Source organism: Brienomyrus brachyistius, chromosome 20, assembly GCF_023856365.1.
Source record: "Brienomyrus brachyistius isolate T26 chromosome 20, BBRACH_0.4, whole genome shotgun sequence".
Classification (NCBI taxonomy): domain Eukaryota; kingdom Metazoa; phylum Chordata; class Actinopteri; order Osteoglossiformes; family Mormyridae; genus Brienomyrus; species Brienomyrus brachyistius.
The window spans coordinates 7,382,377-7,454,465 of NC_064552.1; the positions used below are offsets into that span (position 1 = coordinate 7,382,377).

The 72,089-nt window shown below is 38.1% G+C and overlaps 1 protein-coding gene across 2 annotated transcripts; it reads left to right on the forward strand.

Moving 5' to 3' along the window:
* Positions 1-17,078: 17,078 nt before the first annotated feature.
* Positions 17,079-35,724, forward strand: caly (calcyon neuron-specific vesicular protein). 2 transcript variants are annotated; one of them, XM_048988192.1, is made up of 5 exons: positions 17,079-17,295; positions 25,004-25,235; positions 25,671-25,790; positions 25,892-26,005; positions 31,124-35,724. In XM_048988192.1, the coding sequence occupies exons 2-5, from the start codon at positions 25,107-25,109 to the stop codon at positions 31,325-31,327; spliced, it is 567 nt and encodes a 188-aa protein (XP_048844149.1). In that variant the 5' UTR covers positions 17,079-17,295; positions 25,004-25,106; the 3' UTR covers positions 31,328-35,724. The 2 variants fall into 2 exon arrangements, with proteins under 2 accessions (XP_048844149.1, XP_048844148.1); XM_048988191.1 differs by having other exon boundaries at positions 17,082-17,295; positions 25,092-25,235.
* Positions 35,725-72,089: the final 36,365 nt, after the last annotated feature.

Genomic DNA, 72,089 nt, shown 5'->3' on the forward strand with positions numbered 1-72,089 from the left:
CCCCGACCGGGGGTCGGTATGTCTGTGTCCCGCAGAGGGAGGGGACACAGACGTCGGACTGGGGTCCCTCCCGCCCTGCCCCCTGGCTCGCCCTCCCTCGCCTGCGCTCTGGCTCGGTTGGCGCCTGCAGGTCCTGGCCCTCCGGGTCGGCTGTCGCCTACGGGTCCCCCTCCGATGCCTCGTCACCCTGCCTCGCTCCCCCCTCCGGGTCCTGGTCGGTCGCCTGCGGGCTCCCCGACGGCGGCTCCTCGGTTGCCTGCGGGGCCCCTACCTCCGGCCCTCCACCGGACGTCGCCGCCTGCTGCGGCTCCCCCCTCCTCCGGGCCTTCGCCGTGGGCCCCTCCTGCTCCCTCGTCCCCTTCCCCGGTGCTCCCTCCTGCTTCCTCCTCGGCCCCTCCGAGGTCCCCTCCGGCTCCGGCCTCCCGGCCGCCTGCGGCCCCTCCGGCTGCCTCCCGTCGCCCGCAGGGGCTCCCTCGGGCTCCCCTTCCTTCCTCCTCCTTCTCTCCCTTCTTTCCTGTCTCTGTCCCGCCTGTCCTTGTTCCTCCTCCTGCCTTTGTTCTGCCCCGCTCTGTTCCTGGTTTCCCGTCGTTCCCTCCCGTCACTCCCGCTCCTTTTGTTCCACCTGTTCCCTCTGTTCCTCCCTTCCTGGTCTGTCTGTCGGCTTTTCCTGTCTTGTGTAGTGTCCTGTCCTGGCTCCTGCCTCTTTGTCAGTTTTGCCTGTCTGTCTTGTTCCCTGTTCCCCGTTGATTTTTTTTTTTTGCCCTTGTCTTTCAGGTTCTGGTTTCCCGGTCTCGTCCCGTCCTTCGCCTCCTCCCGGGCGCGCCCGGTGTAGCGCGCCTTTGGGGGGGGGTTCTGTGACGTCCGCTCCTCGTGTGTGCCACGCCCCCTAATTACCCACGTGTGATTTCCTGATCGTGCCCAGTCGTGTCTTGTTTCCTGTTGCCTTGTTTCTTGTATTTAAGTTCCTGTTGTGTACTAATCCAGGGTCTGTCATTGATGTTAGTCGCGTCAGATGTTCCCTGCTACCCGTTCCCCCGATTCCCTTATTAAAACCCCAGTTTGCCCCGTAATTCGCCTGTCTGCCTGCTTCCTGTCGGCTCGCCTGCCTGTTCGCCTTACCGGCTTCCAGCGTCCCGTGACACTAGGCTCATATAATTCAATTCACCCTGTCGTTGTTTCAGCAAGTAAAGTTGATACATTTTCATCATTCAATTATGACTTTATCAACATTCAGATAACTTATTTTTTTTCCCAGAATGCATTTCAGCTCCACAACCAACCCCAGCCACATAAAGAACACTCAATACAGAGCAACAGCCAAACATTAATATGTCCCAGACAACTGATCAGCATATGGGTACAAGGACACAAGCAGAAGGAATGAAGGAATTAGAATAACAATTTTATTCCTTTGTTTCCCAACCTGGTCCTCAGACGGTCCACATTTTTGCTCCCTCCCAGCTCCCTATCATACAGTCCAAAACCCTGGACTGCCTGTGGGTTCCCAGGGATTGGACTCAGATACACTGCTTTACACCTTCAAGTTCACAAGGTTAAAGGTCTCAAAGCAGTCTTGTGGATGCGCTGACGTTTACATCAGGCCATTGTAGCTCCTCTCAGAGACTAACTGCATTCCTGGACATCTGAATGCCACTTTCCTGGCTAAAAAAACTAAAAATGCAGAAACTCTTGTACTTTGCTTCTTTACTTATGGTTATGGTTAGGGCAGGGTGGGGGTTAAGGTTGTCATAGTTAGCGTTAGCATTTTTCCCACAGAAATGAATGAGCGGTCCCCACAGAGATATGTTTGCCTGACGTGTGTGTGTATTTGTGTGTGTGTGTGTGTGTGTGTGTGTGTGCGAGCAGGTATACCTTACCTTATGGGGGGCACAATGTTCCCGCAATGTGATGAATACCCGTTAAGCCATAATCAACAAATTTATAACAAATAAAGGCTTGAATTATCTGGCTTTGCATGTAATGAATCCATATCATATATTAGTTTCACCTTTTAAGTTGAATTACTGAAATAAATTAACTTTTGCACGATATTCAGATTTTTCAAGTTTCCCCTGTATTTAAATTTAAATAAACATATTTATGTATTTATTTTGCAAGCCCCAGTAACAACATCCACTTACTTACCTGCACCGTTTGGCTTTTGGGGATACAGAATGTGTAGCTGTCTGCTTTTACTCCGCTGTTGATCACCAGTTCTAGTGCATCAAGCCCTTGGTGGAAGAAGTTGAGCCTTGTAAGTTGGGGGGGGGGGGGTTAGAGATTTACTGATATTAATAGTGTTGTTCTTCCTGTTGTACAGCTGCTGTTTCTCTTGTTTTCTGTCTTCTTATGGTTTATATTTACTTTCAGAGGAATAGAGGAAATCAGGGTTTCGGGATAACAGGGGTCACTTTGTTTTGCATCCATGGAAATTTATTGTTATTATTGGCAAACATGAATCAATATTATTACACTTGGTATTCTATTATTGTTGGCAGACTGAGGATTCTAGTGCAACTGCGTTATTCATTTATTTTTCACAAGTGGTCTATTACAAGAGTTTATTTTAAAAAACAATCTGTTGTATTTGGTAGATCTAAAAGTAAAGTGATGTCAAGAAGGCAGGAGAAGCAGAGGCTGAATTTCTCCAGAAAAGCTAACATGACGCCATCTGGGAGATATGAAAAATACCTCATTACTCGTGGGTATATCACCCCTCCTGGTAATGACATCAGAGGCACGAGTCAACAGTGTTAGCCAAGAGAATACTGTGGATAATGTTACTGTGCAACTAACGTTTTTGTGTCAGGTAACAGAAGGAACTGATTTGAGAGGTTGCATTAGCCCCTAATTGGATTTAGCCTTCATTAATCTCAAATTCAGCTTGGGCAGTCAGAAGGAGGGAGCATGCAATCCTGATAATATTCCACCTAAATGTCTCCCTCTGAGCCATGCACCGTAACGAGATGTCTATTTCCATTCACATTTCTACGTCGCAGTATCATGTACCAAACATGCTGCAGAAGCTCTTCTTGGTGGTAACAGTCTTGGTTATTTATTTAATGTCTGTTATTTTGCATTAATAACATTTTAGGCCTACATCCTAGTGTCCCTGCATCATTGAATATTGTATGTTGGATATGTATGCCAGCACAGGAAAAATAGTTTATTTTCCTTAGTAGCTAGTACGGGAACTATTTTCAGGGCTGTCTGTGCGTTAAAATGTTTCTGTGGTGTGACTTAATACTTTTTAAATGTAAGAATAATTTATTTGCCTCAGTTTAACTTATCTATAATAGTACTGTGAAATAATTCATGAATGAAAAAATGTAATAATTTTTATTCTAGGAAATTAGAAGTGGAATATATTGCAGTTCCCACAACTGAGACGAGGATAATCAGTTAGGAGATGGATGGATGGATGGATTGCAATCTGTTAAAGGATAAGAATAATGCACTGACAATTAACAAAAGATCAAAATCTATAATACCCAAGTATATGGTAATTAACTGCAGCAAGCTGGTGTTCTGTTTATAGAATAGGGGATTATGGAAAAGCCCACTAATAGACAAAGATTAAGGTCAGGCTGTTTCATCCAGGCTCCACATGTTTAAGAATCATGCAGTGGCTGTACTTTTTAACACTTAGGTCGGCATACAGGTCGAACCACTGAGTAGATGAGGATCAGGTATGTCTTAACATGTAAAAGCGTAGTTCTAAAGGGGTGAATTTTCTTTTTCACTACACTCTATATGTGTATATGTGTTCAGTAAAATATTACTTTCTGCATAACACTATACACTGTATAATATGTAATAGTTTTCTAATATTGCTTGTCTTACTTAATAATAATACCCAACGGTATTCCCACTTATGACCTCTAGCTCAGATATAATTATTTAATTTAATACGTTTCTCCTATAAAAGAATATTCCACCCATCCATCTGCGGACTGTTTTATGGTGGTTAGGGTTAGTGGAGTGTCTGACGCTTATCCTGGGTAGCGCAGGGCACAAGGCTGGGATACGCATTGCACCAGATGTCAGTCCATCATAGGGCAGAATGTTCATTTTCAACATCCTCTTTTAATATGCAACTGCGATGTTTTTGTTACTTCATTGTATAATAAACATTTTCCCCCAAAATGTATTTTATAACATAAAATTACGCAACATATCATATTAATACACAGGGATGTCTTTCACATCACTTAGGACCTTGAATAATCTTCTATCTAGTCACAAAATTATTAGCATGTCAGTGTTATCAACATAACTTATTAGGGAAGCAACTGTTGACTAACAGCTCGTTAACAGCGGACTAAAATTTTGTGCCGAATGTTATATTTAACTGCAGATTGGATCAGCCGATATTGAGGATGTAATTACCCAGCCTGTGTGTTTTTTAAGGTTTGTGATCCAAGTTTACTTAGATGTCATTTTACATTAGAAACTCAATATAGGTTATTTAATATTGATGTATGGCTATCAAAAGGCATGGAATTCACTTAACTAGTGACTCTAAATCGCCCCTAGTGTGTGATCGCGTGTGTAGATGTGTGCTTTTCAGTGGGCTGGAGCCTATCCCATATACCCTGCACAGGGACAGTGTAATTGATTAGCAGTTGAGGAAGATGGATGGAATAAAGCCGTTGAAAGGCAAAGAAAACAAAACACAGGCCGCACACCAGAAGGTTGCAGGCCGAGGGTGAGAAAGCAGCAAATCTATAAACATTTTCCCTTTAGCTAAACAGTACTCACTCCCCCCACCAAAAAAGACTTCCCACAGAAATCACTAGAAAATACTGCTGCCAGTGACGGCAGTAGGAAGTGAGAGAGCCTGTACTGGCTTGCTCACAGGGGTGTGGACACCGTGCTGACGGCAGCCAATAGTGACTTGTAGTGCTGCAGCATGCCCACATGTGGTGGGAACAAAAGCCCCCCGCCCAACACATACACACACCTTTCCGACTCCCAGACCCTCCTCTTTTACACCCCCAGCCTACACCTACTCATGAACAGAGGTAGGTATCGAAGTGAAGGAACTGCTGGCTGCTCTTCTCTCTCCATAAAGCAAACTCCCCCCTATAAACCACTGCATGCAGGACTGCTGCCCCCCTGTATCAGCATACGCCCAACTGAAATAAGGAAACTGCACACTGTATTTCCTGTTACAGTTAAGTGAAGCGTCTCAAAACTGAACCGCCCCTCCCTCCGCCACCTCACCCCCACTATTGACCTGTCACTTATCTTTTCACACCGCATTAACAATATAAACTGATAATGGTGACATCTGATACATCACACCTTCACTCTTTAAACATTCCGCTCCCCGACCACGTCACTGGAAACGATTCCAGGGCATCAGGCACATTCCGTTGCTCTTTTCCTGTATCTGCTTGCCACATTCGTACTCCTGGCACTGGAGTTTCAGGAATCACATCAGAGACAACCACAAGTCAAGCTTTTCTCTCCACCCGTTTTTACGATCTAGCTTTCATCAACAAGGCAAGAACAACAAAAGGGAACAATAACTGATTGAAAGATTTACAGTGAGACACTGTTTGCTATGTATTTCAACAAATCACTGAAACAACCCTCCAGAGTGCAGTGGGCTATAGATCTATAGATCATATGATTTGCTAATGGTCTTTATCACACTAGCAATTCCTGAGGTGAGACAAAAGCTTTCTTCAATGAACTGGGCTTTCTACCATTTTGTACAACAAGTTAAGTAGCAGGGAATTTAAATGGGAACGTAGTTAAATGGGAATTTTTGGGAAATTTTGCAAAAGCTGCAGATAATCCGCAAAGGCCAGCAGACGACACCCAAAGAGTTTAATAACTCATAAATACATAAAGTATAGTGCTGGTTATTAGGACACCAGTGATCTTGCTGCGATCTTTGCCTCTCGGATCCTTTCACTCACATGCCTGCTTTGCTCACCGAAGGGACCAAAAGAAAATCTTACAGATCGCAGGGGGCCTGCACCCCTAACCCCCGCAATGTGGAGGGGTCGACTGTACAAGTGAGGCAAATAGCACATTGTAAACATACATGCTGTCAAGGAGTCGACTAAGCTGCTAGGCTGATCTTCCGGTGAAAGCCCAGGTACGAGTGTAAGCAGTATTAAGGCAGGAGCTACAAAACAACTTCTAACAAGTCTAGCACCTAATAAGGCAAGGCAAGTTTATTTATATGGCACATTATCATACGGAGAGGTCATTCAATGTGCTTTACAGAAATAAAACAAGCTTACCTGAATAGGGGTACAAGTCTATTCAATAACCAGAAGTGCGACATTAAAACATTCAGGGAACGTAAAGCGCAGTGCAGAGTAATTACAGCAAGCACAGTTTGCAGGTAGAAAAATTAAAGTTAATGTGAAAATTACCCATTTTCACTGTGGTGATAGGGAACTTGTTATTTACAGTGAGCGCAGCCAACCACAAACCAACCGACTCGACAGCACCCACTAGAGTCCTGCTACCCTAGAGCCGTTTGAATGGATGGGCTCATATCCATTATCAGTGCCAGTATACTGCAGCACAATATGGCAAACAAAGACAGCCAAAAGACAGAGAAATACATTCCTATGTTTAAGTAATTTACAGATTCACTCCCAGTATTAGGAGTGCAGCAAAAATTCTGGACTCTCTGACAAAATGTCAGCTTCCCCCCCAGCCCACCCAACTTTCTGTATGATTTTATATTCTCAAAGGCCCCTGTTAACTGCAGCCCCCCCCCGAATCAGTCAAGGTATCCATGCTCCTGCAAAGCCACCACTCAGTGTCATGAGGATGTCCGTGTTGCAGAAAGAATGGGGGATGGTCTCAGGCCGGACAGTGATGTGTTAATTACTGGTCATGTGCTGTATGATGAGTCAGACGTTTCTGCACAACATTTGGATCAGCTAGAAGTCAAGCCGGGCAGTGTCAGCATTACAAGTTATCAAATAAGATGCGCTTCCGTAAAAGGCACATGAATATTCTCCGTTTCTTTAGCTTTATTGTGAGACGAGGTCACGAGCATAACAAAGGGAGCTGAACTGAGGCCATTGTCTAATTCTCGCCGAAATTGAACTCTTTCAATGTTGATTTATATTTGCAGTGTTCAGAGGCTTTATTTCATCTGACTGTAAACGACCGTAAGCTGTGTGGTCTTTGTGTAAATACGGTGAACTTCTAAGTGTCTATCAGTGATAACAAAAGCATGCATAAATAAAGCTGTCATAAAAGTGTTTGGTATAGTGCCTCATAATTACGTCAGAGGTTTTGCGGCCTATTAATGTTCTCAGACCAGTTTCCGTGCAAATGTGAGAGGCTATAAAAAACTGAAACTATATGATTTATTTTTGGAAACTAACTAACCCCTTTATAAAACCCCTATTATTCATGTTAGTCATTGAAGCAGCGCATTAAATTATGCTGGTCATGCAGCACAAGTGATTTTTAATTTGACAAAAGCAGAAAACCAATGATGCAATTACACAAGACATGCAGTTCCTCACAAGCAGACCACAGATGGTGAGAGTAGGTGGCTGTCTCTCCAACACAATCACACTCAACACAGGGGATCCTCAAGGATGCGTGCTCAGCCCTCTCCTCTACACACTCTACACTACAGACTGTGTGGCCACCCACAGCTCCAATTCCATCATCAAGTTCTCTTACGACACTATAGTGCTGGGTCTCATCTCCAACTACAATGCGGCAGCCTACAAGGAGGAGGTGGATAACCTGACATCCTGGTGCCAGGAGAACTCACTCCAACTCAACATCAGCAAGATCAAGGAGCAAGTTTTGGACTTCAAGAGGAGTAAGGAACGCTCCTACTCCCTTCTCTACATCAATGGGACTGCAGTGGAGAGAGTGAGCAGCTAATATCAAATATATAGGTATTTTCATCACTGAGGACCTGACATGGATAGAACACATTCAAGCCCTGTTTAGCAAGGCGAGGCAGCGTCTTTACCACCTAAGACAGCTGAAGAAGTTTCAGGTTTCTTCAGTAATTCTTAGGAATTTTTACTCCGGCACTGTGGAAAATGTCCTGAGTCAGAACATCACATCCTGGTACGGAAACAGCTGTATACAGGACATTAAGGGACTACAGACAGTGATTCGGGCAGCAGAGTGCTGCACCAGATCTTCTCTAGCGTTTCTGCAGGACATTTATACTGTACCAGGAGATGCCGGAACAGAGAAACCTGGACCATCAGAGACTCGTCTCATCCCAACAACTGTCTGTCTGAGCTGCTGAAATCAGGCAGGGACTTTAGGAGTTTTATGGCAAAAACAGAGAGACTCAGGGGAAGCTTCTATCCTCAAAGACTCCATAATCAGGACATGCCACCACTATACCCTTAATATACATGCCCATGTAAACCCTTCCCAACAGTCACCAACCTGCTGTTTTTAACAATCTGCAGCTACATTTCCATCCACCTTTGCTACTTATATTTATATTTATACTTATGTCACCTGCACTTTAAATACAAAGCTGTCATCATACGCACATGTACAGTTTTTAACCTTAAGTTTATTTCCTACATTAGTACTTCTGTATTTCTCTTATGAATACATTTTTAGTTATTGTAACTTTTTAGTTTATTGTAAGATTTTTAACTTCACTTATTCTTAATTCTACTTTCGATTTGATTTGCATAGTCTGAAGGTCGTTCAGGGTACATTTCACTACACGTTGTAATTGAATAACCATGTATGTGACGAATAAAGTGTCTTGTATCGTGTAACTGTAAAACCAGTGATATTATTCTTGTGAAATCAACCACAACCCCACTAACGAAACTGAAGGGTAATGTTAGTGACGTTAAACCTTGAGTATGCAGCTAGCTAATGATGACAAACAGCCCAACGTCTAATGCTTTTCTCTAGAATCATCATTAACAAACTCAACAGTACATAGACCTATGTGATTCATATTGCTATTGCAGTAACACTTTACTTGAGGGGACACAAATAATATAGTATTATACTATTACTTATGTATGAATTAACCACAGACAGTCTTAGTTAAACACTGATCTCTGTGTACTGATGTTAATTCATCGTTAATGAATCGTGATGCATCTGTGACACTACATGTAATTTGTCTGAACCTTTGTGAACTACTGAAGGAACTACCAAGGAACTGTTAAGGAACAAGTAATGAATAACACAAGTGAAATACTCATCTTTCTTTATCATTACTGAATTGTGACGTGTCTTTTATCTCAAGTGGCAACTATATTTGTTCATGGTTTGCTCATAATTTGTAGTTCAGGAGTAACTGAGTTATTACTGAGTATTTGCGACCTGTAAGTGTCACCATTATTGCTACTTCGAAAGATTTTAACTAGATTTAAATGTCTCAGGCTTTCCATCATCTGTCTTCCTTTTATTAAAGTCAACATTATTATGACCAGATTTTTCAATATATTCTGTAGTTCACTGTTTCACTAAGAGGTACAAATTTTTAAAGCAACTGCAGAAATATAGATAAAGATAGCTCTCCATAATCTGCTTATCTTAAGGTGTTGGGAGTGGTGTTGGGAGTGGCGCTGAGTGGCATAACGAAACCCCCAAAGCAGCCTTGGCAATGGGTAAACTTCATCTGAGAGACTACAGCAGCGGGTAGGTTCTTACATGAACCTACAGGGAGTTTGGACATACACATGGAACAATGTCGAGACTGGAGAGCACTGGCCGGAGTGCCACATATATAAATGATTGCACCAGAGGGACAGGTGTGACTGGAAACGGGATGGCGAGCAGGGGAGACCTCTGCTGGCCAAACGGGAGCAGAACGAAACAGAGGGAGATAGTGCGTGACAATCAATGACAGATTAGAATTTAGTGACTAGAAAAATGCGTTAGTTGTCAAGAATGTTCTAACAATGTAGGAATAAGAACCTCTGAGTATACAAACATATTAATCTATCTAAAGCTAATGTTTTTTTTCTCTGCCTTGTTTTACTTTGCTAATTTGTGTAGCACTGAGACATTAAAATTCTCTTTGTGAGCGATGTAAAACGACACTGATGGGGCCATTAATTGCGTTTATACCGCAGTATTGTCCTCTGCAAAGCTTTTAATGCTTGTGACAGCATGCCTTCTCCTAGCCATATTGTAGGCTTCTGTTTTTCCCGTTATACCTTTGTTCATTCCTCCCCAGACAGGCTGTAACTCTCCTGGGGCCCGTCTTATACTGGCATAGCTATTGGGTCTGATGCACAAACTTCGGCAGAAGATTAAAAGGCATTCCGTTGAGCAGATAAATGTACGAGCATGGTGGAATGTGTACGAAAAATGCATTACTTGACACGCTTTCTATAGTGACTTTTATAAGATCGCTTTGTCACCAAAGCTACGGAAATTACACTGAAACTACTTCTGAAAAGTGTTGTAGTTCAAGGAAGTTATGAGGCAATTTTACAGTAATCATATGCAATAATTACCAATTTAATTAAACATTATAGGAAACAAACCTATAGTAGAAAGTAATTAGGATCTCTTCCTTACGTTCTCTATAACAATGATATCTAACAGTATAAAATGTACCGTTTACGGAACGGTAAGGTTTGCCTATGCAACAGGAACGCTCGCGAATATTGTATAGTAATGAACATTTGCGCTTACTGACGCTAGATGACACTGTTGTATATTTCTTTAAGGGCATTGTATCAGCCTAATTGCCAGTGTCTGCTTCAAATTTCTATTAGTCTATCATAGGCGACGGGACTATATTAATATGCCTTGAGTATTACTGTATTTCACATGTTTCTATCAATTTAATGCATTAATTTACTTTTAAGTTAAGTTTACTTAGTAACCTATAGGGCTACATATATAAATACCGCATATAAATAACTAAATATTATTTAGGATTGTGGAAGTGATGTTAATATATTGTATATTTGTTTACCTGAGTTGTAACTTAACGTTCTGCACTCATGGTGTCATTGTGTTTTAGAAATATTTTGTCATAACACAAACATTTACTGCGAATTTTTAATTGTTTTAATTGTAGAACGAAATTTTGACTGTAACTTAATTTAACTATTGTTCTTTGTTGCAGTCATGAAAATATTTATATAGCTTGGAAGTTACACTCCGAAAATCGGTTGTTTTATGCGGTGAACTTGACGCTTTTTCATTACTTTCACTACTTTCGCTGAGAGACTCTTAGTCATTTGTCGAAGAGAATAACATTGTTTTTCATTAAAAATACAGTCAAATCATAGGTCATAAAACGGCCCGTTACCTTTTAAAAAATATCTTTATGACACTGAAATTCACTTAGTTTCATTTACGGAAATGAAACAAAACGTATTATATTATTAGGCCTTGGTATTATTACAGACGTATCTCTGTGCGGCATAACTTGATTTTCATAGGCCTATATTTTGATTTTAATGAATATTTGAGTCATGTGAATGAGACTGAAACTTCACACTAAAGATATTAGCGCCTATTTAACGGGAAATAAAGTTGGGGAACGTTCTTTAGTAGGCTATAGGTGTATTTTGTATTGAAAGGATGGAATCTTCTACAATAACTTTTACCGGTCTTTTCAACAGGTTTTGGTCAAAATTTCGCCTGTAGCAAAGATCAAGGGTCACATGAAATCTATTTCAAATAATCCACGGAATGTAGGGACCCGAAGCAATGTTGAATAAAGTTAAACGTAATTACCGAGAGAGTATAGTCGTACGAAGAGCATTCACTTCTTAATTTAAAGCTGATTCAAGAATAACACATATTTTATTTCAACAAACCTTAACCAAAGACAGTTTCTTCACACATTTTCAATCTTCAAAAGCCCATTGCTCGAATGATTTTTAGTTTCATTCAATATTCACAAAAAAAAAAGTAGTCTTTCTTCCCAGATCTGGGACAAAAAAAAGTGACAGAGGGAAGAAAGAAAAAAAACTTTGCTTCTCACATAGAGAAGACGGTTCCCCTTAAGAGGAAAACAGGATCCACTTTGAAGTCTAGCCCCTGCTGACTAAAGGTCAAAATAATAAATGTAGACCCAATTGAAGCGTTCAGCGCTGACAAAAGAGGCAAAACGTTACATTTTGGCAGAGGGGGTCCCTCATGGCGTGATAAACTCATTTAAAAAAAGCAGAACCAAAGGAGAGCCGCCAGGGGTCCCTGATTAAAAAAAGAACATTCAACTGATCAGACAGTCAAAACTCCCCCGTTTTTCTTTTCTTCCATCCATAACAGTCTCCTTCCAGTCCGTTTATTTTAATAGAACTGCTGAGTCTTCAATTAAAGAAGGCAACATAGAAATTGCCTCCAAATTACAAACTCATCAAAGAGTGCATAAATTACCTTTCATTAGTAGCAGCTGTTCATTCAGAATAGTCTACTACTCTTACAGAAGCAACTATGCCTGTATTTTTTTTGACATTTTTTGCTTTGACGCCCTAAACAGGTAAACGCAGATTTTGACTGAGTTTAGATGCAAACGACCGCACCTTTGGCTTGCCCTGTCCCGTTTTCACATGAAAATGACACGGAGAGACGTTTTTTGATCTGATGAATATATTCCTTACGTAAATTCAATGAAAAATCCTGGAATACAGTAATGTCTCTGCTCTGATTTTCATCCTTGTGATGAACAGCCTCATCGCGATATTATTTGATATTTGAGAACGAGGATTATAGTACTTAGGTCGAAACCTAGCATTTAGATATCTAAAGACGTATTTATCTAGCCTATAGTTCTATGAAGCGTCGCCTTATATGCGTGTGCATGGTAAATTGCCATTGCGCGTTAAACGAGTCAATAATTTTGAAATGAATGGGAAATAAACGTTTAAACCAGATTTAAAAATCAATTATGTGTATAGAAATCGTGTGCATGCCTTCTGATATATCAGTTGATTATTTAGTTAACTTAAATATTTTAAGGTTACCCCCGATTCACAGAAAGATCCTTTTAGAACTAAAAACCTAAGGACCAAGGTAAAAATACGTAAGTTAAAAATCCCAAGAAACGTTCACAAACGTACGTTTCATAACGTAAAGTTCGAGGCTAAGTGGAAACAATGATGCTTTACAAATTGTCCTCACTAGAGGGCTTTAAAGCATTTATGATTCCTGACAGACTCTTCAACTGTTTAAGTAGATCATTGAATGAGGCTGTAGTGCTCTATAAATGCACTATATCCGCGATACAGGACCCGAGTTGGTTTAAAGCTTTGGGAAGCCCTTGGCAAATATTTTTGTGACCCCCCGCCCCCACCCCTCCTTCCAACACTTTCTCAAAACCCTAACAATATGATCACCTTAGTCTCCTGTCCCATTTAATCAGTTTGCTGTCGTTTTCACAGATAAGATCACTGTTGATATTGCCGGTGTTGAAAGTTCATAGTAACTGTATGAATAATCACTAATGAAATGGCATAATATTGATCTTCTTTGAAGTACCACGTGTTTCTGTTTCCTGTTAGCTGAGTGAACATGTGTATAGATGTAAGTAGTATGATCACACGTGTGCACATACTACTGTAGTGTTTTGCATCATCAGGTTTTGTTGTATTATTGTTTTTTACTGTACAATTCACAGACACATAAAGTAGTAGAGTTATTATTACTGAACATTAGGCACATGCTTGAGTTTTACCACTGTACATTATGGTGCAGCTCTACATAATACACGTATCTTTGTTGTAACACATAAAATGTTAATAAGACACCAGTCACAGAAAGAAGGCTAAATATAAAGTTTGGTGACGTTCTATTACATAGAGCATTACAAAATATTTACCTGATAATAGGATATTAAGGTTTTTAGTATGTAAAGTGTTTGTGTTCATTAGGAAACTTGTGTTTTTTCATAATTCTTTTCGATATGCATTTTTCTAACGGCAATGTCACGCAGTTATGTACACTATCCTTGCTTTTTAATTTAATTTGAATTAATCAGACTCCTGTTCTCATTCATAAGTGTGGATTTGTTAGGTGTTGCATTGCTACCACATCCATTTGTAAGAGATGACAGCTTTGTGATGTTAAACAGAAGTTCTGCATAATGGCCTATACTTGGTTGGTTTGATTGACGGTGCTTTTTCTTCACCTTTAGTGACAAGGATCTGCGACTTTGTCGGTTTTTGGAGCATCTCCAGTAGCATCTCCATTCATAAAACTATGATTTACAAGCAGATGCCAGTGTGGTTCAGTAGATTTAGCTCTGGGTACCTCTTAGGAGTGCAAGCACTAATAAAGAGTATTATTAGCATCATCGTAAAAGAAATAATATTATTCATCAAGTGAATATATACTTAGCTTTATTTCCTTTTCCGGCATCAATTTTCTTATCTATATTTAATTTTTGTATTTTTAAATAGTGGTTCCATTTTTTTTCTCTTCTACTGTTAAGTTACATTTGTTTCATTCAGCCAGTTGGTTAAAAAATTCTATTGATAAGTAGAACATTCCTTCTATAATACTGTTTTTTTTTTTTTGTCCATAGGATTCTTAAGTATTCAGAGCTTTGACAGAAGTAAAATTTTGATAACATTATTAGCATCGCATGTATGTCGCAGATTGTCATTTATAAGCCAAGAACTTTCATTTTTGTTAATTTACTTATTTTTCTATACTTTGAAATATAAAGTATTTTTCTTCTATTTTGGCATGAGTGTCACACTATTTCACACTCACGTACAATTACTGCCATTACTGTTACTGCAATTTTAGTTGGTAAACTTGTATCATTGGTCATGTGAGGCCACAGGAAACCCTGATTCTATTTGTATTGTCTGCTTGTCCTTTCAAAAATCTTTATACATGAATTAATTGGTTTGGAGTCTATAATAGCAATGAAATTTCACAGATTTTTTAATGAAATGAACTGAAACGCTGTCAATTTAGAATTCTGTATGTTTAAAAAATGTAGCATGCAACATGTACAGTGGGCCACCATTTTCTGCATCTGAATTATACAAAAGTGCAATATATCACCATCACCATCTTAAAAGGTTTGAAAGCCTTGTCATATAAATGCTGTTCTGTTAGTCATGCAGCCACAAAGCTTCCTAACAATTTACTAACCAAGTTATGAAATGCCACTGCTGTTACTTACACAGTGTCAAGCCAATGTATACATGTTCGTGTTTTTGGATTCAGTGTTAGCTACATTAAGTGACTGTATAAGAATATAATATGTATGTGGCTTAGCCAAGCAGATAAATCTGTATTCATTCCTTAAAATACAGAGGAAATGTTAACATTTACACCACCAGGTCAAAACACTTTCTCTGATTAATGGTAGCTCTGACATCTTTGATGATATGTAGTAATGTTTTTCAGATATGATTGTAAACACATGTATGTCTTAATGCGAGGTGATGTGTCATCTTAATTGGAAAGCCATTAATGTTGTCTTTTAGTTGTTCTGTTTACTTTTCTGTATTAAACATCCTTTTGACCTTTCACTGCCCAGTCCAGCACCACTGCTTAATTAGCCTTTATTGTCAATGAATGCAGCTTTGCTTTTCATAGCAGCGCTAGCTTTCGGTGAGTTGTTGTGTGTGTGTGTGTGTGTGGGGGGGGTCATGTATATATTGCATTGTAAGGACCAAATGTGCTCACAATGCGATAAAAACATGCTATTTTGACATTGTGGGGACCACCTTTTCGATATATGGGGATCACCTTTTGCTCTGTAAAAATCCGTAACTGCAATAAGAAACCTAAATATGTGGAAAGTCTTTTTTATTTGGTTTATTATGGTTAAAGTTAGGACTGTGCAGGGGTTAAGGTTGTCGGTAACGCTTTACATTAAGTGCACCTTCATAATGCATTCATAATGCATTCGTAGAACATTCATGAGCAGCATGCAAGTACACCTTAGCACCCTAACATCCCTTAACAGCTTTAATATACATTAATAATAACAAATATTACATGATTATACATTTATAATGTTTGTTATTATAATGTATATTACAGCTGTTAAGGGATGCTAGGATGTTAAGGTATACATGCATGCTGCTTATGAATGTTCTATGAATGCATTATGAATGCATTATGAAGGTGCATGATGTCTATGAATGTTTAATGAATACGTAATGAATATAGTATGAATGTGTACTGAACGTTTTATGAATGCAATATAAAAACATTATAAAGGTGCAGTTAATGTAAAGCGTTGGGATTAGGGTTTTCCCATAGAAATTAATGGTAAAAATATGAATAGAAACTTACCCAAAACCAGGACTGTGGAAACCTTAGTGAAAAAGATCTGGGAAATCATCAGTATTCAATTCTTTATAAATATTACTCTAAATATACTTTTAATGCCTAAAGTACTTGTAATATTATTAAATTTGTAGTTGAATTTTTACCATCCTGCATTTCAATCATAATATATAGTGGAATATTGATATTTTTGTAGAAACTCAGTGGGATCAGATACAGCTTTTATTTTATTTATTTTATATTTTAACATTTTAAATAATCCATGTATTCATCCATACTGTAGCTGCTTACTGTATCTACTATTTATCTAGTATAAGGGCAAGGATAATTTAATTCTTAATATATGTTATGCGATCATGAAAGGGACCCTGCCCAGGATAAGTGGTAGGATGGATGGATGGATGTATGGATGGATGGATGGATGGATGGATGGATGGATGGATAGATGGATGGATGGATGGGTGGGTGGATGGATGGATGGATGGATAGTTATATATTTTCCTTGAATGTTTAGCCATGATCTGTGACTACTAAGTTTTTAAATTCATTTAAATTGTAATAGTCAAAAATATTTATTACTGTATTGGGAAAGGGCTGCAAAAAGAAGTGAAACAAGTGAAACGCGTGTGGTTTTGGTGGTTTTCACTGGTGCATGACCTCGTTATCACACTATACAACAAAAGCATATATCTGTAAAATGTTCTGTACATAACAGTAACAGGTCCACGTAGTATGGAAAAATGTATTTATGGTGTATGGGAATAAACGTAGGAAACGTTCACCTTTCCCATTTTGGCCATATAAATGCGCGTGCACAATACGATGAGAATTTAATGCAGGGGAGATCGTGCGATTTCATTAATAGAATCAGTAATGGTCCTTGTCTCTGGTTTCTTATGGCAATTCGGAGGAGACAGGCATTCTGTATGATAACTTCCCGGGGTGGAGAGCGAGCGTGCAAGCGCACGCTGAGGATAACATCACCAAGGTAACCAGTCTCGACCAGTCTGCCTCTGTGCTGTCCGCACTAGTACCTGGGGTGAATCTCTGCCACATTTTTTACCAGCAGGCGACAAAGTAAGTTATCGTTCAGTCTGTGTATATGTGCAACATTGTTTAAATTCAGTGGGCGTAGAGGTTTTACGTGTGCAATTAATTTAACACCAAGCCCGATCAAACGTCATATACATCAATGTGCATGAGGTGGAGAGAAATTCATGGGGTGGTCAGGTATATTTTGCACGTATCTGCTGCATTACTTGTCGTACATATATATTATTAACGTGGGCTTAAACGGTTCGAAAGAGATACGGTAAACTACATTTATATTAAAATAATACCGTTAGATAATCGGGAGAGTCATATAACCTATACGGAGGCTATTACTGGGGCAATTCGTTATGCGGCAGTAAATCTGGCTTGGTGTTGGTCTAAAATGGAATTTTATTGACATCGCAGCTTTTCTGTAGTAAAAGATATCGGAATAAGCATTGCTTGTAAGGAATCGGTGAAGTAGTGGCAGCCGCCCATGCGGATCTTCAGTGTAAGACAAAGACCACGCTGCCGGTCTTTGTGCACAGAATGGAGCGTTCAGATGTCGAGATGTTAGGCGACCTTTCACAGCTCACACTCGTCCCACGTTTAGCTTTTCGTACTAGGTCATTTACTTTATTTCCTCAGATGTTCACTTTGTTGATGTAATACTGCAGAAAATCAATAAATGCAGCTTTCTTGGTGACTTACGTGATATTTGGTATATGAATATGAATGCTTTTCTGATTTAAACGAATATGGGAAATGGAATCCTAGGCGATATCCTTATAATTAATTGGTAATTTGACAATGCGGTATTAATCATATAATTCTCACTATTATCGAAACTTATTCGGTACATGCAGGATTTTCATCCGTAGCATGCAAGTGGAACTTAAATATACGTTAGCTATGGCACATTAAAGCATTATGTGTCAAATGTATACTGTACATTGAAATAAATTTCATATTTATAAGCATTTTTAAAATTCAGGGAGTGCCGTGTAAAGTACATATTACTGATGCCTGGTACGGCATCACCATATCACTTAAATTATGAAGGACATAATATAACTAATGGAAAGCAGAAGAAGGCCACAGACTCTAAGGAGACCTGATTGAAAGCTGTAATTGAAAGATGCAGTCTTGGTCCTCATAGTGTATGGAGAATGCCCAGAGTATGAGCAGCGATCTGTCTCCGCAAAGTCGGCTGTCCAAGAGTTGTAGATGACTGCACCCGGTTTGTTTCGACATTGCCAATTTGAAGTGACTAATTGTACCCACACCTCGCTCCCAAAGCGCACAAGTGGGGGATGGCGATTGGATGCAGAGTGTCTTCAGATCTTTCTGCCAAAGGGATCGGCTAATTACTTAAGCGGTCGCAATAACAGGATATTATTGAACTAATGAGTCTAAAACGACTGAATTCCAACCCAAATTTTTAAGTATGACGACCTGAACACCTTATATGTCCATCCAACAGAAACACTGAAGTGTCACGCTGGTAAATTAAATGCAGCTTCGTTGTGTGCTGGCGGGTCTGTGGAAAAAAGGCATCTGCTTGCAGGAACACATTAATGTTTTTGCAGTACTAGGAAAGAATGTTGGATTCTATTTAAGGTCAAATTGTAACGTGAACGTTGTTCATCCAGGCCCCGTTGATGGACCTTTGAACGAGTGATTTCCATTGAATTTCTCCAGTAAGATTGCCAGCTTTTTTTAAAGAGGTTAACAACTGCAAGTCGATTTAGATTAAAAAAAAAACATTAAGCCACTCTTTTTAATATCATAGGATATAAGCAAAGTGAAACAGACAACTGCAGACCTCAGAAAGATTTGACAGTAATTTTGTCTGTCTCTTTGTGGCAATATTACCTAAATAAGAACCAGATCTAATTTATATAGAACGTTTTGAGTGTCATGTTGAAGGACGATGGCAATGTAAAATGGCTTTTTATTTATGCTGCTGTTAAGCAAGTAAACCAAAAAAAGTAGATGTTTTTTGTCTTTCCTTAAGTGAGAGCGATGACTGATATGTTAGTTATGCTTGCATCTTCCAAATGCTTACCCTATTCAGGAATACTAATAATTATAATCCTAAATAGGTTTTACTGATGGAGAAAATGTAAAGATAACCTTGTTCTTTTGGTTAATTTCTTTGGTTCAATAAAGATTTAGATTATAATGACAAACATCTTTTCAAAGTCATGGTGAAAATAATTGACCACGTGTTTTGACTATGATGACACTGGTACGTTGATCTATTGTAAACATTTTTAGGCAAAGGTCAAGGATTTTATTGAGTGTTATGCCACATTAATATCAAGAGTACCCATGAAACCGATCAAATTATGATTATCAAGCAATCAAAAGTGGCTGCGTAACATTTTAGTTTCATCCAGAGAAGAACTGACTCTAGAAAATGCTTTGCTTGCAGTCAGTAATGAGGTACACATCTAAATTATCCACATCCCTGCAGCCTGTACTTTGTAGATCCACCTTCTGTTTTGATTAAAAAAGGAAATGGCTTCCTGTAGAGCTTTAACAGTTTGCACGTATTCCTTACGAATTATTGAGTGTTCCATTGGGATTTTATACGGCTCCAGCATATTTCTTGTTTTTCCTTTGGTTCTTTAAGTGCCAACCATAAGGGCTCAATTGGATTGAGGTCTGAAGATCTCAACAGCTAGGATTTTGCGTCTGCTTAACCATTTATTTAAGTTTCACCATAATGTCTCTCCTAATTTTGAATACATTGTTGCTTACATCCGAATGAGGGCATAATTATCAGAAGATACAGTGCAAAAGTAAAACAAACTAACGTCTAACATTTCACAGTGGACATGACTTTTTTAAGTTTGTTTACAACGTTCAGTTTCACCCTACTGCAGAAGAGTATCCCAAATGTCATGGAAGTATAGTTTTATGAAGTCATGCCGCAAATTTTAACATTGGACCTTCAGAAAGTGCTCCTGCCTCATAATTCTCACTTAGGCAATGGATTAATTTACATTTAAGTACTCGTTTTTGCATTCTAATGAATCTGCTTTGTCATAGAAGCTCAGGCTTTTACCAAAGGTGGTGTGCATGCCCCAGTTTTCTTTTTTGTTTGTTTTTGTTTTTAATGTTTTCATGCATCCAATGCAAGACAAAGGCCTTTCGTTTATAAGCCTGCGTCGCTCAAACTTCATTGACCCTTGGAGGATGTTAGCAGTTGACTTACTAGCTACTGTGTAAACAGCACATTGGTCTGCGGTGTGGGACATATTACAGCACTTTGCTCAGCTGTTTGCCTCATAATTCATATAAATTTTTTATTATCAGAAAAAAATGCATTTATTTCAGGTTTATTGTGGTTCATAATTATGTCTGAATCATAATAATAATTTTGTGCCAGCCATTTGAATGGAGATAACCTTAAAGAAATGTAGATATATACTGTTCTGGTAAGATACAGACCTGCAGGATTAGGGAAACCAGTCGACAGGAGGTCTGTTAATCAGCTGTGACAATTACTTAGTGTCTCCATCTATTTTCTATAATCACTGATCCAGTACAGCCTTGCAGAAAGCCAGGAGCCAGTTTCAAATAAACTATTACTTTACCTATACTTACTATACTTTCTATCTTTCTTTACTATACTATTCACTATAATCTTATTTAGAAACAAATATATAACTCTGTAGCATGGGCAAAAGTGTGTGACCAAGAGCCGGCGATATTGCAATGGTGGTGTAATTGTGTCATGGGAGTGCGTCTCATTCTCAGCGTGTTTCCCCCTTATCAAAAGAAGCAAAACCCATAGACAACAGATAAATAAATGTTTTATTAGAACATTAGCTAAATGCATTTAAATGTTTCTCCTGCATTATAACATGAATTAAAATGCACTTGTCCAGAACCCTTTTCCAGCTGCAGAGAATGTTTAATTTATGGAACAATAAATTAACTTAAATAACATTCCACATGCGAAGGTATATAATAGACATAAATGCATGATTTGTGCTTTGGCATGTCATTTATTTTAAAGTTATTTTTAAAACAGTTACTAGTTCAAACTTGTAAAAGCATGTTCCTTAAAAATATTGTACATTTATGTAAATGTATGGAAATGTAGGGACTACAAAACCGGTATTTAAAATCTGTTTCTGTAGAGCTGACATCAGGTAGGCATAACACTGGCACCAAATCCGTTTCCCTGCCCATATATATGTAACTACATTGACAGTAATAGAATTACGCTAACAGTGATTTTGTATACTGAATGTTACATTAACTACTAAGTTGTTCCATAAATACTATATATTAAAGTATGCATATATTTTGTCTAGAAACATAAAAATATAAGTAAAATATTGTTTTTTTTTCTAGTTTGTCTTAATTGTAATCCTTTACCAAATTATATTTTACGAAATATGAAAAGAATAATATGCAGGCATGAAGAAGGATTTTTGTGCTACATTTTTCTACGCCTTTTAAGGAGCAGAGCTTAAGTCCTTTTCCTCCTGCACTACGTGGAGAGCCTTAGGTATTGTTTTTCTTGCATCGGTTGTGGAGTTTTAAACCCATTAGAATTTAATGGTATGACTAACAGTAATCTATCAGAAATAAGGCCCTGAATCGGCTGCGAAGGCAAGCTTTCCACGCAGAACTGCTCTCTTTGTGGTCCAGTGGTGTAATGAACAGCTTAAGACGTGTGATATTGTGTATAGACCTTCACTATGAAAGCTTGCTTTCAAAAGCAAAAAGGTACAGGCAGATCTATAATCATAGACATTCCTTTTCACAAATATAAAGCTGGCCATCCTCGATATTTCTCACAAGCACTGATGCCTACGCATGTCGTTGTGCCTCGAGACACAGGAAGCATCGTTACTTATAAAGCGTTTTATCTCTACAGAGAAAGGCTGAGGATAAAATTTCTGCTGCTTGTTTTGCCTTGCCATTGATTATCCCTAAGTCCATCTGATGGTATTCTGAATGCATGTCATAATCTTAATTCCGAGTGTACAGTAAGGTTTTTCTTTTTTAATGGCTTTTGTTTGTGGTATATCCGTTATTCTATTTGCACGATTCGTCTAAAATCTTTTTTGGTGCAATAAGCTACATTAAAGATTTTTAATACCGATATTTAATCATCAACCAAGCGAATAACACAGATTTTATACAGAGATAGAAGTCTTAATAATCTCATGCTAAAATGTCTTATGATACCCTAGTAAACTGAAGCTACTGAGATCTGCAGTATTTTTTACATCCTTCTGTGGCTAACAGAGCCTTTAGAAATGAGTGCAAGCTGTATGAGAGCTGTCTGCAAGCTGTACATCTATCTTTGTGTTATAAGGATCATAATTGCCCAGTAGAAATGGAAATACGCAATCAACAAATAAAATGCAGTTGTCATTTTATTTGGGTATGGCCCAATTGGATAATTTATGATTATGTTGCCATTAAGAAAAATAAAACAAAAATAGGTGAGTGAGAATGAGTAATACATATTTTTATATCTTGTCATTTTTTGTATACAAAACAATAATACCAAGAGATATATGCAGCATTTTATTTATATAGGCAGGAAATATACAAGTGTTATATTGTACAAGCAACACCAGAATATATGTATTTAAAACACACCACCCCCGAGTACTATTTGCAAAACCTCCACACATCATTTACACCTTTTCCCAAGGATACACATTCATTTCCATTGTGTAGTTTTGTTTCTATTTTTGAATGTCAGATAAACAAATGAACATAAATGCATGCATATGCTGGGATAAGTGAGGTGTTTTCTTAGCCTTGTTGCTTTTTACCAATACAGATAACATCGTCTGATTATGGTGCTTGCAATAACTGTAAAACCAAAGTTTTTTTTTTTCTTTTTGCTCAACATATGTTTGTAAATTATAAAAACGCTTTTAAAAATCCTATAATAATTTTTTTGCACATTAACTTTAAACATCTTACTGGAAAACTGAAGCTTATGTCCATTTTATAACAATTGATAGATATTAGGAGAAAGGGAGACGACTTCAGATGGCAGATATACTGTTGGTCTTAGAGGATAGATGCCAGATTGTTTCTTTGTATTTAGGAATTTTCATTGGGAGAAAAAAAAAATCTACTTACATATGCTATTCACAAGAGAATATCTGCAGTTAAAGTAACGCATCAGTGCACAGGGCCTGGTACTTTTTGTTACATCCAGCCTGACCCCCTTGTCTCCACCCTCATGTGGCCCTGATGAGTCACACCTGTTGCTTGTTAACCCTCATTCGCCTTTGTATTTAAGTACCCGTTTGTCTCGTCAGCCCCAGTTTGATCATTGACGTCGCTCCTCCTGTCCGCTGTGTCCATCCCGCTGCTCGCCTTCTCGTTTTGATTCCTTGCAGTATCATTTCTTTCCCTGCTTTTTGCCTAACGCCTGCCTTCAAGTCCTTCGTCCCGCAAGCCGCGATGCTTTTCTTTGCAAATATGAGTGAAATCTAATGCCGAGCCTCTGCTGTCATGTTACCATGTGTCCACGCGCATGAGGCACAGTGGATCTTAATGTTGTTAGTGTTCTGTGGTGATTAATCTTGTAATGCTAGGAGAGGAGGTGGTGATACTGTACATGCTCAGTCATGGCTTGGCAGGGCCTAGCAAAACATCTCTCCACATTCTGATGTGTTTGTTGACTGAATCTTACAATGTGGTCTCTTTAACCTTTACAACATGGTGAGAAAATGGATAATGGAAGCACGCTTCATGAATAAACAATACACCATTTAAAATAAATAAATCCAGTAAAAATATGACAGTGGTATTGTATTCAGTCAAATTTTGTTGTGAACTAAAAATAACAGAATCATGCAGAAGATCCACACTTTGCCTGCAAATATAATATGCCATAAAACCATTCATTCTCAAATATTATGTAGGTCTAATGTAAATTCAGTAAGCCCTTCCTTAAACTAATTAAGTTCTGATGTGCCATATCTTTCGCAAGGCTTCCTACCTATTTGGCCCCAGAATAGGTTAAAGAGGCAATGTTAATTTATGCATGGACAAAGAGGGCTGTAGATCTCTGCTATTAGTTTACCATAGTGTTCACTAATGCATGTTTTATAAAACTTGCTGTCTGGCCTATGTAGGCGAACCCATGGGAACACTTATCCAGGAATCGCTAGTGTTCCTGTAATAATCTGTTTAATTGTGCATTTTTCCTGCCTGTCAGTGATCTAAAATTACATTTGTGTGAAAAATTAAATTGTGGTCAGTTGTAGTAATTGTTCTGTGGAATGTTATTTAAGTTATTGGTACTAGTTGTTTTTTCTTTTTAAATTCTCTCCTACATTGTGAGAGTTGTGATTAGACCGGCAGTTCAGATGGTTGAGACCTTCCTTAAACACTCGGCATGGATGGTGCTTAAATGCTTAAAGATATATTGCAGCTTAGGGTATGTTTCAGTTAAGAGTCAGAGCATTTTTGTTAATTCACAACCCACTAATGAGCAGCTTGCAAAGCATTTATCCTGGTTTGTGTTTCTCTTCTTGCATTATAGGTATTTTCCCTGGTTTTACTTCCTGAATACTTTTCCTTCCTAAAGTTAGCCTTCCAGCCTAGAAGAGCTATAGTTTGCAATCTGTGATATTATTGTTATTTATGAATGTCATCGGTATGCGCCCCCCATCCCCCCCCCCCCCCCCCCAAAGTTCCTCCTGTCCACCTCAGTCTGAGTTTTTTTTTTTTTTTTTTTTTCGTTATTGGAAAGGAAATCAAAGGCTGCCATCAGGAGTTCCCTCGAGCTGTCAAACCAGCCGCATACGACATACTGCCTCTCGTGCTGCTTTTCCACACAGACCTGACAGGCAGATATGGTGAAGCTGGGGAGCAATCTGGCTGAGAAGCTGGAGAAGGAGCCGTGTGTGGAAGATGGCTTTGATAACATCCCACTGATGACGCCCCTGGATGTGACTCAGCTTCAGCAGCCATTTCCCGACAAGGTAGCAGGCCCTCCATTATGAACTAGTGTCTTTCCTCACTTCCCACAAACTGAGCACGGTGGACAATAACTTATTTAAAAATGTTCTGAGGTCAGAAGGAAAAATGAAGACATATGATTGGTTGGCCCCACCTCTTTTAGTTGTTTAGTCCCACCTCCTCTGCAATCTGATTGGTTATCTCTCTAAGCCAATCATTTTTCCTTCTACCCTCAGGACAATTTTGTAAAAGTAAAACTGCCATGAGCGACAATGAGCCATATAAGTACAATACTCTCCTTTTCATCATATTTTTGCCTGTATGAAAATATTAAACTGCCTGTATGGGCTGAAATTTTTTGAAGAACCGTCATATGTGCATTTTTTCACGTATTTCCCCTACATACTTGTCACCTTTGCTGCCCTCTTAAAAATAGTAGTGACTGTATTCTTCCTCAGGTCATTGTGAAAACAACAACCGAGTACCAGCTGCAACAAAAGAAGAAAAAAAAGTTGCATGTTCCCAGCATCAAGAAACTGAATATAAACCTTTACAGCGAGGTGTCTGAGAAAGTCAAGGTGAACAGTGAAACGCTAACTTCTGGTAGCTAGCACTATTTTCTGTGATACATAGCTAGCTGTCTGTTTACCTACAGTGTCTACCTGTTCCCCGCTCTCAGCTTACCGGACTTGTCCTCGTCACCATGGCGTTCCTTGCTTGTCTGCTCCTCTTGGTGATGTACAAGGCTTTGTGGTATGACCAACTCAGCTGCCCAGAAGGATTTGTTTACAAGGTAGGCCACCTCAAGAACACGGCAGGCTTTATGTGACAGTGTGAAATGGTATAAACTCTGAAAAAAACACACTATTTCATTCTAAACCATCCAGCATGGGTACTTTTGGAATTTTTGAGGGACTCCATGTAGGAGTTCTCTAGTAATTTACATTAATATGAAGTATGTGCTTTGAGCTGGTGGTTATTACTTACACTCAGCTGAGAACCTTCAATGTTATCATAACATTTTTAAGGTTGAAAGAGCAATAGGTAAAATGAATACTGTTTCAGTTTCTAGTAGGCAAGGCACGTTTATTTATATAGGACAATTCAGACGCAAGGCAATTAAAAGTTTTTTCAAAGGCAAGGGATACTTTTAAATAAAAGACAGAAAATCATATTAAAAGACAAAAAAAGTAATAGTAACCTAGTAGCAAATAGGTGCTGTCTAGCAAGAAAATATTTGAGTTCCAGGGGTTGAAGTACTCTCTAGTGTTCAGTCCCTACATCTCATTTTTCCAGTACACTGCAAGAAAAAAGTATCAATTTGTACATTTGAGGGTACAATTACTTGTAACTGGGGCTGTATGCTTAAGGGCCTGCCAATTGTACCCTAGCTGTAGGTAAATGTACCTTTTAAGGTACAAAAATAGCCACTGAGGAACATTTTTGTACCACTGGGCGTACGTTAATGTTGCCTGTACCTTGGGAAACAAAACTGTACCAGGGCTGTACCCTTTTCCTGACAGTGTGGAGAAGCAAAGATCAAGCGGTAAAAGTACAGTAGAATCTTGTAAGAGTAGAAGAATGCTGAAAAGTGGTCTGGTACAGACATGAGGTCTGATGGCATCCTGATGGTATTATAATGCTGAATCAATTTGTATTTGGGTACAGAGATCCCAACCATATCTGGCAATTCAAAGTTCTTTGAAAGGCAAAGGATACTTTTAAATAAAAGACATGAAAAAAAAAACATAATAGTAAACTAGTAGCAAATAGGTGCTGCTAAAATACTTCCAGGGGTTGAAGTACTATTAAGTACTATTAAGGATCATGTTGTCTTATTAATGGCTGTCCAAAAGGAAATTACCGTGGTGTTCATGGAAAACGATTAGGGTTTGGACCACAAGCATAGTAGGGATAGATACTAAGAATGGAATGAGAGAGGTTTTCATGCAATCCAGCTGTGTACAACTGACAAGAACAGTCTTTGATTATATACCTAGATAGCAATGGTAATGGGAACAGGAATCAACAGGGGAGTCCAAACAGAAACCACATTAAGTGGGGCTGCCAAGTCCATCTTTCTCAGGGTGGTCAGGTCTTATTGAAAGCCGCAGATAATTATATCTCAAATTATATCTTAAATGAGTGTGCTGCATTTCATTCACCACACCATGTTTCACTGTTGTGTTGTTATTGTAGAGTAGCATCTCATATTGCTGTACAATTTGTTCATTTGTAGTTGTGCTGTACAAAAATTAATGATTATGCTCTTGGCTAAATGCCCTTTGTCTGTTATTTGACATGCACATTATTTTCAGTAACCCGTAAACGGCTTTCAAGAAAAGCATCTGCCAGATAATTAAATGTAAATGTAAAGTTAAAAGAATAGAATTAGTATCTGAGAAAATGGCTGCTGTCTGAATAGGAAATCAAACAGGTTATGATCAAATATCTTTCTTAAAAATTGAAAATGATGTTTGTTTGTTTAAACATTACTCTGAACCCTTAGTGATTTAGGACGAGAGACTGATAAAGTGATAGGATCTACAAATATATAAAAAAAATACTGCTCAAAGCTCCATTTTTAATTTAACTGGGGAAAAAAATCAGCAGGCCAATTATAATCACATTTTATATCGTCATCCTGACTGAATTGTTTCTCGTAAATTTAATGAAGTACATAAAATGAAGGTAGTCTCATCTTTGAGTTTGTGTGATGTACTTTTTATCTGGAACGGAAAAACTACAGATCTGATTGCATTTTTTTTTTACCCCTGGGTAGGCAAAACATTGTTTGTGGAACCCCCTCCCAATGGAATTCCAGAAATCAATGCATTTCTGTCACGCTAAGGGGCCCACAGCAGCCACAGACCCCCAGGCCGAGGCTGCCTAAATTACCCGTGTCTAGGTCCAGCAAAGCCTCTCACTCATAGCTGATTTCATTTCAAATAGTTGTTCAAACCCTATTGATTTTTGGTAAGAGCAAAACCGCTGCATTTATAGTTTGTTTTCTATGTAAACGAGATGAGGTGGAAAGTTCATACTCAGAAAATATAAATCCAGACCATTCAGCTGGTTGGTTGAAACAAAAGCTTGATCTGGATGTCCACTTTCTGATCCTGAACTTTCCACCTCTGTGCCGTTTGTGTTTAGCTGTCCTAATGAAGAAGATCAGGGTTTAATGTGGTTCGCTGTGGGTGCAGCAGATCACTTACTGTTTTCCACCAACACAGCACAGTTAAAGCCAAAGTGCTGATTGGTCACTTTTGGGCTCAACTTGTGTTGATCGTATAGATCTGACAAATGAAATAAGTATGAAGAACCATTCATTGTTTTGTTATTGGTATCTCTTTATCAAACACTTTCTATAAAATAACCGTTTAAGCCGTGGTCTTCAATATACAACAGTGTTTCCCAAACCAGTTCTCGGGGACCCACAGATAATACACGTTTTTGCTACAGGGGGCTGGGAGGGAGCAAAAACCTGTACTGTCTGTGGGTCTCCGAGAACTGGATTCCCAAGGAACGGATTGGGAAACACTGATTAATAGAGCAAGTCACAGATGTGTATTTATACTTATTTGTGTTTTCCATAAATGAGTGAATTGATTTCAACCCCAAATGTGAACATTGGCTTCACATGAAATCTCCATGCCATTTTCTCATTTAGATTCTTTAGAATATGGTTTAATGCTCAAGATGTGAGAACAGAGGTCATGGCAGAATTTCTTACTGCATATATTAAACTGCTGAATAGGATAAGTGGTTTCAGAAAATGGATGGATGGATGGATATTAGTTTATCATTTTTAAAATCTAGTGCTTCCCATCTGCCAATGTTCGAGGTAGAAGGGTAACTGAATGACTGCAGTCAATTTGAAATATTTAGATCATTAAATCAGAATAGCTTCCTTTCTGGGTGGCATGCAGGCATATTGAGCTAGTATAATGTTTTCTCAAGAATGAAACAAGGCTTCTTCTGGTAGAACTATGCGCCTTGTGAAATCAGCGTGCCTTTAATTAGACTAGCTGTGACTAAACTGCCGTTAAAATCCTTCAGTGCTCGTGCTGCTGTCTTTGAAGTCTGGAGTACAGTGGCTGTTAGCATATTCAGCAGTAATTGTTAGTAACATGAAAAAGAAATATGCCACTCGTAATATTAAGTGTTGGCATCCCTGATGTAGTTTCCTCTTTAAAGTAGCTGTGTCTTTTCCTCTTGGGATAAACAGCAGTATCAAGCTAACAGTAAATTAGACTTCAGATAGTTTGACACATTGAGAGTGGGATAGGCACCATAGCTATCTGACAGAACCATGTCTTGTCGCCTGTTCATGTTCAATATTTGAATTCGTAGATGAAACAAGGCAATTTCATCCCTTACTTTGTCATCTCCATGGATAGGTGAAGGTCCCAGGTGTGAAGTTTAACTTCAACTGAAAACAATACATGAGCGGAAAGCCTTTAAACCACAATTAGTCCATGTGTAATACAAGGACCTGTACGCTGCATCCCTAAGGTTATCTTTTACACTGCATCCCTAAGGTTGTCTTTTACACTGCATCCCTAAGGTTGTATTTATCACTGCATCCTTAAGGTTGTCTTTTACACTGCATCCCTAAGGTTGTCTTTCAAACTGCATCCCTAAGATTGTCTTTTACACTGCATCCCTAAGGTTGTCTTTTATACTGCATACCTAAGGTTATCTTTTACACTGCATCCCTAAGGTTGTCTTTTACACTGCATCCTTAAGGTTGTCTTTTACACTGCATCCCTAAGGTTGTCTTTCAACAATTACTTTCATTCATTTCACCATGATGGCAGCTGGCAATATTAATCCTGGGGATTCCAGGCTAAAGAAATCTACCAAACAGTTGACCCCCGACAATGAAACACAAAATATAGAAAAATCAAAATATTGGAACCCACCTTTATTAAACCTTGGGATTTGGGATTTGAAAAGAGGTTATTAAATCTGACATATTCTGTCCTGCAAGATACAACTGAAATGGTGTTATGCACTATGCTCCAATAGAAATTCAATAAGATACACAGAAGAGACAATTACTGGATGCTTGTTGCTGTTTCACACAGGGTAGCCAGCTTGCTTTTGCATTTTGCTTCTTTGCTGAAGCCCACATTATTGAACATAATATCTTCATAAAATAATACTAAACTAGCCAAATACTATCAACTCCAGCAAGTTCTAGCAAGTACAATAAGAGGTATGTTTTGAACAGTAACAATTAACTGTCACATGATAAAAACATATGTTTCATATATTTTAATTATTTAGATTTTTATGCATTTTGGGTTTCATTGTAAGGCTAAAAGTTATCATCACCGAATATTATAAAATTAAACAAATATTGATTGCTAGATGATCCAATGATAATCCAAAGCTCTATCCAAGCAAGCCACTAGATAATGAACGTTTGAAATGCATATCCGACACACGCCTACATGCACAAATATGGATAAATATTCACAATTTACCCATTCGTTGGCAGATTATGAACTCAACCAGATCCATATAATATTGTGCACAATATTAAAAACGAATATGATACAAATGTTAAGCACAAGTGGATAAAAATCTACTTAAATTTGTATTTTTTTTCTTTGTTTAAATGGTGGTCAGACTACCTGTTTCTTATTTATTTTGTCTTAGACTACATATGACCATATTCAAAGAAAACAGCACATATTATATAACAAGCGTAATCCTGCTTTCCTGTTTCTTGCAATTTCTTGTTCGTGCAATTTCCTGTGTATGTTATATCCTAGTTCACTTTTATTTAGTAGCAGTCAGGCGCAGACAAGTTTGAAGGTCTCTTTGTGAATTGCATTATGTCCTATATGCACACCCCCCCCCCAAAAAAAAAAAAAACAAAACAAACCTTTCCCCTCCCCAGCACAAGCATTGCACCCCCGCAGCCCTTGAGATGTACTACTCGGAACAGGAGAGGGGCCCACGAGGAGGCCTCTACACAGCCATCAGCCACTTGAACCAAGCCAAGAAGACCATCCCTGAGATGCCGTCGCCATGGCTACCTGTCATCAACGCTCTGAAGGAGGCAGAGAAAGCGAAAGAGGAGTCCAGCCATTCCCAGCAATAGGCTGTTTGTGAGCTGCCTGGAGAGCAGAATAATTTCAGCGACTCTCTTATGGGAGACCATCAGAATCTACTGTAGCGTTAACATTTTTCGAATAAGAAAGAGCAACACACACACTAAATAACCAAGCTAGTTTAGAATGTGCCTGACTGAAGCTTCTACCCACATTTAGAACTAATATGTATACAGCTCTTTTGTGAATTTTACTGGAAGTACGCTTGTGGTGTGGCGTGTATGTGTGTATGAGTGACATGTGAACCTTTGGGAGATAATGACGAAAGTTCAGTTTGCAGCGATTAAAATTTTAGTGCTAATTTTCATCATGGTTTGGTAGGGGAAAAATTCAAGTTTGAAGTTTTCAAGACTTCAAATGTTACTCATTTTGCCTTAATCTTACTCATGTTTGACATGCTTCATGCTACTTAGGCTAGGTTTACACTGCCAGTTTTAATGTGACTCAGTTGCGATTTTTTTGGCATAACCTATACAGATCGGATTTTTCCCCCCCGAGTGTAAACAGCAAAAAAACACATGGGGTCCAGTCTTTTGAATTCCCATTTAGACCACATGCATATGTGGAACCTGTGTGAAAATCCTGACTGGAGCTTTATGCTTTCAAGTGATTTTTCTTGTCATTCCCTGCGCTGCACATGTTTACATAAACTTCAAGAGCAAATGAGAAACGTATACTTATGTGGTGACATCACCATCATAAGTACGAGGAGCATATATTCTCGAGCGTCCAAAATAATGACGATGGGGTTCATTGCAAAATATCTTTTTGGCATATGAAAGCCAATGTTTTATTTTTCAAAAGTAAATATCCGAGGAACCAGCCATACTTATCGTAATGATTAATATAGATTTTGACAGAGCTGTTGCTGAGAAATGTGAATTTTCATTTGATTTCAGGATTCAGGTGGGAGATGGAATCTCTGATGATTCAGTTCACCATACCGGCAATCCTGGTTACCTGGAAAAGTTAGTCAGATGTTTTCTAAGTGTTAACATTACAACAATACTGAAACCTGCAGGTTGTACAATGTGACATCACATTTAAATTGTTTACTAGGTTTTTTTCCTTATAAAGGAACCAGATGTGCATTAAAGTGAAAATCAGAATGAAAGATCACACTGAATTGTAAACCGGAGATTTTCTTCCTGCAAAAAATGCATAAAGTCAGATTGATCAATGAACAATTGTGATGATGGTTTAATAAAAGAATAAATTGTAAAATATGACGAATAGGGGTCATTAGTAAATGCTGAACATGTAAGGAGGGAAGATATCATAGGAAGTACTTGTTAAATTTTTCCAAGTTAAAAATAAATCCATGTACATCCACAAAAATCTGCAATATCTTACTAATCTACGTAACATTATTAGTATTAGGTTCATTATATATTATTCATTATATACTAGCTAAGTTCCTTCTCACAGTTAAATATGCCCACTGTGTTCAAGTCACCATTGTATTCTATATACTGAATGTTGGCTTAAGAATTAGCTAAATAGTCTGTACATCACTGTCCGTTATTTTATTAATCAATTAAATGTTTTCTACCTATACCTAATTATGAGTGTGCCAGTGACTAAGCTTGATTAAAACAGACTTGAAATTTGTTATCCTCTAAGGTATTTGGTATATATATTTTTCACGTTAAAAAATGTAAGCATTTGGTTTGTGCTAAAGATGCCGTAATTAGTAAGTAGTTTCATGACAATCTTTTAACTTACTTTTAAAAGCTTTTTTTTTCTGTTATATATCTTGCTGTTTGTTTGGCCAGAATGAAAGAGTTGCTAGAATGGAATCATATGTGTTCACCTGTGGTGCGTATATAGCAGACCTAAAGTACTGAGAGCATTATGTAGATATTTAAATTTTTTATTTTTATGTTGGTTGAACAGAATCCAAGTTTTGGCTAAATGCAGTGGTTCTAGGAAAAGATGTGAAACTTGTCAACATTCATATTGTTAAACTCCAAAGGATTGCAGACAACTATAGTTGAACTAGGGCCTTTAGTGGAACGGCTCTGTTTTGCAGACACCTTCTTGTGCTTTGCTTTTAGATAACCATGGAATAGAGATGTGATGTTTGTGTTTGTCCATGTTTCAGGTTTAGCAGGTCAACTTAAGAGAAACAGTAATGCTTTAAGCTGTTAGCACATGGTGTGTTTCATTTACATTTATTTACTGATTCTTGCGCAATACTGTTTTCCATAAAACATTGTATTATCAGGAATAGGAAGCTTTACATTCCTAGAGTAGAAATGCACAAACGCATGTTTATACTCTGCGATTTCTTGTTGGACTGAAATGCTTTTGGAAAAGGAGGACATTTGTGTGAGAAATTAAATGAACTCACTCACATGGGTGCCTAGCTAACCATTGTAATGTGCGAAATTGAATCTGACTGCTGGTCATTTGTTTCCCATACCCAAGGGAGATAATACTAGTCACTTCTGAAAATTAATAGTGAAAAGGACTAGGAATAATTTCCTAATTTTAACTGAAAGTATTACGTGGATTCTTTGTATTATTATGGCTTTTTTTTTTTGTTACTTTTCAAAGCAAAGTATTGTTTTATTACCCGGTTTCTTGTACTGCCGTGGAACTCTAAGCATAATTTAAGCTTTTTACTTTGCTTTGAAATAAATAATTTGGTGATTTGGACAACGTCGTTTTCATACAGTTAATTAAAAAATAATGTTTAGAGTGCTTTCTAAAATGTCCCTTTCTTCAAACGAAAGCAGGTGCATGACCTAAGATAATGTGCATCAAACCTTTCTCAGTCACAAACAGCTTATATATTGTTACTTTGTCATTGTAGTAAAGAAAATCCCCCCATGCCAAAACTTGGTAATATCGTATATCTGTCCTGATCAATACTATGACTGGAATTTGTTTTCTTTTCTAATAATAATAATAATAAGTAATAATGCAAGTAATAAAATAATAGTATTCTCAGCTATCATTTTATGACACGAGGAGTTGCCAGATTTCTAACACCACCGAGTGTCAGCATTGGGCTAGAACAATGTAACAGTTTTCATGGTGTAGGAATACATAGGAAGCGAAGGATTCGCTTGTTTTTACGAGGAGACTCTGTCTTTGTACTTATTATCATAAAAAAATGTAGTAATCTTGTTTTAAATAGTAAAATAGCAGAAGACAATCATTTAAAATATACCGCAGATATTCCTACTGCATTATTTCGAAATACTGACAATTAACAGAGCTCATCTGGTCTCCAAAGCTTTTTTCAATACGCCAAGTGCTCTGATGACGTCAGAGGAAGGTTTGTCTTCTAGCAGAAAATGGTCGGCTTTTTATTGGCTGTTTTAGAAATTGTAATTGAATATTTGTACTGTTATGCAGTGTTCAGATGATTAGATCATTTTCTTTGCTGCATTTGCAGGATGCATTTGCTTCAGTGGACATATGGCATACTGTGTTGACTTTTTTTGGTGACACAAGCTGATAAAATGCATTCTTGATAATTGATTTAGATTATTGATTTAGTAATGCATGATATAAGAGGTGAACATATGATACACATTTTTTTGCAGTGTATGATTGGTTGTAGTATATGGTATAATTCTCATTTTCTTCCATATTTGATTGTCCTAAGCATACACAATACTTTGACTTCATGGGTCATAACTCCATGTGTTCCATTTAGCCAAATCTACTTATCTGTGTTAAGCTAGCATTAGGCAATTTTGGCTGCAGACTGGATCTCACTTTTGTAAGATGTAATTGATGGAAGGGAAATTTCCCTTTGTGATACATTTCCCGAAACTGTAATTTGTGTACCTGTGAGTTTGTGCTTCTGGCTCATACAGTAGTTGCAACATTTGTTACATATGCAGTAAATGAACAATGTCTGTTTGTTTGTTCGTTCGTTCGTTCGTTTATTCATTCATTCAGTCATTTATTTATTTATTTATTTTGTTTGTTTGTTTAATTGATGACAGAGTTTACATGTCAAAGATTAACGTGAAGTACAGGACTGAGATGTTAGACATTGCCATTAGAGTATAGTTGTAACTCAGATGATGAAGCCTGATCGCCGATTCATTTGATCATTGCTTTTTTAACTAGGGTCGAGATGCTAAGGGTGACTTATGGCAAAGAATCATTTCTTTAATCCTTTAATACTAGACGGCTTGATGCACACTACTTAGGATGTTAGCAGCAGCTGATCTGTCGATTGATGGCGTTACGTTCCTTTTTCGTGTTTTGTGTCATACGGAGCACTCTGTAGGCTGCTCCCCGCAGATGTGATCTTATTGCAACTCCTCGTACCCTTTTTTTGTGTCAAGTACTGAAGTGCCAAAGTTAACGTTGTGACTATGTGCTTTGAACTTGTCAAAAATAAAGAAAAGATCAATGTCGACCTTTTGCATTAATAATGGCATCTTTGGTTTTTATTGCATCATTACATAAGTGGATTCAAAACATTTATGTAATTGTATAGAATACAGCACATTTGGTTGAGCGACAGATTGCCCAAAAGTTTAAATATAACGGAAGTGATCATGACAGTAATTTTTAATAATTACAAAATTGTAGTCTTTCAAATGGAATGTTTCTCCTCAGGGACCCCCAGACTGAGCACGGGGGGAGCAAAAATGTGGACCGTTTTGGGATCCCTGAGGATCGGGTTGACAAACACTTTTCTAATGCATAAAACAGTGCAGCGGGCCATGGTTAAATTGGGGGAAGCATGTATAGGACGTTTAGGTGAAAGGTTACAGTCTGAAGTAGCAGGGGGGGGGGGGGGCATTCATGTTTTTGTCCTCCAGAAATATACATCAGTAAACATGATTTAAACCTGTGAAGATCCAGCCTGTGAAGATCCATACAAGCTGTGGTGCAAACAATGACGGTCTTGATGAAATTGGCTAAGCTAAACTCGCGCAGCAGATGTAAACTGGAATCTTAGGCAAAGATGGACGGGAGTAACACAGATGCAGTCTCTGTGCTGTCCCATGCGCATTTTTTTTTTTTCAGCACTGCGCCTGCTGCTGCGAAGCTGTCTGCATCTCATTTTCACCCTCCGTCTGCACGCCGCCGCGCTCGGCTCTCAGACGTGTGACTGCGCCTCGCCGTGCCCACTAATTAAATCAACATTGCCATTTATTTACTTTGTTCTCTGCGAGTTGCTGAGTGACAGACTTTAGAAGCAGTTGGCCTTCGGCGTGGAACTAAATAAAGTGATAAAAAGTATTTATGAGTTCCTTTATGGACCACATGGCTGGTCAGTGCACTCTGTGCCGTGCCAGAAATGCTTATATTTAAGTATGGGAAAGATTACATAAAAATCATCTGAAAGCAGTAACACAGTTGATACTCTTGGAAAGCATTTGAAACACATTCCTGCTTCCTGCTTTTTTTTTTTTTTTTTACAAGATCAGCTTTTAATAGTACAATAGCAAGATGGCATTTAATAAAATCTGAGCCTGTGGTGTTTCATCCACCTTCCCAAGGAGGAAGCTGGGATAACAATAAAAAAAAAAAAAAAAGATTTAATTAAACACCACCTTAATCAAATACTTTTTTATCTCCTGTGGCAGTTCGTTTCTCAAAAGCGGAGCTTCCGAGTTTAACCAATATCTGCATACTGATTTATGTGGCTGGGTCGGCTTCAGGGACAAAGCAGCCATTACAATACTCACTGACAGAAGACCCTAATGAGCTTCGGGACTGCTGTCCCGGATGAAAGGCCGCTACTGGAATTGTGCCGCCGTTATTCACGGCTTAAGCCGGGACTTTAAAATTTTATTTCACTTTCCCTCTTTAATGTAATACAATAGCGAACACTGAATAGCTACGGTCCGCCGGATAAGTCTCTGCAAGGTGGATGGGAGGATGGAATATCTTACGTTGTGGAAGCAGTTTGAAAAAGCGGCGATATCATACCGAGGAGCTCCTCCGCGCTTCCGAGGCAAAGAAGAGCTGAGACGATACCTTCAAAGAACATTGTAAGGGAGGTGGTGGGGGGAGCAAAGGAACTTACGCATCTGTGAAAACCAAGAACCCGTGGAACCGTTCCTTGTCTTGCCGTGATCCGTGCTACATATACATCTCCTGTACCTGTGGCATTTTCTCGTTGTGCATACAGACCCCTTTGCTGAAAGGGGAGCTTTGTGTGACTGCAGAATAGTGCTTCATGATGCATATTTAAACAGCATGGAAATAATAAAGTAGGACAGTCGTCTGTGTGAACGTATCAGAACCCACCACGGACTGGCCTACTTTACTGTACCCAGTATGCCCGTGTGAATCTTAGCACTCATTTCAGTAGGAGGAATGCATGTTAATTTCCCTCCATACCTTAGAACCATGTATCTATGCTGTGTCTTCAGATGTCAGCATCTGTCTCTCTCTGAATCATCATCATCCCTTCCACCTACACTAAATTATGTGCATTTCATATTTATAATGAATGTTGGACCCCCAGTACTGCACTACTCACTTTCTTATTATTTGTTTGTTTGCCAGATATGTTTTATTTATTTATTTTTGCTATATAGCGAAAGCAGAATTACAAAATAGCCCTTATAAACACAGTTGCAGAAAATACACCAACACTATATCACTCCCATGCAGTTAACATAAACATTCCAATGAGGTGACCTGTTATGTGAATATGTTTGAACGTTTGAGTTTAAACAGCTTAAATATTTGAGTTTTACCCATGACAACAATTCTGTTGATTCTTTGTTTTACTATTCAGTTAACTGGGTTGATCTTGATGACAATAATTAAATTGAGAATTTTGAGTTGCAGCATCGAAGAAAATGTGCAGAACTCTCTACCTTGGTTTTACCCAGTGTCCTGTGATTTCCACTCAGCACATGTCCCTGGCTGCCTTCAGAGAGGCGGGAAGACTGGCCTCCCTGTCTGGGGTCTCTGCCGGCAGCCAGACACGGAAATGGAGTAGCTGAGCACTGATGTGACCCTGTGGGCTTCTATTATATGTGAGCTCAGTAGGTCTCCTTGGGACTGGCGCCACTAGTGAATGTCATACATTTCTCCTATTCAGAGCATCGGTATTCATTCATTCATTCATTCATTACACGGTTATGCTTTGATGGTGGGGAAAGTGGACACACCTGTATGTGCTGATATTATGTACGCTGAAATCCCTCACCTGCCCTGCCTTCTTGTGGTCTTCATTTACCAGTTGTTTTGCCTTAAATTCCTATAAAATCCTCTTAAAATAACAGAGACAAAGGACAGAGAATGATAATTTGCGGGGTTGCTTGGTAACATGCTGCCACAAAGTTTAATAATAAACCCTTTAATTAAAGTCTTTTTGTGGCTCTGCACTACCTCCCTTGTTCAGTCACCTGCTTTATATTATATCTGACTGAAAAGCATTAGCTAGCATTAACAAGTGATTGGCATATAAGACGACTGCACAGCATAATTCTTATTTTTTCGCAGTGCAATTATGCACTTAGGTGCTTTTGGACACTATAGGTGATTATATGATTTTGAAAATTCATCATTAGCCATATTGTCCCCCTTCTAATGAAAAAAATGACACTTGACTGGCATGTATTGACCTTGTATATGTATGTATAAATATATACAAGCATGTTACCACTCTGATTCTTATATTTCTGGGCACTAACCCATGGTGTTTATTATAATACCACATAATCTCCCTTCATTAAATGGATTTTCTCTGCCTGCATGATCTGATCGTTGACTTCATGTCACAAAAAGTCTCAGATTGCCAAGACCCCGACGGATTTGGCTGACATTTATATTACAGTAGTTGTCATCATGGAACTAATTAGATGTAATAGATTCTCTGTCAGTTATTAAATATTGCGTTGTTCAGTTCTTAGTTAGAAGGCATATCATAGGAACAACATTAAAGAGCGATCACACTGGAAATTACATGGAAAGTATAATAAGTCAATAAATGCAACAAGAGGCCGGCAAATAAAGTTGTGCTGAAATGAATTTCTTCTCTAGTTTTCCATGTTTATTATTTTTATTTTGGATTCGCAAGAATTTGACCTTTAACCGTTTGAGAAGGGAACTTCGTGAATTCAGTGTAGTTGCACAAAATCATAGTCATGCTCTTGGGTTGGAACTCATTACTTCAGGGAACAATAATTAAAATGATTTTGCAACCGCATTCTGGAAAGCAAAAGATTTAGAGTTGAAAATGAAGTTTAAAACTCCTTCAACACATTTCATAAGCAAATCCAATGGCAGAGACAGTAGATTCTTTGCAACACTTTACGAGTGAATGAAACCATTCTGAAAATTATATTGCAACCGCAAATCCACAATAGAATTTAAATTCTACTCTCTGGACAGCGGACAGAATAATTAGGAAATCAAGCTTTAACTCGCAACATACTGTGTTTCAGTTTTAAAAAGGCCAAATTGAATAATGGGACACAGAAATGATACTGACACTTAGGTCCTTCAAACATAATCCAGATACACTTCAGCCACACCCAAGTGCGGATGTTTCCATGCACAAAGCGTGTGCAAACCTTTCTTTGTTTTGCAAAACAGCAACTAAAGAAGAAACCTGAGTAAATTCATAAACATTCTGGTACTAGCTGAAATAATTTTAACATAAAGCATATTTTTACAAATATAAACATCACACAACTGAAAACAAGTGATTTGGGGAACTGCCAAATGTTATATTTGTCTTAATGAAAGACCAAATCCTGGATAAATAAGGTATCATACTATAAATGAGTGTTTTGTAAGTAAATGATTGCTTCTGCCGAAACGTGTATCACCGTGGAGACTTCAAGAAAACGATGACGCCAGCTGGGGTATTTGTCGCCGGGGGTTGAGGTGGGGGGGGGGGGGGGGGTATGTGAATGCAACAAAAATCGTTTAAGGATTTCATTATGGTTATTATACTCATGCAATATGATTCAATGTAAGGGAAAACTGTTACACATCCGAATCTTTCCTAACAAATTATCTTTCAGCATTTTTAAGCCTTGATTAAGCACTACTTTTCCTGTGTGCGTGTGTTTGTGTGTGTGTGTGTGTATGTGTGTGTGTGTAACACATGGATTTGTTCCAAGATCCTGCTGATGGAAATGGGAAACAGTGGCAGACATGCATGCCACTCACTTCCTTTCCTTTACAAAGGATGGCTCCACGTCGTCTGCAGCTATCTGGGTCCACCAATATGAAATCCATATGGAGAGGCTGCAGCGCTGTAGGGCTAGCGGCGATGGCAGCTTAGAAGAAAAACTGTGTTTGGAGCACTGCCATCTAGAGGGGGTACTGCAGAGTGCAGCATTCTGTGTCTCAGAACACAATACAATTCAATATGACGCATGCATTTCAGACATTGTTTATGTCCCTCCATATCTTAAATTTATTTGTAAATGCATGTAAAATACATTTAAATATTTTACCAGATTACTGCCCTGACCTACATGTTCTGAAGACTCTGTTACTGGTCGTTGTATTTCCTGCATGTATTATCGGGGTTTAAGAATCTACGAACCTTGTTTTGAAAGCGTGTTGTGTTGTGATTTATTTTCATCTCATATGTAATGGACCGTTACATTTTCTTTAGTTTATTGCGAATGTATGTGACTTTATCGCATACCCATGAAACATTAAACATATTACTTACTATCCATGTGTTGCTTTGAAGCAGAATGTGTCACTTCTGTCCTCTACCTACTGATGCTTTGTCTTTTTTTGAATATTCATCAAGCTGTTGTACTATGTTGCCAGACATTTTGTTAAAGTATCTAAATGTGTACTTGTTCTGACCAATGTTAAGCTGAAGTATAGCTATTAGTCAAACATTACATTTATTTAATGACATCCTACAAGTAAACGATTGCGTGATGCACCAAAGGGTCAGGCAATTAGCTTTTTAGAAAATAGCTTTGGCATCCCAGTCAACAACTGAACCAACATGTTGGTCTGATTCAGGTTCTATGGCTTCTAATTTAGACCCAGACAGGAGAAAATAAAACGTTTGAATTAGGCTGTGTCTGTAAAATCTCATACTGGAAGGAATTCTATTAAGCCCTGCCCCTGTTTTGCTCTGGCAGTCACTAGCCCCGAATTTCACAGCAACAGCTTGTCTGTTTTCGGGTTAAAATAAAAAAATAAATAAATAATTGACTTGGAAGAGAGGGGGAAACAAAATTAGCTGGCTGTGGTAAGAGTCATGATTCATGTAATGGGTTAGCTGTTGAAACCATGCCTTTGGAAACGCCACAATGATATCAGAAGTTTGTGCAGTTACTGCAGGAGGAAACACTGTGCAGCCAATAGGGATCCTTGTGTTTGATTCCTTGAGTGTTTGAGGATTATTAAGCAAAAGAATCAGGGAGAGAATCGATCAGTTCCAAACAGTGGTTGAGCAACCAATAAGCAGAAGCAGTCTCTTACAATAGGAGCCCGGGGTCTGTCTCGACGTGACCCCTCACCGTATCACAGTGGCTGCCCTTCTACGGCGTGTTAATGTCTGCCCTCCTCAAGTGGCGGGGTCCCCCGCTGCGCCTCTGCATATTGCGCCCCCGCTGTCATTATGCGAGTCTATGTTCCCGCAGCGGCTGGGAGAATGAGCAAATCCCCCAGAATGACCGGTGACGGGTTCCTTGCGGTCCAGGCAGGAGATGCAGGCCGTCCCAACACAGGAGAGGCTCGCCGGACTCTTTAGCCTGACTCTCGTAATCAGACAAAGACATACCAGTCTGAATAACAAAGCCCCATGCTTAAATAAATCAGCTATTTAAAGTAATTGAATTTGCATTTTATTGCGTTTGACATATATAATGTCGCTACAAAACTCACTTATCCCACGAAAACTACATATAGTTCTCTGCCTTTTTTTAAATGTTTGTTTCCTTCTCATGCATCTTATTTGGCTGCATATTTTCACCGGTAGGTCACACAATGGTAGGCACCGTTAAGTAAAAGAAGCCAATCTCAGGGTTTTAAGAAAGGGACAATAAAAAAGAAATGACTAACAACTGTCAGCAAGTAATGAGTGCTGGCAATAAACTGTGACGCTCTCCAGTTGGCAAGCGCTGGGGAGAAAGTAAGCCAAGGATAAATTGATTGTCTGTAACTATTTAAATGCAACATTTAGCTGTGATTTATGCAAAGAAGAATGGTATTATGTGGGAACATTTTCCAAGTGTAGCAGCTTGCAACAATTTAAGTTATATTGGGGAAAAACCACTGAAATGAATGTTTGAATGCGCTCCATAATGAAATGGATATATTTTTTTTATATGGAATAAATTGGCTCACAAACCGATAATAAATTCTAATCGTATCACGAGACTCTAGTCCTTTCATAGTAAAGATTTCACAAATATTTCAGGAAGAGGGATGAAGAAAGGATAGAATTACAGAAACCAATTCATGAAGCCTGGGAATATTTGTTTGATCTAGATCACAATAACTGTGGACGGTATAGGCCTATGTATACTTTATGAAATGTCTAAATTTCCCAAAGTAGTGGTGAATGAGCCAGTGTACTGTATTATTTGATTGATGCTGTTGGTGAATTATCATTGCAAAGCTTAAGAGATGGTATTTTAACTCTAGGGATAGTTCCATTAAACTGTACAGTATGAATCGTGTTTTTTCAATTGTTTGTTTTTTAAAAAATTCGTTATCTACTAGGATTATTTCTTTACTATGTACTTGTGCTGCTAATGACAATTTGCAGTATATTTGAACGACAAAGAAATTTAGCTACTTCTGTTTTTTTTTTTACTAAAAACATACACAACTGAATCACTTTTCACAAAGCTCAACACTTTGATATATGTATTCATTGGAAATTTAGTGTCCCTCCATGATACTTGTCTCATAAGTAATAATAGTACGTTTCTAAGCATGTACTGGGAGTTGATGGCAAGTGGTTGAACTGGTATGTGAGAGAGAAATATAGAAACAATTGCAATGAGTACAAATGAGGCCTGTGTCTCATGAATGATCATAACAACTTTGGATCATTCGCTTTACATGATGATTTAGTTGCGTTTAACACTCATGGTGCATTTTTAGACGTCTAAATTACAGGCCTGCCAAATGGTGTGTCTGTCTGCGGTGACATGTGTGTAACCTCTGCGGTCTTTGTTTCAATGCGGTGTCTTTCCTAATGGATGCCAACTGTCATTCCTTCCAGTTTTAATGGGCAAAGAAGTCACAATTTTACTAATACCCCCTATGTTGCCGCCCCCCCGCCCCAGTCCATTGCCTGCACTACACTGGTTTCATTCTCATACACCCACAGTAACAAGAAAGTGAATTCCTGATAGTAGTTTGTTAAGCTGTATGAATCATCACTGACAATTTCGATATATACAAATATGTTTATACAAACATACATCAAGCAATGTGGTGGTGCAGTGGTTGTCACTGTTGCCTCACACCTCTGGGACCTGGGTTTGAGTCTCCACCCTGGTTTCACGTGTGTGGAGTTTGCATGTTCTCCCTGTGTCATTGTGGGGTTTCCTCTCAGTTCACCCACACAGTCAAAAAACACGCTAAGGTGAACTGGAGTTACCAAGTTGTCTGTACCTATGAACGGCATGTGTTCCCTGCATTGGCTCCCCATCCTGGGTTGTTCCCTGCCTTGTGCCTGTAGCCTCCAGGATGGGCTCTGGACACCCAAGACGCTGAATAGAACAAATGGGTACAGAAAATGAACGGATTGAAAAATATATGTCCCATTCAGTGTGGTTTCCAGAGTCACATTCGGTATTTAGTCTTCTTGACTGTAATATGGAGACAGTTCATAGGATGTATTTCATAATTGCATTTGTCAATATTAACACCATCTTACAACAAATCTGCTAACAATGCAGGGTTGAATCCATGATGCTTGGGTTGTCCCAGATTATTTATTTTGGTATGTTTGAGTCTCTTGACTGTGAACAGCTCAATGGCAAATCAGTACTGGTATGGCAAGGGCTGACCCCCTCTCCCCCCTGAGGCTGAAGATTAATTTCCCTTTACACACAATACCACAGTAAAGGGATTCATATTTACTTCGCATGTGTTAGCGATTACTAATTAGCTTTGGGCAGGTGTTCTGGTTATGCTGAAGAGTGCAAAGCTTGGCCCAGATACCACAGGCCATACAATTAAAATTTATAATGTGTTTGTTTTTCAATGCAAAAATGTCTTTGGTGAACCGAAACTACTCAGTGGCAGACAAACAAATGATTAGATAAAAAACACTTCAAACGATTCTGTATTAAGAAATTAGTACCTTGCGTATGGTAAATAAAACATTATAATAAACCAGACAAATCTGCTTTTTCCTAAGATGCTTTTACAATTTTATAGTCTCCCCACATCAACAAAAACTGAAGGAACAATCATGACGGTAATTGTTGTTGTGCCTTTTCTTTTATGGTATAACATCATTAACTGCAGATGGTTGTGCAGAATTTATGGGTCTTCCTTGTTTTGCAGGGCCTTGTGCTAGTTAGTCATACAATAATGGAACAAATTTTTCAGGACAATTTAGAATGTTTTTTTTCCACAATAATAACCAAAGCAAATGGCTTTCTCTTATATTGCTCAACCGTTTTTGTATAAAATGCAAAATAATAGCTTTAGTGGACTGATATGAGCAATGAAAAACAAGACTAGGTTCAACTGACAAATTTGTCAGCTACAACATGACTCCTGCATTTGCATTGTAAGTTGATATATAAGTAGCTGGCTTGATTGCCTTCTCTGTTATTTAACAATGTAGCCGTTTCAAACCTGATAGATTAGTGTGATGTCAGACACACAGTTCAAACTCATCTATGCTTATCTTCAGGTCACAACACTCGCTATAGCGAATATTTTTTTTCAGAAGCAGCATTTCACACATGTTACTCATGTACTGTGTGGCTTGCAAACCCTCAGTAAAACATATGAACATCAGGTATTTTTTGGGGCAAAAATGCCATATAAATGACAGACTCATTTGTCAGTGCACTGTATACTTATAGTTGCCTCTAATTGCATCTACACACTGTCTGTCTGTTGTCAACCTGTCCTTGTGATGTACGTAGTAAAAGCTAGGTGACAAAGTGAATTGACCAAACATGAAACAACACACATCCCATACCAGGAGTCCTGTGCCTTGTGTCCTGTGCTTCCTGTGACCCTCTCCAGATTCACAACCTGCACTGAATAAGCAGGAAACACAAACATGTGGCGAAACTGCAAATAGATAGATAGATAGATAGATAGATAGCTAGATAGATAGATAGATAGTGTCACGCCCTGCATCCCTACCCCTCTTGTTCTCTCCCAAGAATCTGTAAGAATCTGTCTTACCTCTCGTTTCAGCCCTCGTGACTCACTGCAGCTGCCTCTCGTCTGTTCCCTTGTTAGTCACGTATAAGACTGTCTCCTAGTCCTGTGCTCCCTAATCCGGTCATTGATGTTATCCCAGTATGTGCTTTGCTGCCTTTCCTTTAGCTAGTTGTGCCTTGTTTGACCCCACATGGTCTGTTTAGTTTGCTCCGCTCCCTTATTGTTTGCTCTTACACCGGGTCCTGCCTCCTATGTATTCGGCTCATGATTGATAGATAGATAGATAGATAGATAGATAGATAGATAGATAGATAGATAGATAGATAGATAGATAGATAGATAGATAGATAGATAGATAGATAGATAGATAGATAGAAAAATGCAATATGTGAGTCCTCGCTATCGTGTGTGCAGTCTTCTAAATGGAACAAATAAGTGAACTGTTCACAATGGCTGGCTTTTACTGAATAGAAAAATGTCAAAATAGTTTTAATATGCCAGTCAGACAAAATATGCTGCTGAATATGTCTACTGCTTGCTTACAAGTCTTGTGTGTAATAAAGTTTGATGCCATAATTAAAATTAATTGATGCAATGCATGCAAGGGCCACAAAGCAGCTTAGATACATAATTACACATATCTAGATGAGCTTGTGCTTCTCTGCAGTTAAATAAGTAATCCGGACTGCCTGTCAGACCACACAATGGCTAATCCGTGTTGGGTGTCACTTAGGGCAAAACTGTAGTTAACTTTTCTGGGTGTGATTAATGAGATTAACTACTCAGATTGTGGGAAATATATTGAAATCTTACAGATTTGCAGCTGCTTTGATCTTTTACAAAACAGCACTTGTACATCCCAAATGTACTTCCCAGGACTTATATACTAACGCAACTGCAACTGTAAGGGAGGATGGTTACACTATTGGTAAATGAATAAATGAGGGCTATTTCTTGCCATTCTCATCGATGAAACCTCAAACAGATATAACGATATAAAGTAAAAATAAAACAATCAGGTGTTGTTGATGACCTTCCAGAGTTAGCCGTCCTTATTTTTCACATTTCATATATTGAATCCAATTCCGCTGCTAGGTTGGCTTTGTTCTAAATTGAAGAAATAAACCAAGGCTTTGTAATATCTCTGAATAAAAACTGTCTTCTGTCAGCAAGACATTGTGAAATTTAAATCCCCATCTGTAAAGCAGAGATTCATTCTGGTCAAAGACACAGAATTCCCCAGGGGCTCTACAAACTACTTGTTTTAAATTTCTGGTTATGCTCCAGTTAGTTTTTTTTTCCTATGGTCTCTATGGTAACATATTAAAAATGTATACAAAAATGTATACATTCTAGAAATTTGCAATGATCCAGAACATAAACAGAAAAAAGGTCAGAAAATGCAGGTGTAAATGGTGAGTACAAAAAAGTATGCAGAACTAGATGCAATTTCTAGCTGATGTTGAACAATTAGCGAAAACCCCATTCGGATGTCACATACTGAATTGCATCTCCATTAAACCGTGCAAAGGAGAGCTCTGTTTCACCCTGACCTACTAATAAACATGCTCATTTTACAAGGAGGCTTCATTTACAAGGAAGTTTCTCTGGCAAGTCTGCAACTGGGCAGTATTAGTGACCTTACTTTGCGGCCATGGTCAAAACCCTTGAAGGGTTTAAAAGACGTTTCAGCTGGAATATCTACTCTTAATGCTGAAACTGGAATGTAGTTGTCTGTGTAAAGCCTGGAAGCTGAAAAAAGCCAGTGAACACTGTGTTGCACTGAGTGTCCCAGCGTCACGCTCCATCATTCTCGATGGAAAGCTTGATTTAATTGGAACAATACTGACAGGGTATACCGGGTTGATTTTCAGACTGTATCTACTTGAGTTTAACATTTGGCAATACAATCAGTACAAGCTGTACTTTGGAAAAAATATTTATAGTTTTCTGGTAGGTTCCTATAACTTCCATCCACCCTATCCATCAGTCTATCCTGGACAGGCAGCATAGGGCACGAAGCAGGGGTACCTCCAGGAAACCATGCCAGTCCATCACAGGGCACCTACAAACACACACAAGATCTCACAGTTTAAATCAGCCTAGCTATAGATTTTTGAACAGGAAACATGCATGCGGTTCGGTATATTTTACAATGTTATACGTGGCAATGGGAGGCATTAATAATTATTTTTAATGCTGGAGCTTCTTGTAAAAGTACAGGCTAAGCAACATCTTGTATTTAAGCATGCATCCACCAGAAATCTGCATCCTTACATATTTAAATATACATGTAATGACACCTTTTTGTCACTTGTGGTGTTGTAAATGACATATCTGTCATTAGCCAGAATGAAATTTGCCACAACTGAAGGACTGGAAAGTGTATTTAAGGCAAAGGCTGCTGGAGATTCTCATGACTGTGGCCAAAGTTCAAAGACACTCAGAAATATGTCAGGCATTTTGTGGAGAACTCGACGACTTAGAATGATCCTACATAGCATTTTTCTAACAACCTTAGAGCACACATTCTTAGTATATTTAATGTAAAATGCATGAATTACAAGTTATGGCAAATGGTTCAAGTTATAAATCTAGATACGCAAACATTTACTGAGGTTCATGGAAATATGCTACAATAAATAATGTTTTTTGCATCCTTTTTAAAATATGTGGAAATTTTCCAGCGTTAACATGCTAAACAAAAAATAACCATTGTCAAATTTCTCTGCCATTTTACAATTCACTCGGGTTTTTTTTTCAAATGTTATTCCAGCAAAATTGCCTTAGCATAATAATACTGCATAATTAGATTTATTTCATACACAACAATTAGAAAAAAGTGTAGCGATTTCTCAGTGGGTTTGGCAGTGATAGAATCTTTAAAGGCATCCTTATAGGAGAGACAGCTTACTGATGCTAAATGAACAGCTTTTTGGATTTCTAATAGCGATGAAAAGAGGTCGATTTTCATTAGGTTTCCATTGTCAAAAAGTTAAATTTAGCGTCTCGTTTCCATAATCCCACAGGCTAATGGAGAAGGAGGATCCCGTCTAATGTTAAGGATACCAGGCCATCCCATTGTGTACATCAGAGTAACTATCACAGCACTGACATTTTGTATTGCTGACAAGGCAGAAAGTTGTCTGGGTCACAGAGCCACCTGGCACCAGTAGTAATGAGCTATTTTGTGTGGAGCCTCCGCAGTGCACCAATGACAATGGCTCTGCTGAAACGCACGTCGCGCAATGACAGGCCAATCATCTGGCAACAAAGCAGCGTAATTTGTGAGGACCTCACTCGGAGGGTTAGGGCATGTAATTAAGACCAAGACAGGGGAAGACACAGCAGACTCTTGATGACAGATATCAGCTGACTACTCTATGGACCTTGTTATTCCCCCCTGGTCCTCTGGAACCTGCAGCACCGCAATTGGAGGAACTGGCTTTGAGTTCATCATAAAAAGGCCTATTAAATGGCCTGGCTAGTGGCTCCATGGGAATGCGCAGGGGAGCCGGCAACAGATATCATATGCAGGTCAATCCACTGTGGGAAAAATGATCGAATCGGTCAAAACAGAAAATTGCTACCAGCCATCTGTTCAGCCATTGCTAACGTTAGCTATGATTCAGCAGAGCATTCTGCATTAATCCACATGTTTCATGTGCCGATTAAAAGTTTGAGGAGGTTACAATCCCACAACAAGCAGAAAACAATTTCTATGTTTTCAAATAGTGAATAAGTGTATTCATTTTTATTTTAAATATATTGTTTTTCAGTTTTTCTCTCGTTCAATTTCAGCAGTTTTTGAAGCAATACGATTACTATACAATTCAAAACAAACTAACCATTAAAGCACCAGTTTTATAGACAACACACACTGCCCCAGGACTTGGATTCATGAAAACTAAGTTCCTATTCTATTCTAGCATTGTCCCAAAATGGAAACATATATATTGAACCCAAGATTAATTAATTTACTATTCTAAGTAAGAATGTTCCATTTATGCAGTACATTCTAGAGTCAGTGGGTCTCCATTAAAAGTGATCAAAGTAATCAGAAGTAATTCAAAGCTGTCATGCTTCCTCAGGACAAATGCAGTCTAAGTGAGTCTAAGTTATTATTTGTTCTAGCTCTTTTGTTAGACGTTCATTAAAGTTATTAAATCAATTCATTATTTATTCCCCAGTACAAAGACTTTGAAACCAACATGACAATATGGTGACAACCTGTACTTGTTATATGGATGACTAGTGATCCAATTAGATAGACGACGATAGACAGATGGACATAAAAGCAGGGTTAAGGTTTCTGGGGTAATTTAATGGATAACATGAAGACATGAGAACATACGCAGTGATAGAAACACAAGTCAGAAAATAATCACTGGGCTACAGTCTTTCAGGGTTATCGGCCTAAAATTCTAAAAAACTGTAAGCAATGCCTGATTTACTCTGAAAATACTAGGTCATCAGTGGCTTTCTGTCCAAATAATGACTTCAATAATGCAATTAAGAACATTTGTATGCTAAAAAAACCAGATGTTCTTGCAAATAAGTGGACCAATGTGCACCATCAAATGATTATAATCATTTATTTGTTTGTTTTACCCTTTTTTATTTTCCAGGGCTTATTCTGTAGCATTGAACGACTACTGTGGTAGTTAAGGTTGGGATAAGTTAACGTATATACAGCATTTTCACCAGAGTAAATGGAGGCTCAAACAGCGTGGTCAGCTGACATTTCCAGCACTACGATCAGTTCTGGCACATTAACCTCAGCTGGAGTCTTATCGACAGAAAAAATAAGCAGGACAGTTCTGTGAAATTCTGCGAGATTCCAGCTGAGGCGATCATGTCAGCTGACAGTTCTGTGGTTCCGTGCTTGGATCTGCGCCAGATCTCGCATGTTCTCTGCATGTTTCCGTGTTACGCACGTTTCTCGATGACTCCAAAATGCTCCAGACATGCATGTCTGTGAATTCCCCTGTCGTCAGTTTGCATCCCATTAAGGTGGTATGCTGTCTCTTGCCATGTGTTTCGCAGGACGAGTTCCAGAACTGGCCATGACTAACCTGTTATTCAGTCAAGATTCAGTATTCATGTGCTGACACACAAAGGATTTATATCCTGTTCTGGTTAAATCTTGACTCCTATCAGCTTTACATAATTCACTCCTAATACTGATAAATAATGGTTCATGGTGAATAAAAAAAAATATCTGGGCTTGTTTTTATCATTCTTTAGGGGCGTATAAGGAAATGATTATGTATTGTTTTCCAGAAATGAGTCCCTTGGTAACACTCAAGATCAAGTCATTCTGGGCAATGGTCTTCACACCATGGAGATGAGGTCACCTCGCTCCACTAGTGCGTGTCTTCAGTCTGAATGGATTTGCCCAGCTGTGAGCCACTGGGCTCCAGTTTGAGGGTGAATTTCTGGAAGAGAGAAGTGTCTGGAGAAGGATTGCTTGCCAGCTCTGAGGCAGCTCCCAGTACACAAACAGTGTGGGCTTCAGCACAGATGCTTTGCATCACTACAGTGCTACAAAAGGTCATAATTTATACAGTCGCATGTCTTTTATTGGATATGTCAATGTGACAAATGTTGTAAAACAGTGATCTCATACTGGTAACTCACCAGCTTCTCATTGACACTTGTTTGTGCTTTTTGCAAAAAATAAAAAGGCTGAAATATCATGCCATACTTGGCACCATCCCCTCATACCTTTACTGTTGGGACTTTGTTTCCTGCCTCTCTTTTTTTTCCCCAGGTTGCTCCCATGGTACACAACAAAGGCGGCTAAGTAAACTGCCTTCTCTAAATATGTGTGCCTTGCACTGAATTGGCATCCCCTCCAGGGTGTTCCAAAGTCTTACCTTGGCTTCCTCATATAGACTCCAGGCTATCAAGTAATGGACAATATTTTAGAAGTTCGGTGGATGGTCAAACCATACTTTGGACAAGTTAGATTAATTTCCACAGGTGGAATGTTCACGTTCATAAAGTACAAATCCAGACCAAGATTTTGTTCAGTACACTGTGACTGTGACCCTACAGTATATGCTCAACTGGTTGGTTGAAGCAAAATCCTGGTCTGGATTTGAACGTTCTGTACCTGAATTTTCCACCTCTGGTAATTTCTAATTCATTAATTATTCCCATTCTCCCCAACATACCAAAACACACATAAATCCAGCACAAGGTTACAGAACAAGCCTGTCTGCAGTTTATGTGAGGAGGTACAGGGCACAAGCCAAGGAATCCTTATCACGTGCGACACACATTCGTACTCACAAAAGCACGCATACATACAAACTCACTCACTACAGACAAAAAATATCTGCTACAAAAGAATATTTCTTTAATTTTGCAGACCCTAACTGAGAGGAATAGCTTTGAAGAAACTGCAAGCATAAAAATAAACAAAGCACAAAATTTTTGAGAGTTGAAAGCAGAAGTATATTTAGTTGAAATTAAACGATAAGAATTAAGAGGACACTGGTTAGGTACATGTAAAGTGAGTCCTTACCCACACCTAGATATAAAGTAGGGAGGATAAGCAGCTCCCTCTAATCTCCCTGGGTAGGACAGTGTCTCTGACATGACGTGAAACACAGCCTTTGCCAGCCTAACGAGGCAGAAAAGCCAGACGGGACCACAGAATGAGACTTCAGAAACAAACTTTGTTATAATTAGCTCAGGCTTCATTTCAAAGATGGGATGAGGCACTAATTACGTTAATCTGGAGGATCTTGGAAAATTCTCAGGTTTTTTTTTGTTGTTGCTGTAGTTATACTGCTGTAATAAAATGGCTATATCACATGTTCCGTGGAATTAAAACATCTCACCCCATCCAATATTACAGAAAAAATAGCGAGTGTGCAGGTTGCGCTGTCATCTAAATATGTGTCTGGTCCTGTTACCTAAATCAGCTACCTAGGTGTGTGTGTGTGTGTGTTTGAGAGAGAGAGAGAGAGAGAGAGAGAGAGAGAAAGAGAGAGAGAAAGAGAGAGAGAGAGAGAGAGATTAATTAGATGAAAGAATTAGATTTATTTTACATTTTGGCCCAAAGTTAAATAATAAAAACATGTCATTTTGATGTTGTGCGGTTCATTTTTCAGGTCCCCATAAAGATTTGTGAATGCAATCAAAAAAGAAAATATGCTAAAAGTCTCGTATTTTGTTTAGTTACTTATGTTTAAGGTCATCATGTTGGAATTTGAGTTTTCCCCATAGAAATGAAAGGAGAGTCCCCACAAAGATATGAATACAAACACACACATATGTACAGTATGTGTGTGTGTGTCCACATGCGTGTGCATGCGCGTGTGTGTGTATGTGTGTGAGTGAGTGCATGCCAGAACACCCAGTGACAGGTTGTGTACCTCAGCATATACCCAAATCTGTGTTTTTTCTCAGTCACCGAAAACAGATCTGTGTTTGACGAGGGCGGATGCCAGTTACACATTTCAAATGGAGACATTGTCCAGAGCAAGCACTGTATTGTATTGTTTATGTTCTGGCAAAATCTGTGTCCACTACTGGAGCTTTTATGATTTGTTATGGCAATTATCACTCTACCTCTGCAACTCCGTGCCTACTGGGAAGGAGATGGCAGTTGACAATTCACACCACTGTCGCTGGGACCAGTATTTTGCGTGGAAAATTACTTGGCACCATGCAGGAGAGCAAAGCACTCTGATTAGAGGAATAACACGGTCCTCACAGCTTGCAGCCTGTAATGTGATAAGTGCCTGATGAGTCAAAGTAGGTCCTTTATATAGCTCTAAGGTGAGATAAACCAAGCTCAGATAGGTTCTTCCTGCCATGGCAACACAATACCTATTCAAACAAACTCTTAAATGGGTTCTAGGTCACAATATAACTGGATGTTTTAATAACTGGGTGTTTCAATGTCAAACATGCTAAAACACACATAAATCTTTCTTATAACCATCTATTGCTGTCAATAGATTGTTAAGTACAAAATAGTATCATGACAAGTGGTATCTCAGTGATAACATCTGATCTACGAGCTAGAGTCTATCCAAGATAGCACAGCGCACAGGATATGCAAAACTATGAGCAATTTAGAGATGCCAATTAGCCTAAACTGCATGTCTTTTGGCTGCAGGACGAAAGATGAGGAAATCTCCTGTGCGGCTTGGGAAAGAATGCAAATTACATACACAGAGAGGGGAGTTAAAATTCAAACCCCCAACCAGCGAGGTGTAAGCCACTCACGACCGAATACTATTGACTTTGACCATGTCACTTACAGATTATGTACAGATGAATATATTTCATATATTTTTTATTTTATATTGTTATCTTTATATTTTATTATTCTCTTATTTTGCACAGCTGCTCGGAATGACACCCTAACATCCCTTAACAGCTGTAATATTCATTAATAACAAACATTATATAATAAAAACAAACATTATAACTGTATAATCATGTTTGTTATTAATGTATTTTAAAGCTAAGGGGTGTTAGGATGTTAAGTTCTACTTGTACGCTGCTTATGAATGTTCTATGAATGCATTATGAATGCATTATGAAGGTGCACTGAATGTTCTATGAATGCATTATGAAGGTGCACTCAATGTAAAGCGCTTCCAAATCTTGAATCTACTACTCCATACAGAAACATAGCCTGTCCTAAATGCACTCCACTGTTCATACCCTTCGCCTAATTAGTATAATAATGCAGCAATACATTTTCCCTGGCAGTAGCACACGCTGACGGAATCACTCCTCACTTGTTGCTTAAGCAAGATAGGGGCCTCATTTATGGCCCTTTGAAATAAGCAGTCAATTAAGAGCTTTCACATACAGCTAATTAATCTGGCAACTGTTCTGATCATACTATTTGTGTCTATTGCTCAGTTCTGCATATACACTACTTAAGAAAATATAAAGGATCTGGGTAATGTGAACAGTGCATGCGCTGCAGCAGGGGTCACCAACATGGTGCCCGCGGGCACTAGGATGCCCCCAAGGACCACATGAGTCCCCCGCGGACCTGTTCTAAAAATAGCACAACTCACCATTGAGCAGCGTCTAAAATTTTATTTTATCCTGTTGCTACTCTTCTTTAATCACATTTGCATTTATATAGATTTGAAAATGGCAATATCTAAAAAAGAAGCATTTAAAACATGTTTATTATACATGATTTAAGAAGAGTGTACTGGTAGCCCTTCGTATGGCTCAGTACCCATGAAGTAGCTCTTGGTTTCAAAAAGGTTGGTGACCCCTGGTTTGCAGGCAGGAATATGAGGCAACGCACAGGCATTTCCCAGCAATATACAGTATTATTCAAATATAAGTTCAAGGGTGTGGTATTATTTTTAGCAATGAAAATTTCAGAGCTACAAATATTTGAATCTCTGTGTTGGGTGAATAATCAGTGTCTTCGTCAAAATTTCCCCTTGGCACGATTACTTCCTATAGCCGTTTGCAAAATCTCTTTGAGGAGATTCATATCCATAGATGCATCCAGAATTTTTTTTCTGCATCCTGCAGACCATTTTCTGTTTACAGACAGTTTTATTCAGTTAAGAACACAATGCCCCACCAGATTCAAGTCCAAAAACTGAAATAATTTTGATTTTGCAGTCAGTTAATCATTTATTGGTTGATTTAAATATACCATCAGAAAATAAAATTCTGAAAAAAAATCTACTTGCAGGCGAGCTTTAGCCTCCTGGCAGAGGGAGCAAGGTGTTTGTCCAAAATATCTTAATGCTTACTAGAATTCATGATTTCATCTGTCTTAATAACGGCCCCAGGATGTGTGGATATAATAAAACTCCAAAGCTACAAAGACCCACTACCATGTTTACAATAAGCATAATGTTCTTCTCAACAATGCCTTGGTGTGCGTTTAAAAGTAAAGTAACAAAAAAATCTAAATGTTGTCCTGCCAGATCATAACACGTGGTTCCATTTACAAAAAAACTAACTGTTGCACAATTTCAAATCATTGTCCTTTTTATTGCAATCAGAAGAGCATTTGGAAGTATTGTCAATGTGACGACTTCAGAATAACACAGTTCCAGGCTATTGTCCTTGGATTTACCTTCTTCTTTGAAACGTTTTTCCATTTCCTAGTCAGATTTTACTGACAGAACACATAAAGCCCTATTATTTTGATCATGACATAACATAGCACATTGTATTAATTTATGAAGACTTTTATGATCTGTAATAGGTTATAACAAAGTTGTCACAGAAGCCATGACAGCTTTCATATCATATCATTACATGCTCTTGTGTTGCTCAGTGACATTGTTATGAGTGCATTATATGAGCACAGCATACATTTTGATGTGTGTGCAGAGGTGGTTTGCTTTAATGGACACTGTGAAGAGCTATGTGGCTTTATATATATATATATATATATATATATATATATATATATATATAGCAGGTTGTGTACTGTATTGTCAGTGACGTGCACAGACGTGCATCATCCCATTTTAAAATAGATAAAGCATATATAAATGTATAAATGAATACGGATCTGCACTACAATCCTATCTAGTATTCTCAATTACAAGTGATATTGATGAATAGATGTCATAATACATTGTGTTAAGGTTATGAAATATAATGTTTATCTACATTTACTGTTTGACACAACAGCAAAATGACTATCCATTGATGCAGATATTTATACCTTACATCAACTGCACCTTCATAAGGCATTCATTATGCATTCATAGAACATTCATAACATATCTTAACAGATTTAATATGCATTAATAACAAACATCATATGGTTATGCAAATACAATGTTTGTTATTATCATATAATGTTTATTATTAATGTATATTAATGCTGTTAAGGTTGTTAGGATGTCACGTTATACTTACATGCGGCTTATAAATGTTTTATGAATGCATTATGAATGTGCACTGAATGTTCTACAAATGCATTATAAAGGCATTATGAAGGTGCAGTTAATGTAAATCATTACCTTGCAATCTTTGGAAGAAATTTACTGATGTTACATTCAAATGCTGAAAGAAAATATAACACATTTTGGTGGCTGTGTTAATTTTCACACAAAAACATTTAGCTCAATATTCGGTATATCTATAGATATTGTTTAAATAGTCATGTATTCAAATTTCATATTAGAAAAGGGGGTTCTTAATAATTCAGGAGACTGACAATAAGATCCATCAGTTTCTGCTACTGCTGATGAGACAAAATCAGATCTGCTTTGAAATGCCTTTGTTATAACCATGGGAAACCATGCAGGGGATCTAATAGATCAAGATGAGAATGACTTTCATGCAAGGCAGATATGACATCTACTTCTTAGTCCTTAAATATTCCTTGTAAGGCCATTAAAATAAACTGCGGGAATTGGTGACTAATTGATAAGCTTCTAATTAAAAGCATATTTTTAGCCTTAATTGAAAACATTAGGAATGACGATCGGATTTGTCTAGAGTTTGGGGGATTGAAGACAGTCTTTGATCTCCAAGCTTGTCAGCCATCCTGTTTTTCTTGAAGATTTCCTGGTTTGTTTCAATAGGCACTCGTCTGCTTGGGGGATAGGATGTCAGTGGATCAGTTAAAGAAGCCTGTCCTTTATGGAAGGCTAAGTGCTATCAGCTGGGATAAAGGAATCTGGGCCACAAGGTTGCATTTTTGCAGAGGCAGACTATCAGATAATGCTTTTGAGTATTACAGTAGCCTTTTCCCTTTTTGTTATCATAACTCCTTTTTCATTCCTGCAGACCACAAGTAAGCAAAAATCATTTAAGGGAGCGGGACGTTTTGTAGGATGGAACAAAATGAGAATGTGGCAAGTTCGGAAATGGGCCTTTCTATCAAGTTTCACTGTTTCGGTGTCGAAAGAAAGATGTATGTTTAGTTACATTTCCAAGTTTGTCATTGAGGGCAAGGAGCATGAAATCTCAAAGTCAAAAGCTTTAATTGTCCAGATTAGTGTTTTGCATAATGACATTCTCATCCATGCCTAACACATTATAATTGATAACGTGGGTTTTATGTTTAAGATATATTCAATAGACCTTTAGCAGGATGTGGCTACCGCGATCGTTTTTAGCGAATGAGCAATAAAATTTTTAGCAACATGTGTTTTAAATTGCCCATTGGTTGCAGACCAGTTTACGAGGATTGCTCATTATTCACCAAGCCGTATTTTTGTCTGTTGATGAAGCACCGGGGAGGCATTTGTCAATTAGTCTGGCATACCAAATTTCTGCAGTCAGCCAATTAAAGACCGGGCTTGTAGTCATGTTGTTCTGCGCTTAATGTTCAGGCCACTTCTTTCAGACGACTTCATTCTGGAACATGTGACAGTGTGACCAATTTAACGAACATTCCATATTGATAGATTAGATTTCCTAGACCCTAACCCTCAACACATTATTTATCCTGTATCCCACTGCATTGTGCTCAAAAAACATGCATTCCATTAAACTAGTGCTGTGACAACTTATTTAGCTAAATAAGACAGAACATTCTATGCGCTCATCGATCATCCTTCCATTATGATCTGAATTTCATGATACAATGTACATAAAAAAAAAAACAAATTTTTAAAAATATATAGGCACATTCCATGTTATTATGAAATGATGAAGCATTTGATAAATTAGTTAATTATATCTGGTTTTGGTGCCTTTGGCCCTTACACTGCATACACCGTAAACACCTTTAAATTTATAGTAGAGCTGTATTATAAGTTAAATATCAGAAATTATTTGCGTAAATTTTCCTTCTGTGTGGAGGAATACAATATAACCGTTTATAATTTTTTACTATTTTAACAGAATGTTCTTCACATATTTGGATTAAATGCAGAGATTTGGACAGCAGCAAATGAAAGCAAAAGTCATTGTTTACAGACCAGTTTACAAGTTTACAGTGTGCTATAAATTTATAGTACAGCTGTATTCTAAATTAAATATTTAGAAATTATTCACATAAAATTTCCTTTGGGTTTGGATTAAATGCAGAGATTTGGACAGCAGCAAATTAAAGCAAAAACCACAAAGGCTGAAGGTAGGCTTACTGTAACTAACGGCAACTGTTCAAAGACATAGGGGCAGATGGACATTCAATAAAGATAGCGGGCCCCTACTAGGCATGTAGATAAGCTGCCCCTTAAAGGGGTCATGCTTCACGTGATGTTATGATATTCCAGTGAAGCTCCCCTTCAGACAAATACCTTTAAATGCCACAATTCACATATGAGATTCTTTAACCATCTCAGTAGGCCCCTTAATAATGTATAAACACTCAATATATCTGAACTATCATCCTTTGTGACGTATCCTTAGAACGGATAGAAACTTTTATCTGAATAATTTGGAGCGAAACTTTGAAGATCGCACTGTTTGGTTTTAGTATCAGAAAACTATCAGGATAACTTACCTGTTTTATTTTTCTTTCTTGTATATAGCAGAAATATATACCGAAGAACTAAAGGTAAACGTAGATCTTTTAAGCCACATTTTGGAGGATCTCAGTGGCCTGTTAAGAGTCAAAATGTTTGATTCAATCCAATTGTAAGCATTCGTCTTTAGTTTGGTCTACTTTTATTTGCTTTGTTGCTGACCTTACAATAATGAAAGCTGCAGTATCCCGTTCACTGTGTAACACTGTCATTTATCAGATACTGTTGGTCTTTAATGACATTTTCTTTGAGCCCCCATCCGATATCTTGAAAATCTAGAAATAACCTGAAGCTTGATTAAATACTCAATGCCCATTAAGTTAAAACAACGTAACTAAACATAAAAAGTTTTTTTTTAGTTATTTAAGATAGCTAAAAGTAAGTTCAGCGCAGTGAAAAGGGACTTTGCAGTAGCAACATGCTCTGACACCCAGAAGGAAGCACTGGAGACTATGAAAGGCGACCAAAAACAATCCACAAACCCTTGTGAATCATAGTAAAACCACGTGCATCGAGAAATCTTGAGGATTAAGCTTTGCTTTACTGAGAAACACAAACACTTGATGTAGATGGAGACTATTCATTACCAAATATGAATTGCCAAAGGCATATTTCCAAAGAAAATAAAATGTAATTGTTGTAAGACATGCACTGTATAATTATCCATTTAAATACAGTTATACTAAGTGCTATGCAGTAAATATACATAAACTAACAGAATGATGGTAAGCTAATTACAAAATAATAAACTCTATTTATTTATACTGATTTTGGATTTGGTAATATGGACATTGAACACACAGGAAACTAGACAGACACTGATCATAATAAGTATAGTTTTAAAATATGGCAACTGAGCATATGAACTAGGGGCAAAGGGAATGGTAAGACGGAGTAGATTAATTTGGCTTTGTCATTTGCAAAGTCCATGTATACACAAAAGTGATTTCTGGAGTGCCTAAACCGAAACACAATACACAAAAATATATGTCTTACATACACCTATAACCGCAGATAAGCCAAAAGTCTGATACAGTATCTGGAGTATTATGTATGCTATTACATAGGAAGTATCATTATGTATATGCTAATATGCGGGTTTTTGGTATATGTTCAACACATGTTTTGTTTCTCATCAAAGCTAAGTCATCCTCCTGCACTATTTCCAAACCATTATAATAGCACATAGCCAATTTCCTCCTAATTCCATTCTTAACTAGCACATTCTGGTGGTTTCTCTGACCTCTAAATTAAATGGGTTGCGGTGAGACTTCTTAAATTGTACATCATGGCCTCTGCATATGATTGAGCGATTCAATGTTGATCACGGTGGCTCGTGCGCACATTCCACTGTATGGGGATCACTAATTAGAAAATGAATGTGCTGTTTCGGTGCTTATCATACTCAGTCCTCAAGATATAATCGTAGCAGGGATTCCAATAAATGTACATGGTAGCTATGCAGCTGTTGTTACAGTATTCTACAAAAGTTCTTTATAAGAAATAACTGTTTTAATGTTTTTGGTAACACTTTATCTGAGGGAGCACAAATAACTTAGTTACTCCGTTTCCACATTAGAACAAATCGTGAATTAATATTATTCTGGCATTAAATACACGAATCGTCATGATTGATTACTGATGAACAAACTAACCCTTACTTGTTAATTATTGAATCAAGTTAGCATGTATTACTACATTATTTGTGCCCCCTAAAGTAGTTTTTTCAACAATTTTTTTCAGTTCTACACCAATGAGTTTTCTTACATTTTTTAATGGTTGTTATTTGTTGCATCTTTGTTGCTTACATATTTATAACCTTCATTGGCTTTGATTATTCCCAGTCTCTTCATTCCCTCACTACACCATATGCAGATGAAAACATATGGTCCGAGTCTTTGTTTCATTAAAAGGGTCCAATATATCTCTTCAAAAATTAGATTTACAAACATTTAGCAGGATACACATGTTAATTTTCTGCAAAAAAAAAGTCAAAGCTGTACATTTGCAAACCGACCCTTTTTTGGGCGTTTTGCTAAATCTAAACTTGTTATTTGTTAGTTGTCAATATTTGGGTTAAAAAACAATCAAACAAAAATTTACAGTGTCTTCTATAGTTCTAAGAAGGTCAGCTGATACAAAAATCATGTAAAACTATGCCCAAGGAGAATCTTTTCTTAATGCTCAATTATGCAGAGGAGCCAGTCATTTCAAAGGCCATTGTGAACAGATGCCAGAGTTGATACAGGCCACATGTATTCTATCATACTAATTGAAGTGGTCTGCCCTTCCAAATCGAAGCCCTGAAGAACATGACAAAACGAATTGATTTAAGGAAATCGGAACAACTTTCAACTTTTATTGGCGTTTTCTAATGAAAAGCAGAGTTGTTTACTCTTTTGCAGGACTGCTGAAATTTTTTACTTATTTACAAATAAGTAAAACCCAAATAGAGAAAGCTTTTATTTTTTATGACAAAGGTCTGATCATGACTGCACCTTTTCCCAGATCATGTGATCATAAAGCATGCCAAGTCACATTTCACCATTTACCCCAAATTCACATAGTGTTGCCCATTCATCTGATAGTCAATAAACACATTTTTGTTTTTATTTATTTATATATGATTTTTGTTTACCAATTAAAAGGCATCTATCTATAATGATTAAATTGCTGCTGATCTTCGTAAAATACATAAAGTGACAGCTAGTTTCATAATAAACATCAAGATGTGTATCCCTTGACCACAAATTATAACAATATGCTGTTTGCACATTTCATCCTTTTGGATTTAATTTAATCCACACGCAGATGATTACAGTATAGCAACATGGCTGACAGGAGGTTAGTCAGTTATCTTAAGGCAAAGACCGCTGAGCACCAATAATTTAATGACCTGAGGCTGTCATTAATGTTTGTATACCTTCTGAAACGGTTATCATCCAGTTATCATTCAAATGTTTCTTATGCAATATCATCATTCAAGTGTGTAATAAACAGAAGATTCCTGCATAACTTTGCAAGAAGTCCTGCTGAATTTCATAAAAAAAAAAAAATGAGCCAAATCATCAGACAGTATGTCTGTTGTCACTAACAAGTCAACAGATGGAAAAGATGCTTATGTTTTGCACATTTTATTTGCTTAACAAGTACAATGAATAAATTCAGAGTCGCTGTAGAAGTTGGTAGTGAGAGGGTTTTAATAATGTGCTCGGTCTTGTTTTTGTTATGTCCATTTAACATTTACTTAACTTGTTCACACTGTGAAAATAGCAACTAATGTATGAGCGAATAACTTTTTGGAAATGTGGATAAGTTTATTGAAACAATGAGGATCATTCCCAGGCTTTCTTCCAATGCAAAATCATTAAATTATCTTGCTTTTTACCTTCTGTCTTAGATTTCCTCGCCATCAGTATTCTAGTGTGTATAATTGATTGAGATTTTGTGAAATGAACTTGTTTACTGCAATGACTTCTGGAATAAATAATTACTAAACAGGTGGTAAGTGATGTGAAATAGATTAAGGAGGACTGACATGCATACTGGGAATAAATCATACAAGAGAATTGTGTCTTTTTTATTGAGTACATTGTTTAGTTTATTTTACTCGTGTATCAGTCTGCCAGTTTACAAAAGATACTCCTCTTGATTTTATTTAATTGCATAGGAATAAAAATTTAGTAGGGCCCTCACTGGGACAGTGTTTGTAATAATTCATTGAGTACAGTGATTTGACACATCTGAGACCCAGCATGTGCACAAAAACAGATAATTGTTGCGGAATCTGAAGCAGCAGTTGATCCCAGCCTCCGAAAAACAGCATTGCTTATTACCTGACTAGGTTATCATTCTGTGTCGTCGTAGCACTTTCATTTAGGAAAAAACCCATTTGAATTGTGCTATTGTTTGCATTATATATATATATATATATATATATATATATATATATATATATATATATAATGCAAACAATAGCACAATTCTTTTTATTTGATATATATATATCAAATGATATATGATATATATATATATCATTTAAAAAGAAAGATAAACATTATCACAAATTCCGATTTGTAAAACACAGTTTACAAACGTTTGTTTACACTTTATTACACAAAGTTTTTCTCCCTTGTTTTTAAGCTAGCTACCTCCGAATGCCAGGTTAAAAAACTTTGTGGCTGAATCAACGGGCATTCTTAGAGATACTCTGTAATTGTATGCAATTTTCATTGTATATTTTACTGGACAAAGTGATGTGGAGGGAAAAGCTGGAAAACAATGAGGATTTCTCTTAAGCATTGTCTATCAGGCAGTCTGGAACCAACATCCAACATCTTGATTATATGTCTGTAAAAACCACAGGTAGCTTTAGGGGGTTTTGTATATATTCTTTTTTCAAGCATATCAAGTAAAGCCAACATGCTGTGTATATTAAGTGCATTGAATAAAATACAATGTGAAAAACTTTAGACATGTCTGGCTACTGTCAACATTTCGTCCAGAATTTAACTGAACAGGCATAAAGCTTTTCTTGGATGACTTTCATTTCCCGGGCAGATATAATAGTCAAGACGTGACCTGGATTATGTGAACACAAACAGAGGAACTCCATAATGAGAAAGTCGGGCAACCTTCTAATACTCCTTGTTTGTTGGTGATTTTGTAAATCAACATGTCATGTACTGATGAAGTAAGAGAACAAATGGGCTAGTAAGGTGATGTTATGGCGGGTCATGGCAAAGGAAAAATGGTCCATGTCGAGGCTCAAGCAAACTAGGGTTTATTTTACAAAACAGAAAGGGATCAAAACTAAACTAAGGCAGCGAGCAACACCAGGAACAATGATACCAAGGAACAGAGGAAGCTACAATAACCAACACAGGGTAACTACAACTAATAATCACACAGCACCATAGGGAAACATAACAAGAATAGGCACTTAAATATGCTACTAACGAAACACAACACAGGACAGGTGAGAACTATAACCAAATCGACCAATCACAAGGACTCGGGCAACAAGGAACAGGTTGGGTATATTACAAGTAACAGGCAATAGAGACTAGGAAATATTAACAAACACTCAGGGGCTATCAACACTAGAAGAGACTAGGAGCACAAGTAAAACAGAACACAAACAGGGCACGGGCAGGGTAATCATTAACAAGGACTTAAAAGCAAAGACATTAACAAAACCAGACATGTAGGGATAAAATGAAACCAAAATAATAAACAAAAGGTGAGACTGGCCTCAGATCAGTCTCAAACTCATAAAAGAGGGATGTCTACCAGTGAGTCACATGCTCAGCCGATAGAGTCACGAAGCAGCCCAGGAACTAGGGAAACACACGAGAGCAACACCACACAATCAGGGAGAAGGCAAACAGGACAGGGCCAGATGGGCACCGACCCTGACAGCAGATATTTCAGCTGAACTCCTTCGTTTCTTATATACTTTAAAAAATCTGGAAATAAATTTCCCTCCAGAATAACGAATTCAAAATAATCTTATAAGAAAATTATCTTTCATTACATTGTTACTATGAAGAATCACTACTGGTTGTATTACTGCCGCTAACAGCTTCAATTGTGCATTTTTGGTATGAATTGTTTTCTTTCATGTTGCATTTGTGGCTTATTCATTTGTCATAATAAGGGCAGCCCGGCGGTTCAGTGGGTAGCACCATTACCTCACACCTCCAGGGTTTGAATCCCTGTTTTTCATGCCGTTTGCCTGGCCTCCCTCCGAATTCTCTGGTTTCCTCCCCCAGCCCAACGGCATGCAGTTAGGATAACTGGTATATTTAAATTGAGTATGAATCTATAAATGTTTGTACTGCAGTGGGTGAGCATCCAAGGATGATCCGCCCCTTTGAGCTATGTTTCTTGGCATAGTACCCATACACCCCCCCCCCTACACACCCCAAGATCATGTACTACATCTACTGATTTGAAGATACGCAAATGCTAAACAATAGCATACTTCTGTCTACTGGTTTCTACCCAGGATGTTGTTTCACTGTTTGTAGGAAAGTAGTCCAGTATTTACACCTGTTTTAGGCAATGTCACTAGTTAAATATAGGTGTTTGTAAACAGAAGGGAGGCTGATGCTAACCAGGAGCTGTGTGGCTACTTGGTCCCACTTGTACAGTCAATTTTGTCCTTAAGAATACGCCTTTGTTACTTTTTTCTGTGTTTTGTCTTAATAACTTCTGCTGATAGAGTGAGTGGTCAGTTTCTGCTCAGTTGCCATTAGCAAGGATGGAAGACAAGAGGCATAACTTTATAAAGGCTTAGAAATTAAATGCTTGCATTTCAGTTGGTTTTCGTCGGAACACGCGGGGACAGTGCAGGTGTGATTGTAGGGAGTATCGTGTTAAAAGTTTAAAAGTTTTCCTTGTTCACAGAAAAGGTGTCAGTGTGACCCGATATTTTTTTCCCTGCTCACCTGATTTACCTGTTGCTCCCTCATGTGTTGTACAAAAGGAATGTTCATATAGTACACACATTCAAATCATACTCTAGTAGCTCGGACTTGCTGTCACTCAGAAGCACTCCGTTGCATTCCTTTCCTTTCCCCAGATATTTCAGCATTTTGTGTTACACCACCTACTTCCATGAAAACCTTCGATGTGACCAACAAAAAGAATCATCTGCCCCCACTGGTTCAAAAAACGCACTTCTGGGAAATGCTGCTGATCTCTGACCAGCAGGAAATCCCAGCACCTGCCCAGGTATTTCCCCATGCACTTCTCAACAAGACCTCTTAGTCACCACATCTTCTACTACAGGCACCACTATTAGACTCTAATAATGAAAGAGCTGTATTATAAAATTTGTCTATTCTGATTTGCACTTTATTTCTCACTGGCAACCAGTCCAGTTCCCCTTGTTGTGCTCAACTCACCCCTCATGTGTCTCACCCCTCATGTCTGTTGTTTACCTGTCTTTGTTCCTGCTTGTTTCATGTTCTTACTATATGCACCGTATTTCATTTGTAAACAGCACCAAACAAACCAGAATATCCCTGTACTTGCACAGTTCCTCATAAATAAAGATGATTCTGATATGAATTTCCATGGTAAAAAAATCCATGTTAACATTTATCCTTAATTGAAGCTGAAATTTGAAAGTTGGCTAAATTTCATTGGAACATATACAGACTCTTTCACGTTTATATTTTGAAGTATATTGCAATTACAGTAAATATCTATTTTGATGGTATGCCTCTGCTGAAATGCATTGTATATTTATTTTTCAATTGTATATATAGACACTTATTAACCAAAGTATACCGTAAACAGTACATTTACTAACTGACAACTTGGACCCTTTGGAACTATGTCCTCCAAGAGACGAGTTATAGGACATCAGTAATTTTAAATACGTTTATTAAGAAACTTTCCCTTTGAGATGTTTATTTGTTTGTTTATTGCCATAAAAATTATTCCGCCACAAGTCTCACAAAAACACTGCTTCTACATGCATTGTCAAAGTTGGTCTCTTATATAATGCTTCCAAGTTTCCAGGAGAGCTTAAAACTTTACTTTCGTCCAGTTCAACTCTCATACAATGAGTGGGGGGGGGGGGGGGCGCATATCACTGGTGTCAGTGGAAAAATGGCATAAATTAATTATTTATACTATCCTCATAAATACAGATTTGTGCAGGGAGAACATGCATTTTGTTAAATGAATTTAATAGCCATGTAATATGGAGGCAGCCTACAAAAGCTCTGCTGGTATGAAATTTACATGCATACCTGGCTTATATACAACATATAAGCTAAACGCGTTTGTTTTGCAGGGCACTGGAGAGCCAAAGACGTTTTTTGCCCCATCAAGGAAGGGAAGACAGTTGTGTCATGACATACCTGGATATTTTACTGGAGTCCTGAATTCTACATACGGCCTATTTCCAGAACTTAAACTCACATCTGCTGGGTCCATGTTGTTCACCTGCACACCACATATTTCTGAGAATTGAGTTTTATCCTATTATACTTGGATATGGATAGTCATCGTTGTGTATTTTATCACAAGTAACATATACATGTGGCTGATTTTATACAAAAATTTCCACTCGCTAATATTGCCCTGCCCTGAATAGTTTTGTCTGTTGAATGTGTCCTACATATTCATTATTTTAGTTTGATTTAATTTTGAAGTTTTGTAACAGAGTTTCTAAGAGGTAACATAAACAGAACTGCTCGAGCTGAATGAGAGGTGGAAGGAACAAGGAGTTCTCGCCACAAAATGCCCAAGCAGAGGTGAACTGAGATTGACTTGTTCCACTGAAGCGCAACGTTAGCTATGTTCTGCTGCTAGTGATCCAAGCCAAAATGGGCGGATGACATAGAACAGAAATAGAATCTGAATACTGAACTCAGACTGAACTCTGAATTAAAACCTTTACCAGGAAAGCCACTGTTGTTAAGTGATCCGTTGTTAAGGGAAATATAGACATGTACGTTTGGGGTGACACAATAAATGACTGTGTCACTGCTGAGTTTGTCATTAACTACACAGCCACTAGAAACCGGAGTGGAAAGCCTTGAAATATAATAAAATATTATTTTAAGAGGTAATCCACTGAAATACATGTGTTACAATATTTATTGCGATCTGCTATTCACTGTGTTGTACTTGAAAGATATTGGCATGAAATTTTCTTACTCTCAATTGGACATGTGGTTTGAAGACGGATGGATGGATGGATGGATGGATGGATGGATGGATGGATGGATGGATGGATGGATGGATGGATGGATGGAGATTTCTTAAAGTCATCAATGTATACAATCTAGATCAAGGTCCTTGCCCCATTGCATCAGAGATGTGACTCTTAAGCGTTACACTAAATGTTGCAGTAAACACAAAATGGTATATATCAATCTCTGAAGTTCACAATGACCTTATTGAACACACGCAACAGGTCTGACTACAGGATAAAAGTAAACAAGCCTTACACATGGGTAAATGACCTTTATTAAAGGGTAAATGGCCTTAGCTCATGGTAACCAGAAGAAGAAATAAAAGCACAACTGCTGTTGAAATGGTTAGCAATTACTTTACCATTTTTTTAATGGTTTACTGAAAAATATATCTCAAAGGGAAGCCTTTTTGGCAGAATCTTACTGCTGATATGTTACAAAATCATTAACATCTGGTATATATGCAGAAAACCATTCTCTTTTAAAACCCCAAAGCAAAAATTACTAGTTTACGTGCAATATAAGTCCACTTTATTTCATTTCTCTCCTTCCAGTAATACTGGTATTTCTGAACTATTGCGGTAACAGTACAGAAGCTAACAGTAGATTTGCATTTTCTTTTATATCTTTTCAAAAAATGTTAACTAAAAAATTTTATCAGTTTACAAAAGTTATTTAGGTACAATAATAAACTGATTCATTGATTGATTCATTCAGTTTTAAGAACTACAATCAAATGCCTGGGCATTTTTGTATCTGAATTAAAGCAACAATTCACAAAAATGAACTTGCACAATCATTTTCTTAACTTACATTGTGTGTCATTGCTGTATGTTACATTGTGAATGAATTTGAGTCAAAAGAAATTAATTTCAAAACTATATTGACCTGTACAGTATACATATTTATCTTTTCCCCAAACTTAAACATTGCTTTAGTCAAATATTTGCAGCACTGTATTGTTGTGTTGCATTTTCTGAAGAATAACTATTGGTGTAAGATTCCCTCGCAAATGTGAGCGTTCAGCTCTTAAGTACCTTGGTTTTTAATTTTTTTAAAGCTTCTATTATTAGGAACAGATGAAATGCAGCATATGGGTGTGAACTGTGGGTGTAGTGTTTTCACAATACCCCCCGACACACACACACACACACACACACATACAGCATGAATGCTGGCAAAATGCTGCTGTGACTTCATCGGTCAGCCTTAGGCTACAGAGCCCCCCCCCCCCCCCCCCCCGCCCCCCCACCCCTCAGCTTCCCACTTCTAAGTATTAGATATGGCTTTGAAAGCTGTTCTCAATAAAAGTTTCAAAGAATGGGATGAAAAGAAGGTGAAATGGAGTGGTTCTGCCTGTATTATTTCTTCCCTGTATGGGAGCTACCCTTTCTGTGGTGCTCCGGCAGTTACAGGCCAGGGGGGGTCGTTGGATATGCTGCCATTGCTGCCTGGGGGCAGAGAAAATTATTTGCTTCTCTGGGGCTTCAAAGAGGGTAATTATACTTAAGTAACCAAATAAATAGATAGCCTAGCTCGCCAACAGTCTTGGGAAAAGAACAGAGCAAGGTTTTTAGGGAAGTACTTTTACTTATAAGTACCTTTTAAGTATTATACAAGAGATCACATGAAAACAATAACAGCAATAATAATAATAATAATAATAATAATAATAATAATAAATGTCCTGACCCGTGAGCAGAAAGGGCTTGTGCCAGTCATTGGCTCCTATCAAAGGCAAAAAAAGACAAAAATGGTTCCACTCCATATGAGCTGCATGCTTAGAGAATGCCATCATTGTGAAGGCACTCTGAGAAGTGGCACATACGAAGTCAGCTTCCCATTGAAATCCTGAAAGGGCTTTTGACTGGAAATTGCTTTGGCAGGAGAGCTCACCTGCAGAGAGGGGTCTATAGCCTTTCAGAAGGCTCAACAGCTGCCAGGGCTGTAAGTCTGGGTACCTAGTGGGCCAAATAATGGAAGATGTAGAGCCCTTCAAAGCAATGCCACTTAGTAACAGAAGGCATGTGCCAAGCTTGCAAAATATGAATGAAAAGTGCCCTTCAAAGTTTACTAAATATCATGGGAAGGGGTTTTGTCTCCGTCCATTATAACCATCCTGTAAAGGACAACAACAGAAACAAAGACCCCTACAAGACATATCAGGGACAATTGCCTAAGAAAGGGTTAAGAACCTATCTGAAGTGTGGAAGCCATCAATTACATAGAGCAAAAGTTAACAACTCAGCAGGAAGAGGGCATTAGAATGCAGAAATGTGCTGGCTGTAAGCAACAGATGCCTTGCGGCGTGGTCAAGAGGACAGAGGCCTTGGAAATGAACACAAGTGACAAGAACAAAAAAAAAACTGTTTGCTCGCTCCCTTTTATTTTCCAGTTATAGAAGAAAAGAATGTCTTGGTGGAAGGGATTTACTGTGTAAATATGGAGACTGACAACAATACTGCCGGTGAAAATAGATCTAAAACAATAATTATACGGAATTGGTATTTGTGCAGACTTAACCGTCTCTGCGTTACAACTGTGTCACCGCTGCAGTTTTCCTTACTTTGGAATCGCATGGACAGTGCTGCTTTAGTATTACTTTGTTCATAACACGCATTCAAGGTGGATGCGAAATGAAATGACACTCTGTGACATGCCAGAAATGCAAAAAAAAAAACAAAAAAAAAGCCATAGAAAGCTAGCTAGACGCTAAATAAAAATAAATAAATAAACACTAGCTTTCTGGGCATGGCTGTAACCTACTTCAAAGTACCCATGCAAATTGCAGCGCCCCAAGACCGAGACTGAAACAAGTGAGACCATTCAGAGTGACTGCAGTCACCCAAATACCACGATTGTTGGTCCTTCATCGCTCACGGTGTCTTCAATGGGACTCTCCCTGACACAGGGGCAATGTGCTGAGCACACAAAGACTCATTAGTTTAAGTATCTTCCAGCAGCTAATTTATGATGCCCTCAAAGCAATTTTCACAGTCAGAAAAGTGCAATTGTATTTTCCAGCTCATTAGGCAATGGCACAACAAAGCGTTCACCCTCCCAGTTCCCTCTGCCTGCATAGAAAAGTGCGATGAAAACCAAGCTTTGGTCAGGAATAATAACAAAAAAAAATAAAACGTTATGCGGTTCCATTAGATCTTTTTAGTCACAGGATTTTACCCATACTCTGACAGAGTCTTCTCTACCTTTCAAAAGCCATGTCACTCATTCTGAAAGACAATTTAACGCCTGTTTACTTGGCGGCCCTTTCAACACACATCCGTCCCGTTCTTAGGAATTCCATGGGAAGAGTCTGGAATTGTGATCTCAAAAACAGTCCATCCGACCTGCTTCTTTCAGTCCTTCCCTTCTGCTAAGCACAGTCAGTCAGGGATCATATACATAATTTTTTTTTATGGAGGAAGCAAACCAGCTCTGATGATGTCATGATGCTTCAGCATTGAAACGGACGTTTCGGTTATATGACGTGAAATACAATAATGCAAACCCGTGGACTATTTGACTCCTGTCACATGATCAGCTGTGACAGTGCAGTTTGAAGGAAGGATTTACGAAACAATATTAGTATTACATCTCTTATTTCCACCACTCTGTATTACTTGGTAAAACCAGGCATTTTGATGATTTTATTGTACCAATGTGATTAGTGCAGTGTGGGAAAATAAAATGGTCACTTTTTTCTATCAGAAACCTCAGAATATAAGAACCACTGGCACTCTGAATAAATTCTTTGCTCTGTTCTGATGTTCCGGTGAACTATCTTGCCTTAATAGTTCCTCATGTTTTTTTCCCTTGTATTGGAAACAAACCTCTCTATTCTTTTCAAAATGAGAATAAATTTGAAAAAATTCTTCCTATTCTTTTTATATTCTTATCACCGTGATGGAAAATGCACATGGAAGGTTGTCTTGTTTTTTACTTCTAGCCTTTAGTTTGCTTTTATGCCCACTATCACACTCACAAAATATCACCCATTATAAAGGCTCACAAAATGTTAAAGGAAGGAATATTCAGGGCTAAAGAATTCTTGAAAATGACAATGAAAATATGTGCTAATTTAGCCAGAGGCTCAGCCATATTCATTCCTTTGTTCTGCCAAAACAAATCTCACATCCATTTACATGCTTACTTACAATTGTTTCCAATATCTATGAATACTGTGTCTGGGCCATCCTGCATTATTTAGTTAAATATTTATCATTTGAACTAAGCTTTTTCACAAGCGTTTTTTGACTAATAGGCATCATTCTGCTAGTACATGTGCAACA

Excerpts from the sequence above, each read along its gene's own strand:
- caly (XM_048988192.1), top strand. The coding sequence starts at position 25,107 with ATGGTGAAGCTGGGGAGCAATCTGGCTGAGAAGCTGGAGAAGGAGCCG. Across the intron at positions 25,236-25,670 it reads AGCAGCCATTTCCCGACAAG|GTCATTGTGAAAACAACAAC; the intron begins GTAGCAGGCCCT and ends ATTCTTCCTCAG. Across the intron at positions 25,791-25,891 it reads AGGTGTCTGAGAAAGTCAAG|CTTACCGGACTTGTCCTCGT; the intron begins GTGAACAGTGAA and ends CCCCGCTCTCAG.